This window comes from Callorhinus ursinus, unplaced genomic scaffold, assembly GCF_003265705.2.
Source record: "Callorhinus ursinus isolate GAN/ISIS: 27379988/994484 unplaced genomic scaffold, GSC_fseal_2.0 scaffold3, whole genome shotgun sequence".
Classification (NCBI taxonomy): domain Eukaryota; kingdom Metazoa; phylum Chordata; class Mammalia; order Carnivora; family Otariidae; genus Callorhinus; species Callorhinus ursinus.
This window is the reverse complement of record NW_027397065.1, coordinates 84,734,353-84,806,441: the sequence shown is the minus strand read 5'-3', so window position 1 is coordinate 84,806,441 and position 72,089 is coordinate 84,734,353. Positions and strand designations below refer to the sequence as shown.

General features: G+C 43.4%; 1 long non-coding RNA gene across 1 annotated transcript; it reads left to right on the top strand.

Annotated features, from left to right (window-relative positions):
• Positions 1-35,155: 35,155 nt before the first annotated feature.
• Positions 35,156-63,507, top strand: LOC141372414 (uncharacterized). The gene is made up of 4 exons (XR_012377647.1): positions 35,156-35,327; positions 40,137-40,223; positions 56,553-56,641; positions 63,350-63,507. It is a non-coding gene; the product is annotated as an uncharacterized lncRNA (long non-coding RNA).
• The last annotated feature ends 8,582 nt before the right edge of the window (positions 63,508-72,089 follow it).

The following is a 72,089-nucleotide window of genomic DNA, read 5'->3' as shown; positions in this document are numbered from 1 at the left end:
CGTGTACTTCGACATATTTTGTAACATCTACCCAGGATTTCTCTGTGTTTGAGGGAGAAATGGCCATCCTCCTCAGTCTAGTTCTCCCTCAGTTCAGTTCTCTATGCCAGGAGTCCAAGGTCAAGGAGAAGACGCTGGATTTTTATACATAAAATCGGGAAGTCTTTGTATCTTAATTCTTAATATTTAAACAGATTGATCTTCACCAGTTGTTAAAACACAAACTCTAGTTCATAATATGAATGGTCTCCCAGGATGAATGCCATTAGGGCAATCTGGTGGCTTAATTGCTTCCTCCCTGATGACTTACGACTTGGAACAGCTACGAAAGTAGGGTATCCAAACAAATACTTGAAGGCCAAGGATAAAAAATGCTAATAATTAGTAACAGCTAGAAGCAAAGTTAATTCTCAGTGGGCCCATGATGCCAGCTATTTAATGCAAATTAACAAATGACATTTTAATGTAAAGGATCTGAAAGCTAATATTTTAATTTTCCATGTAAGATCAATAATTCAACAAACAATAATGTGTTAGAGGAAGGAATTTAAAACTAGAGTGATAACTTTATTTCACAAATAAGTGAAATGCTATGTGAAGCTTATATTTGTGGATCCAAAATTAGAACAAATTAGGCTTAGATGCCAAATACATTGGAAAGAAGGCCTCATAAAAATGAAAAGTGCCGGCAATAGATGATCACAAAGTGATAAAATTGGTCTTATAATGCTGGATAATGAGGCAATCTCTTGGTTTTTTTTTTTTTTTTTTGAAGGATTATGAAGGATAATTCTGAATTAAAATGGTGTTGTTTTGAATTCTTGGGTCTCGTGCTTTAGATAAAAGTTTAATAAGTGAATAATGGACCAGAATTCCAGTTTCTGGCACCGGGTTACGCTGGATGGATAATTGTGACTTGAAGTACAGACGCACCCCTGTATTCAGACTGTAGCCTCACTATAGCCAGGAGTGGTAGTACTTTTGTGTCTGGTTTGTACAAGATGCTGAAAGACACCACTCAAAGCTGATAACTTCCCTTTGTGAAGGACCCTGCAGTTGACAAATGTCTTCCCACATTTTCTCTCATTTGATTGTTTTTTTTTTTTTTTTGTGAGAGAGAGAGAGAGAGAGAGAGCGCATGAGTGGGAGAGGCAAGGGGAGAAAGAGAATCTCATACAGCCTCCATGCTCAGCGTGGAGTCCCACATGGGGCTCCACCCTACTCTGCACTGAGCATGGAGCCCCATGCTGGACTTGATCCCACGACCCTGAGACCATGACCTGAGTCGAAATCAAGAGTCGCATGCTCAGTTGAGCCACCCAGATGCCCCTCACTTGATCTTTAGAATAAGCCTGTGTGGTTGGGTATTCTTAGCCTCATTTGATTGATGAAGGAACTGAGAAATTATGCTTTGCCTGGTGTCATATAATTTGCAAATGCAGAATTCCTCCCTGAACTTCAAGTGCATTACCATATACTAACTGGTTTCCAGGGCCCCTGGAATTACACTTGGTCTGTCTGTGCATTTTGCTCTCTATAATGGCTAGCAAAGCCACGCGAACGGTCTCCATTATCATTCTTCAGTGTTTTACAGTGTGTTGGGTCCCCCGGCTATCCTAGCATTTGTTTACTGTCTTTGATTTTGAATTTGTTTTTTATAAGACAGAATTCTAAGCAACTTCAATAACAGTAGACTTGGAACATCTTCTGTGTTGGGCTCTGCCTTCCTCTTCTTTTGGCATTATTTTATTTTATCACTCCAATTAAAGAAAGAGAAAGTTTTTCTCAAAGTATATCCTGTATACAGAAAATTTTCACATGGCAAACTGTTAACAGTGGCGCATGCCCCTGTATTTGGGGTTCTGAGCAAAGAACAGAAAGTTTCTGGCACTTAGGAAACCCTCCTGTGTTCTCTCCCAGAGACTACTCCCTCACAGGGTAGTCCCTGGCCTGATTTCTATGGCACACATTAGCTTTACCTACTTTCATACTTTGTGTAATGAAATCTCTTGTGGCCGGCTTCGCTTGCTCAATAATATGTTTTGGAGGCTCATCCATGCTGTAGAATGTAGTTGTAGAAGATTTGTTTTCAATGCTGCATAATATTCCATGGTGTGGACTTCATTATTTAATACAATATTATTATTATTATATGTAAAATAATGTATTGTTGTGGAGTCCCAACTAATAGACTAGACAAATATTCTAGAATACCTGTATTCATCCATTCCACAGTTGATGGGCATTTGGATGGTTTGCTGTTTGGGCTATTATTAATAGTCCTCACTTGAACATTCTAGAACAGGTTTAATGAAGAACATAGTACACAGCTTTTTTTTGGTAAATATAACCCAAGTTTTGGATCCCTGACATTCCTCTACTGGCAAAACTAAAAATATATAAAGAGTATAATTTTCCATTTATGTATTTTGTGTTAATAATTTAAAGATTTTTATTTATTTATTTGACAGAGACAGAGACAGCGAGAACAGGAACACAAGCAGGGGGGAGTGGGAGAGGGAGAAGCAGGCTTCCCGCTGAGCAGGGAGCCCAATGTGGGACTCGATCCCAGGACTCTGAGATCATGACCTGAGCCGAATGCAGCCACTTAATGACTGAGCCACCCAGGCGCCCTAGTGTTAATAATTTAAATCATAATTTCTGGAAAGTTAAGATCTCTGATGGCAAACATACCTCATTTATGTAGACTTCATCAGTTTAAAATTTGTAATCATTCAGACTGGAACTCCATCCACATCTCTTATTGAGCAAGTATTTTCTTCACAGGTAATGTCAATTAATATTTCAATATGAGAAGTATATTTCAGACTCAAGATCTAGTCATCAGATACTCTAGAAACTACATTTCAAAGCACAACTCATAAGGTAGTTGCAAACAGGTCTTATCTAGAAATAAAAGCAAGGTATCTCAGGAAATGTCCTTTACAGTAATAAACTTCGTTAGTGGGTCTGAGTTGGCGATACTTTAATATAGTTGACAATTTCTTTTATAAGTAATCTTACATTCTGTCATTTCAAATGATCTGATTTAGATGTGGCACTGGCCTAAAGTCATAAATCCAGCTAACATGTAAGCACAGCATACTTACCAGCATGTAGAACTTTCCCCCAACTAATCAGGAAAGACACAGGTACTAAGGTAGCCTTACCATGTTGAAATATTCATTGAGCAATTTGTGCCTGGAAGCCACCATGTAAACTATGAAGAGCTCTGTTTGGGATCATTATTAGTGATCATGAGATGTCCTCTCCTCTCCTGCCACCAATTTCTTTTCTAAATCCTTCCTCTGCAGAGTGATAAACATAGATTGCGGCCATATCCAACATTTTCTCACCAAATCCCAACCCCCTCCCTTCTGTTTTTTTGCCCTTCTTTATTACCCAGCCCCTTGGCTTAGTAGAGTTCTTTTTTTGACTAAGCCAGGCTCTCAATTCTTCTACCACCTCCTGAGAATAAAGCTTTCTCCATCTGCTACACAGTGAATTGGGAGAAGTGCTGATTCTGAAAAGTATCTGGTGCCCTGGGAGCACAGGAGAGAAGCATTAAAGTTGCTCCAGGAGGCAGGGGAGGGAGGTCATCCAGGAAGATATTTCCAGATGGAGTGATTTTTAGATCAAGAACCTAGAGAGTGGGGGGAGGCGCCTGGGTGGCTCAGTCGGTTAAGTGTCCAACTCTTGATCTCAGTTCTGGTCTTGATCTCAGGTTCAGGAGTTCGAACCCCACATTAGGTGCCATGCTGGGCGTGGAGCCTACATAAAAAAGAAAAAGAAAATAGAACCTGGAGAGTTGGTATGCATGCAGTGGTGGTGGGGTATGAATTAGCCAGCGTGTTTAGGGCAGAGAAGGCTGTGTTTCGGATACTCAAGATGAACCAGGCAGGGATTCTCCCCTTTGGCTGCACCTTGGAATGCCCTGGAATGCAGTTATGTCTTGCCACAGTAATGCTGTGTAACAAATAACCACAGTGGTGTACCACAATGAGTGTTGCCCACACATCTGAGGTGGTTGGAGAGGTAACTCTGTGAGACGTAGACTTAGTAAAATTAATCGTATTATTATAAATCTGTGTTCATAACCTGGGAATGGAAACCGTAAAGGAGGCACAGCAGGGAACTGGACTCCCAAACATTTAAGCTCAAAACCTGACTCGCTATCTCTGGGATGCATGGTTCTGGGTAGGGCATTTATATACCTCTTTATCCTCTTTATTTGTAAAATGGGAATGATCATAACACTCACCTTATAGAACTTTTCATGTTTTTTTTATAAAGATTTATTTATTTATGAGAGAGAGAGAGCAGGGGAAGGGGCAGAGGCAGAGGGAGAGAGAGAATCTCAAGCCGACTCCCTGGGCCGAGCTGGGAGCCCTACTCGGGGCTTGATCTTGAGACCCCGAGATCATGACCTGAACTGGAATCAAGAGTCTAAAGCTTAGCGAACTGAACCACCAGGCCTCCCTCATAGAACTTTTCTGAAGGTTAACTTGAGATACTACATGAAAAAGCTGGGCACAGCACTAGTCTATTGTTAGCACTCAGCAAGTGGTGGCCTGTATTATATATATGCTGAGTTGGAGAGTGAAATTCTTAATTGCTCTTTATTAAGTTTTGCTCTGTAAGTTCTTTAGAACTTGGTCATTTAGATTGGTCCTTTAGAACAATACCAACCAAGAACATTCATATAGTGCATTAAAATTCATAAAGTGCTTTCATGTATCTTTTTTTTTTTAAGATTTTATTTATTTATTTGACAGAGAGAGACACTGCAAGAGAGGGAACACAAGCAGGGGGAGTGGGAGAGGGAGAAGCAGGCTTCCCGCGGAGCAGGGAGCCTGACGCGGGACTCGATCCCAGGACCCTGGGACCATGACCTGAGCCGAAGGCAGACGCTTAATGACTGAGCCACCCAGGCACCCCTCATATACCTTCTTTGATCAACATAATACTCTGGATGGTAAAAAAGGACGAGAACACTGAGGTTCAGAAATTTTTAGAAGTTTCACACAAGGTTATTCAGCTAATACAGCTCACAGATGGAATCCATCTCCTGACTGGATTATAATCATGCTCCAGATGTTCAAATTAGAAATTTAGAGAACACACTGCCTTTCCCTTAATTCCCCACAGAAGACAGGATCACACAACCTGGGCTCATACCCTGACCATCTCGTAAGATGTGGAGGCTCAAGGGAGATAATATTTGGAGAATCGCTTTCTACATTGCACTGTACCATGCATATTAATTGTAACAATGTAGTCCCGTTTGGTTTAATAGAACGTTAACCTACTGATGTCATATGGCTCGCACAGCAACTTCTAACTTCTTAAAGTTTTGCAAAGAAATTTTGAAGTTTTGTATGTAAAGAAAAGTAGATGTTAGTAATGACGTAAGTTAACAAACATTTGTAATGAGTAGTTTTTCTGGCTCAAAGTATCCTTGCTTAACCATGACAAGTGTGATTTACCACAGCCACTTTAGGTTACGGTTAGGGTAGGGCCAATTAAATAGTCACATTTTAATAGAAAATGTCCTTGTCTTGGGCACCTGGGTGGCTTAGTCTGTTAAGTGTCTGCCTTTGGCTCAGGTCATGATCCCAGGGTCCCAGGATCGAGTCCCGTGTTGGTCTCCCTGCGCAGTGGGCCTTCCCCGTGCTCTTATTCTGTTTCTGTCTCTCTCTCTCTCAAATAAATAAATAAATAAATAAAATTAAGAAAAAAAAAAAGAAAATTTCTTTGTCTTGTCTTTCTTTTTTTCCTTCTTTCTCCCTTCCCTTCCTTTCCTTTCTTGAATTACTGAGTGTGCATATGTGTGTGCATGCATGTGAACGTGTGCATCCCCTCCACATCCATCCTGGATGCACATGGGTCCCCTCGCATCCATCTCTGAATTCTAACCTCCGTGCATGTGGAAAACCCAGCCCTGCCTCTCTCACCTCCCCTGCCCTCCATAGCCAGTAGGGATCGTTTCTTCCTACCAATGCCTGTCATTTCCTAGCAGAATGGCCCTTGTGGCACTTAAATGCCAGCACCAGGCAATCAGTAGGCACTGTTGTTGTAGAGAATAACCATCACAACAGCAAATGTGTATTGAGCACTTAATTTGTGCCAGATACTATCCTAAGCATCTTACTCAAAAGACCTCATTTAATCCTCAAACCCTCCAACAAGAAGACAATAATTGGTAAAGGTAAATGTTTTCACTCTTCAACAATATTTTATTTGGAGCCATAACTGTGTTCTTTTGGGGTGGTGGATGGGGGGAGCAGTGAGTTGAAGCGTGGATGTGGCAGGCACAGGATAAATGTTAAGGGACAAATTTAACAAATTTAACCAGAGGAAGAAAACTTTCCCCATCTTTGCCATCCCCTTTCCTTGGCAATATTTTATTATAAAATTTTTCACATATACAGAGAAATGGGAAGAATAGTACAATAAGATGTAAATTCTAAGCGCAGCAATTGCTAATATTCTATACGTATGTACACAACTATGGTGTATATATATGTGTATGTACGGTTTTGCTGAACCATTTGCAAGTAAATTGCTAATATCTTGACCTTCTATCCCTAAGTGCTGCAGCGAGGACCCTCTTAAAATAAGGGCACTATCTTATATAACCACAATACAGTTATCACACCTAAGAAAATTAACGATAAAATTGAATACATCTTGTCTTTTTTCTCCATCCCTATTTGACTAATAAGAAGACCATAGAGAAAAACATTTATATATATATATTTTTTTAATTTAAATTTTACTTAGCATACAGGGCAATATTGGTTTCCAGAGTAGAATTCAATGATTCATCACTTAACGTAAACACCCAGGGCTCATCACAAGTGCCCTCCTGAATGCCATCCCCCATCTAGCCCATCCCCCCCCCCCCCCCCCCCCCCGCGACCATTAGTCTGTTCTCTATAGTTAAAAGTCTGTTGTTTTGTTTCTTTCCCCCCCCTTCCACCTTCTCCTCCTCCTTTTTTTTTTAGAGAAAAACATTTTGAATTTGAATTCTAATAATCTAGTATTCCATATTTTTTTGGTGATTTGTAAATACTGTAGTCTTCCTTTTTACTTGGAAAGTGTTTGCTACTTTGATGAAAAGAAAGACTAGTTTTTTTTAAAAGATTTTATTTATTTATTTGAGAGAGAGAGAGAGAGAGAGAGAGACAGCATGAAAGGGGAGAGGGTCAGAGGGAGAAGCAGGCTCCCCACTGAGCCGGGAGCCCGATGTGGGACTCGATCCCAGGACTCCGGGATCATGACCTGAGCCGAAGGCAGTCGCTTAACCAACTGAGCCACCCAGGCACCCAAGAAAGACTAGTTTTTTAATAGTTTGAAAATTGGAACTCACTCTCTTACTAAGGTAAATTGGAACATGCCCATGGTATGACTGGGACAGTTAAGATGGAAAGTTATAGTTTCAAACTCTATGGATTAGAACTCTGGATTTTTTCCCAGACAGTCCAGCTTAATTTAGGGCTAATCAATAATTCACAGATGCAATCCCTAACCAAGAGATTTAACAGTTTAATAAAGAAGAAACTATACACAGGTCCAAAATTTAACAGTTAATAGATGGGACTTCAACCTCCATTTTCAAGACTGTGCACCAGTAAATATCCAATTATATCGGTGAGCTAGTGACAGATGATGGCTTTCTCTTCCCGTTTATGAAAGAAATCTCTACTTTTGCTGACAACAGAAAAATGTAACTTAAAAACTCTTTAAAAAATAATGTGTAAAATTTGCTTCATATTTATTTCCTTCAAGCCAATTAGTGCTTCAGAACTTTTTGTGTGGATAAAGTTTTCCAACATTCTAGATTTTCTTCCAAGTCTTTGATGATACTTGATTAAGTTGCCTGACAATAATGCTGTTAATGACAGGATTTTTTAAAATTACTTTTTATAGTAATGATTAATATTCTCTTGTCTCTGACAGAGGTAATGTTTACTTCTTTAGTTTCAGGTTTGGAACTGTGTTGGGTCATTTCCTAGTTCTCATGGAGAGAGGAAAATGTTATGTAACATTTTATACAAGAACATCCAGATGACCCAGAAATAGTCAATAATCATATTGTGGTAGTATTGGAAGATGTATTAGTTTTGCTTTCATGGAAAGCCTCAACCACAGTGATGAGGGAACAGAAGCCTAGCTGAGGACAAAGCAGAAGCTGACACCCCACACACACCCCCGCCCCAGGTGGGATATATGTGACATTCTGCATGCACTCCTGCCCTGAAGCTAAGGAAGGGCAAATAATTAACTTACAGAGCTCACAATCCTGCAAGACTTGAGTCTCCCTCAGCTTAGAAATGTTTTAGCAATCTACAAGAACAGAGCATTTTTATCAATTACCTAGCTTCCAGAAGGAAATGTAGATACAATTAAATGTTCTTATAACCTGCAGCCCATTGACAGATACTTGAGGTGGGCAGAGAGTAATGGTCCTCCAGGAACTATCCCAACTATCGTCATGTAAATGCCTTGCTGAAGGGAAAAACAACCTTAACTTGACAATGGCAAGTCCAGTATCCTGTGAGTCTTCTTTCACATACGAAAATCCTTTTGAAAACCTCCCTTTTCCTTACCTCCCCCAACCCCATAGTATATAATCAGCCACAACCCCATGCAGCTCTTTCTGCCCACGGGTCCTGTTCCCGTGCTTTAATAAACCACCATTTTGCACCAAAGACGTCTCAAGAATTATTTCTTGGTTGTCGGCTCCGGACCTCACCTCACCAAACCTCACCTATATTCCAAAACCCCATTAATAGCAGAAATGTTCCAAAAGGGAATAATGGCCTTCACTAAGCTGCTACCATAAGACGTGAATTTTAGGGGGTACCAACTGGATTTTAAGTGTTCTTAAAATACCTGATACGGAATCAGGCTTCTGTGGGTTGAATTGAGTTCCTCCAACATGATATATTGAAGTACTAAGCCCCAGCACCTCAGAATGTGATCTTTTTTTTAGAAAATAGGGATCTTCAGAGGTAATCAAGTGAAAATAAGGTCTTCAGGGCGGACCCTAATGAAATATAACTGCTTTCCTTAGAGAAAGAGGAAATTTGGACACAGAGATACACACACCTATACAGTTATCACACCTAAGAAAATTAACAATAAAATTGAATACATCTTGTCTTTTTTTCTCCAACCAATTTTGATTAATAAAAAGACTATAGAGGAAAACATTTATATATATATTTTTTTAATTTAAATTTTACTTAGTTAACATACAGTGCCATATTGGTTTCCAGAGCAGAATTCAATGATTCATCACTTACGTAAACACCCAGTGCTCATCACAATGCCCTCTTGAATGCCCATCCCCCATCTAGCCCATCCCCCGTCCACCTCCCTCCAGCAACCCTTAGTCTGTTCTGAGTGCCATGGGAAGATGAAGACAGAGATCAGGGAGCTGTGTCTATAAGCCAATGAACATAAAAGCTAGCCAGCAAACCACCAGAGACTCAGAGGTGCATGGAACCGATGCTCTCCCCCAGCCCTTGAAGGAACCAGTCTTACCAATATCTTGATCTCAGACTTCTGGCCCCCAGAACTAGAAGACAGTAAATGCCCATTGTTTAAGCTGCCCAGCCTGTGGTACCCAGTTACTGCCGTCATGGGAAACTGATACCCGGGCCAAGTTCTTGAGCTGAAATGCATGAGAGTATGGGGTGTGATTTTTCCTCCGTGACTAGGTTACTACTAATGTAGTGTAAAATTTCCTTCGGAGAACTAAATAGTGTTCCATATATTTACTTAAGGAGCCTTTCCCTTGAGTTCTTTTTGGAGTTAAATTGATTGGCTCTTTTACTTTAAAGTGAATCCTGTAGATATCCACATGAAAATTTAATTAGAGAACACAAGTGATTAGCTATTGACCAGTGCAATATGGGCAATGATTACATCTTTCTGCTTTGGAGTATTTTTGGTCTGCTCCACATCTCCTCATCTGGGAAGCATTCCTGAACCACAGGATAATCTCTGCTCTGTCCACGTCATGTGGGTGAAGTTGTGAGCTCCGGCTAGCCCCAGGGAGCTCCAATAAGAGATCCTCATTTCTCTGGTCATGTGTTTAGTTCAGTGATGAGCATACAACCCATGCTAGACTAATCTGAGTGTTCCTAGGGAACTTGCCAGCATGATCGGGAAAAATGCTCTTTTTATCAAGCATTGTAAGTCCTAATGTGAGTGCAGACTGGGATGGGATGTTTTGGGTTGGAAGCTTCACTGAAAATTATGGAGCTAAGTGGCGACAGGAGATAGAGTCTCAGTAGGAATTCTTATTCCCTGGAGCAAACTCGACTCAAAATCGGAAATAGTCTTTCGATTTTCTGTTTATATGAGCCTATAATGTCTCTTTTGTGTTTGAAGCCATTTTGAGTTGGGTATTTGACACTGACAATAAAAAGTGTCTTGATGAATCTGCAAAGTATAATCTTGAGTTTTTAACCCCTCATGGCCTCTGGAAGTTGTGAATAGTTTCTGTGCTAGAATGTTCTGGAACATGGTGAGCCCTCAGTAAGAGTTGATTGCGTTTTTTATCCTACATTATCAGAATAAAATTGATGTCTAAATTCATCAAAATGGCAGTGGGATAGTTTTCCTTATAATGTGGGATAACCAAAGTCATAATTCGCCAATGAGAGGGGCATCCGAGTTTCTTCCTGGTGAGTCTGGGTGAGACTTGGCTCGGGACCGTTCCAGCCAAGAGAAAATGGTGGAAGTGATGTTATATGACTTCTGAGGCTCGGTCATAAAAAGGTTGCGGCTTCCACCTGGCACTCTTTCAGATGTTTGCCTGTGGAAGTCAGTCACCATTCTGTAAGGAAGGCCAAACCAGGAGAAGAGAGGAGCTGGGCCCTCAGCCTCCAGCCAGCATCACCCACCAGACATTTGAGTGAACAGGGGTCTGCATTGCTTCAGCCGCCCAGTCTTTGAGACCCCAGACATCATGGAACAGAGATGAGTTGTAGCCACTGTGCTTCGTCTGACTTCCCGACGCATTAAAGATATAACAAATGGTTGTTTTACACGAGTAAGGTTTACGGTGGTTTATTACACACAATGGTGAGGTCATCTGTAATGTGTCAGGATTCCCTTCCCTGTATGTTTCTGGTCAGGGTGAGCCACAAGAGAGATTCTCCTGGAAGATTTGGGAGGGGTGTGTGAAGTAACAGCCGCGAGTAGCTCACATGTGTTGTCACTGATGTGTTGGCTCATTGGCGTAAGCCTGCTGTGGGGCCTGTGTCTGCTCTTCTGGGCTAGTGTGTGTTTAGCTCCACAACGATGGGCCAGACTTCGTCAGGACACTTGTATCATTAAGGTTAGAGGCAAAAAAGCTGACACACGATGGGATCCAGTCTGTGCTGTGGGTTTCCTTTTATACCCCCTCCATTTGTCCCTCATGTACGCAGTCGCTTGCCTCTGCTTATCGCTCACAGCATCCTGCACCTGTTCCCTGTTTATATTAGTCTTGATGCAGTCCTCACTGATTTGAAAATCTGAATATATTTTGATGAAGGAAATAACATTTGAGTACAAGCTGTGTCTGAGAAAACTTTCCCAAGTATATATGAATAGATTTGTATGCCAAGTGGACCTGGCAAATATTCATATTGAGGAAAAGGCTTGTTTGTTTATCTTCATTCTTTGGAAGACTCTTCTCCCAAATTTTTAGGCCAAAATGTCTTCGTCTGCTCAGGCTGCTATAACATAAATACCACAGACTGGAGGACTTAAACAATAGGCATTTATTTCTCACAGTTCTGGAGGCTGGGGGTCCAAGATCGGGCTGCCAGCATGGTCGGTTCCTAGTGTGAGCCCTCCTTCTGGCTTGTAGACTGCCACCTTCTTGATGTGTCCTCACATGGCACAGAGAAGGCTCTGGGCTCTTTCTATTCTTACGAGGACTCCAGTGCCATCATGGAAGCCCCATCCTCACGACTTCATCTAAACCTAATTACCTCTTAAAGGCCCTGCCTCCAAAGACCATCTCATTGGGGAGTTAGCCTTCACCATATGAATTTGGGGGTACACATTCAGTCCATAAGATAAGATAAAAAAACAAACTCTATTGACCTATGAAGACCTCTCTTGCAGGATTTACATGTTTATTCATGGTTGAGTGTGTTTGGAATTTGACAATTGAAAGTATACTCTGCCTGCTATAAATGGACGGGGTGGGTCAGACTGGAGAAAGACTGTCTGCAGTTCCTCCACGGTTCCCGAGGCTGATGTGAGTTGCCTTTCCATGAGTAGTATTTAGTTGTACGTAATGGGGATCCCATCATGTGCTGTGAAGCTTCCTCATGAAGGAGGCCAACAAAGCCAAGGACACCAGTAGACAACATGCTGATGATTCAGAGTGAAACATGGCAACCTTCCAAAGAAAAACAACCATATTCTCTGGTAGTGGAGGTGCCGTCAAAGAGACATGTCCTTACACAACCCACTATAATATATATTATATTCTTAGCTCCAGATTAGCAAGGCTCATTGACACACCGAGAACATAAACCAAGTAGAATTACTCTTTACCCCAGGAAAGGCCAGAGAAGACACCTAAGCATTGACACGGGATAAACTGCATATGGACTTTGGTTGCCTGGCTTCCATGGCGCCCCCTTCTGCTGGAACAGCTCATACCCATGATAGTATTACAAAACCCTCTGGCAACAGTTGGATAGAGCAGGTTTAGAAACATGACCCAAGCTGAGCCAAGAAAATTACTTTTTTCCATGGAGTTTAGATTTTCATCGAGAGATACTCTATCTATGTGAGTTACTAGAATGGTGTTACGGACTGAATTATGTCCCCCCAAATTTGTATATTGAAGTCTTAACCTCCAGTGTGGCTATATTTGGAGATAGGGTCTTTACGGAGGTAATTAAAGTTAAACTGGGTCGTAAGGGTGGGGACTGACATCCTTGTAAGAAAAGGAAGAGAGAGAGTAGAGATGTCTTTGTGCCTGCACCCACAGAGAAAAGTCTACTGAGGACACAGTGGGCAGGCACCTTGTGCAGACTGAGAACAGAGGGAGGACTCACCAGAAACCATCCCACTGGCACTGTGATCTCAGATGTCTAGTCTCCAGAACTGTGAGAAATAAAAGTTTGCTGTTTCTAAGCCAGGTGGTCTATGGTATTTTGTTATAGCAGCCCAAATGGACAGATAGAAATTGATTTGTATTACTTGTAACCACCGACATTAATTAATCCAAAGAGCTCATCAAGCTCATACTCTGTGAGGACGCTTAACAAATGGAATGTTTCCCAGCCACAGGACAGTCTGTCCACATTGGCAGGAAAGGTGACCAAACTGTGCCATAATCTGAGACAAAATCTTGGATGTTTGTTGTTTTGGCCCCCAACATTCTCTCTTTGCCCTGTGCAACCACTGTCTCGCCATTTTCCAATGCTCTATTTTGGGTCAAGTTTCCATAGTGACTCCATGTGTAGGCTGATCAGCACCTTCCATCCTTGTGATCAGAATGGCTGGCTTCTTAATGGTCACAAGACAAAAATCCTGCCCATCATGGCTAAGGAGATTCAATTCCCAGCCTTTTGCTGTCATCAGGGAAGCATACTTCCTATTCTTGTTGGCACACGGGTGACAAGATGATGGAGCTGGAGTTGTGACAGCCATCTCGTGAGCACGCGGGTCTTGAGTGAGGACTGAACATCAGGAAAGCAGAGCTGAGAAATCCAGAGACAGAAGATCCATCTCAGTGAAATCATTTGAACCTGGATCAAACCATACCTGGAGCAAGAACTCCCTCTGGATTCTTCAGGTTGGTAAGCAAATAAATTCCTTTTCCTTTTCTTCTTTGGGTTTGAGTTAGGGTTTTTGTCACTTGCAGCAGAAAGTATCGTAACTAATACAGTTATTGGAAGTTGGGTTTCAGGCGTCAGGCAATCTATAAACTGAGGGTAGGGGCTGAGCTACCAACAGTTCTAAAATTCCACTAGGCATGCTTTTTCCTTTCTTTGAAATCATAAAACACTTTGCTTCTACAATCGATATGGCATATATCACATATTGCCTTGAATTGCAATTATAGTTCTCATATGGTGGGTACACAACCATAAAACTCCGGTGTGCAGAAATGTAACTTTCTTTATTGTTTTATAATTGAGCTTAATTTAGCTCACAAACCCTCATTTCGGCTAATGACAGAGGGAACTTAATCTTGCTAATTCCAGGTAATTCTGTCAGTCCTTGTTTTGAAACATGGTATCTTTTGGAAGGAGTACCTAGTTAATTCAGGATTCCTAATCCCTTCACCCTATCCTTTTTGCCTGGGGGTGGTCTCTGTTCTAGCAAGCGTGGTTCGGGAGGCAAAGTGTGTGGTCTGGGAGCAACCTCTGACCTGGCACAGACCTCTGTGATTGACCCAGCTGAGCTGGGCAGCCACTGCTGCTGGTTATGTCTACCCTCAGCTCTAAGCTCAGCTTCTAGAAACTCGGCCAGGCCGTGCATCCAGTCCCCAGCTTAGGCAGCCCACAGGTCCCTGATCCTACAGCATAGTCACCTCCCTGCGTGCATGCCAGCTCTCAACTCAGCTCCTTAAGATATCTCACTGCAATACTCAAGGACCCTTGACTCCTCCACATCCTGCCGGAGTAAGGGAGACCAGGGGATGGGGATGTCTCAGCATCCCGTGGTTTTAAGCCAGCTGTGCTCCCATTTCCAGGCTACAAGAACCACCCACGTGGTAAAGAACATGTGAGAAGTAACTTCCCCAGTTCTCAGATGAGCCCGCTCTGTAGTCCAGCCGCAAACCCATTGTGGGACAGAGGGTAGTTTGATCTCAAGAGCAGGTACAGAGCCTCACCTTCCCCTCCTTGGCTTGCTCTCCTCTCCGTAAGCTCTGCTCCAGGCTCAGGAAGGGCCCTGTGTCCTCCACATGAGCCGCAGGTCAAGCCCTTGCTCTGGACACCCCCAGGCTGGCTCTTGATATTACTTGAATAATAATGAAAACCCTTTCCTCTCTCACCTGTCTGGCTCTTATAGCAGAAAACTATTGTTTCCAAGACCAGCCTCTGTTGTTGATTCCCAGAAGTTCAGCCTAGAGCTCCCCAGTGGAGAGTCCCATGACTTGTTCTGGCTGCCTCCTTGGGACCAGCTCTTCCCTGGGACCTCGCAGCGTGGTTCCAGTGGAGTAAGGGTTGCAGGGCAAAAAAAAAAAAAAAAAAGAAAAAAAAAAAGAAAACCACAGAGCAGAGTTACCCGGAAGGAAAAGCACGTGGGGACTATTTCACAGCCTAATCTGGTTCAGGGAGCATCGTGGCTGTTCTCCACCACGAAAGTGTCCTGTCGGGCTCCCTGGGGACGTGGGACAGTCATTGGCTGCCACTTTTGCTGGCACTTTGTCACCTTGGCCGGGGCCAAATGCCACCCAGTGCACTGGGAAGCACAAGCAGCAGAAGGAACTTTCTGGGCTGTGTGAGTGTTCTTTTTCCTTAGGGTAGTTGGCCTCCGGGTCATCCCTGCTCTTTCAGCTTCTGGAAGGTGGCCCTCATATTTTCCAGTAGCAGCTTCCTGCTCAAGGAATCGACACTGAGTTCCCTGCAGGTCGGCTTGGGAGTGGTGGCCTTGAGGGCACTCCCAGTCACCCCCAGTGGACTGTGGGTTGTGTCCCCCAGAAGCTATGTCCTGGCTCCTGGCACCCATGAAGGTGGCCTTATTTGGAAATTGAGTCCTTGCAGATGTACGTAGTTAAGGTTCGAGATGAGATGACAGCACCTTAGAGTGGCCCCTAATTCCAATAACCGGTGTCCCTAGGGGACAGGGAGAGACACTCAGAGACATGACAGGGAGAAGGCCTCGCAGTGAGCGAGGCAGAGACAGGAGAGGTGTGTGCACCAGCCCAGGAGCACCAAGTGTTGCTGGGGCCACCAGGCAGTAGGAAGAGGCAGGACGTGCCCCTAGAGCCTTTGGAGGCAGCATGGCCCTGCCGACCCCTTGATTTCAGACTTCTGGTCTCCAGACCGTGAGAGAGTAAGTTTCTGTTGTTTAAACAGAAACAACAGTTTGTGTTGCTTTGTCCCAGCAGCCCTGGGAAGGGAATGCACTCAGGACCCTCCCTCCTGCCCCATTTCCCTCTCCTTACTCCCAGGGTCGGATATTTTGAAGGGTGTGACATTTCAGGGATCCAGAGGAGGCTAAATAGAGAATGGTCCCCAAGCCGATCCCCTTTAGTGCGCTGGTTCCCCCCTGCTGCTCTGGGTCTGGGCTGCTGAAGGCTCAGAGCCATTCTGCTCTTTGAAAATTGTCCTCCACAGAACGGAAGCTGCGTCTCTCACTCAGGGGGCCTTGCACCATCCCTGGAGGGAGGTGAGTTCACAGCTGCGGCACTGATATGGGGAGCAATGCTGCACCCCCTTGCCTCGAGTGAGACTGTCTCTGCGGTGCTGTTCCTGCCCCGGGGGGTCAGAGACCACGTCCCTGTCTGCTTCTCTGGCCCTGTCCTGCTGCCCTCCTCCCTCCCCTTGAGCGCAGTGTTCCAGGGCTTCTGGGCACCGGTCCCCGTCTCAGGCGTGGCTTCCGGGGAAGTGGACCCCAGACACCCAATCATGACTCCGTGAGTGCGCAGACTTTCTTCCCCATGGCTCTATCCAGCATCAGGCAGTCATTCTCAAGCTGCGGCACGCACGGGGCGCACCTGGAGAGTGGCTTAGGTTCCTGGGTTTAACCCCAGAGATTCTGATTCCGTAAGTCTGGGGCGAGCCCGAGAATCAGCATTTCTGTGAGGCTCCCAGGTGCTGCTACTGTTGCAGGGGCTGACGCTGATCGAGGTGCCGCTCTCCGAGACTCACGGACCCAGGCTGTGGGGGCTGATGGGCAAGATGGGTGGCCTGAGAGGGCAAGAGTCCCAGGACAGGTTTGCAGAAATGAATTTGCACGTAGGAGTTTCGAGGTTGAGCAAGGGACGGAAAGAATCTGCGTGAGGGGCTGAGGGTTGGGAGGAGGTGAGGAAGCCTCTCTGGTGTGGTTTTGAAGGTTTGTGCCTGGGCCCCGCCCCTTGGCCTGTGGCTAAGTCCTGGAGGAGTGAGCAGCGGTGGGCAGAAGCTGAAGGTCTCTGTGAGACCAGGGAGAACCCCCAAACAGTTCTGTTGGGCAGGAGGGACTGGCTTAACTTAGAAAAGAGGAGCTGGGCATTCCTGTGTGTGCCTGTGCATCTGCGTGGGCGTGTGTGCATGTGTGCGTGCACACGTGCGGTCACAGGCTTGTTGAGTCCTCTGCATCCCCGGGCGAGACACACCCACCCCCACCCGCACCCCCTCCACACACACACACACACACATACACGCACACACACGCTAGTCCTTCCCGTTCGAATTCTTCCTTCTGTGCAGCAATCTATTTTTGTGGGAGAGCCCTCACATCTTCATTTGCGGTTCCTGGCAATTTGGGGTTTGCTCTCTCCCACCTTGCCCTCCCCCCGCCCAGCAAAGTCCAGGGTTTCATCTCGCTCTGGCTTTTCCCCTGTCGATGACACAGGGAAGTTTTGAATCTTCTCTGCTTTTGTTGTTCTATTCACCTCTCTGATCATTTGTTTCGTGGCTACAGATATTCCACTTCACAGAGAGAGGGGATTTGAATTCTTCTGATTCTTTGTTCCGGGGCCGACCTGGGCCCTGAGCCACCACCTCTCGGCAGCCTACACATTGTCTGCTTACCGGCAGGTGGCAGAATGTCCATCCTTCTCGTTTTTTATCACGGATTCTAAGGGTGTGCTTCAAGCACCAGTCCATCCCTGTGTATGCCTTTTCTCTCTGACAAATCACAAAGAAGGGGCTTTAGGTTCAGAGGTTGAGTTAATCATATTCCTATTTCCGGCATATTCTCACTGTCACTCTGAAAAGCTGCTCTTTCTTTGTCAGCCCCCTCTCCGCTCCCCCTGCCCTCTATAGGTACTTATTCTAGTGTATTCCTTAAGTGTTTCTACTGCAGTGGATGCTAATGGCACCCCACCTGGACCCCTTCCCGGGTGGAGTATCTGACCCCTTCCTGAGGTGAGTGCTGGTGGCTGACAGCTCCGGCGTGGCCCAGTCCCTGCGTGCTGAGAGCTGCTCTCAGGCGGGGAGCTTCCTGGCTGAGCGTTCCCACACCCCTAGGGTGGGGGGGAGCCCCAGCCAATGACTGTCCCAAAGGGAGTACAAAAGGCCAGCCCCTTGCCTCAAGGGTGTGCCTGGTGCCCCAGGCAGCCCCCCCTAATCTTTCTAGACTTTCCCCAAGTTCATATCCTCCCTGAGCTCCTTCCCCTGCTTGATCCTGCTTCCTCCCCCTCTTCTCCCAAAAGCGTCCCTCAAAGCATCGCTTAAATCTGCATCCTGTCTCGGGCCCTGCATCTAGGGACCCACATTAAGACAGTATCCACACAGAATGTGGAGTGCTCTGTGTGTGTGTGTGTGAGTGTGTGTGTGTGTGTGTGTGTGTATTTTAGCTGACTTGGAGAGTGTTGCTCTACCAGCTCACACTCTTTCCTCCTGTTCTCAAGTAGCCCTCTCTATCCAAGACCTACCCCTGGTGCTATCCATTCATTCAGCAGTGTCCTCCAAATGCTCTTGAACCAGAACTACAGGGACATCATGGAGATGCTGACACAGTGGTGGCTTTTCTTGGTGTGTGTGTCTGTGTGTGTGTGTGTGTGTGTGTGTGTGTGTGTGTGTGTGTTCACGTCCCCATGGGATTTGTCCTCTGGCCACTGTAGGAGAATTCTGACCACCCTCGGTGGGGTGTGGTTGGTGAGGGGAGACCCTGGTGTTGGGATTGCAGACCTTTCCCATTGACTGTATGCCCTGGGCATGTGTGAGCCTCAGTTTCCTCATCTGTAAGATGGGGCAATAATACCTACCTCACCAGAGTGTTGTGAGGATTAAATATGAGGAAGATAGGAAAAAGAAGAGAAAGATGCTTCTTATTGTCCCATGCAGATTCCACTGTGTGTGCCCCCACATTTTAGCCACTTCCCCAGAGAGAAACACTTTGATTTCTTCTTCTTGCGCATGGCCATAGGTGTGACCTCAGTGGACATCCTTGTATGCGGCCCCTGGGACCTATGTGATGATTTCTCTGGATGGACGGTTGGGAGTGGATCTTGAGCAGATCCTCAGGCACCTGCAGACTTATCTGTATAGAGTTTTACATGTTACTCCTTGGAGCTGCACTACTTCCCCAAGAGCTTGGTGACACATGAATGGTCCTGTGTCCCCACATCCTCACCAACATCAGGGATGGTCTTCCTTTCCATTTTTTTTTTTTTTTTTTTGCCATTCTAATGTTGGTTTTTCATTATTGCTTTGGGGCTTTAACATCTCTGCATGTGCTTGTGGCTATTGGTGCCTCCCCTTTTGCGAACCATCCATGATATATTTTTTTTCTAATTTAAAGAATTTTGTTTATTCTAGACATTAATCTCTTGTGGTTTTATACAGTGAAAGTATCTTCTTTGAGTGGGCCATCTGTCTCTTTTCCTTGTTTATGGCATCCTTCATTGAGCAGAAATCCTTAAGAGATACTGCCTTATGCTCTCATTGTCGTATGGAGATTTTGACAAAATTGCTCGCAAAATATTTCACCTGCCCTCTGTCACAGCCCTCCAGCCAGGACTCGGGCATGAATGCATAGGTACCCGGGTTAAGAGATGCTCGGAGTTACAGAGACCATTTTCACACAAAATCATGGACACTTTTTATATTGACCCATAAATCCGGCTTTTGTACCCTGGCCCCCTCCCCCATGAACCTGAGTTCTTTTTCTGGAGCTTTCCAGTCCCTCATGCATGGGGGCCCCTGATGGACCACCTCTCTGAACCCTAGAGGTGCCTCAACTCACTTGAGCTGCACAGAAAACACGTTAACATGCTTAGCTGGTCTCCGCTCTACAACGTAAACAATATGAGTTTAATTCCTCGACAGACTCTCCTGAGAGGAACTTTTCATTTTTGTGCCTCTCAATAGGTCCCCAGTCATACACTGTTGCTCTTATAGTAAGCAAACAATATTATAGCAAACACCCAGGTGGATATGCCATGCTGAACAGCATGATCTACATTCCAAGGGTTGAGAGGAAAGGTTTTTCCTATTTCTTATTTTGCTTTAGGAACTCCTAGTAGGAACTCAACAGATGACTGGGTACACTGGTAGGTTGATGCTCCGATGAAGGAGAATTGAGAGGATGACCATGGTTTCCTACATAAATAATTGCAAGACACCCACATACTAGGCTCTCAGGGTAGTGGGCACAGATATTGGTACCTCTTCTTCCTTTGAGCAGGGAGTTCTTCCAAGGCTTATACCTGAGAAGATCCTCTAGCTGTCCCTGACCTCTTATGCCTGAGTTACCAGTTGTAAGGAAAAGAATAAGGAGGGTGTCTGGGATCATGGAAAAGACCTTGTAGCAGTTAATCTTGACCAAAGTGGCCAATGAATGTGATGGCTCCCACCTGTTGACATAAGGCTTTATTCTGCTCTTCATTAGCACTTCTTTGTCACTTGAATTGGTATCGTCCCTCTCACATTTCTGACCCTCTCCCAATATTCTCTTTTCCCAGTGTGCTGCCCTGTACCTCACTGTGTGCTGGTTATTGTGGCAAATCCATGTAAACGTCAGTTATCCTCTTTACATATTCAAGGTGTTTTTGTTTGAAGGCAGGAATTTGATTACCCATATTAGACTAAGGTTTGAGTGATACTTACTAAGGAAAGTCTATAGATCCTGGGATGCCCCTTTTTGGCTCAGATTCACCAGAATGTTCACTGTCCTTGACTCAACATGGAAAAGTGATACTTTTATACCAGCATGATGCTCTAAAAAGTTGGGTATACCAACCTTTTAGTTGTGTGGGCATATTTTATGGGTTTCTTAATGACAAAGGGAATTTTTGCCCAACTAAACCACACACTTTGCTGGTCTCAGGAATTTTCTTTTTTATTTAAGTAGGCTCCATGCCCAGCACGGAGCCCAACGTGGGGCTTGAACTCACAATCCTAAGATCAAGACTCAGATGCTTAACCAACTGAGCCACCCAGGCGCCCCTGATCTCAGGAATTTTTAATTTACCTTTACTTTAGATGCATTACAATTAGTAAGGAATAAAGCCTGGCAGAACTCTTTTTTCCAAAGCCACATTGATTTTTCCTCCCCTTTTTAAAGTTTTTACAGACTAACCTGACAGTGATTCTCCTTTTAGGATCATTCTTAACAAGGAAGTAAGTTTACACATGTGACAAAAAGCCAGGCTACTGAGTATGCCTGGAAGTAATGACCATGGGGTAAAGGAAGAACCCAGGGCTTTTTAAGGTGAGGTCCACTGCAAAACCCAGGAGGCATGGCTAAAATGCAGACTCCTTGGTCCTAGGTCTCCTGAGTTGGGGTGATGTGGAGGTCTGTATTTTAGCAAACATCTCAGGTATGATTTGAGCACAATTAGATTAAACTGCATTCATTATCTACTGTGTTCCAGGTGTGTTCATGCATTATCTCATTTAATTCCATAACTACTATGCATGGGAAGTATTTCTAACCTTATTTCAGAGGTCTTTCTAACCTTATTTCACCGGTCTGGCAATTCAACTTTGTAATCATGAGACTGTAGGAGGTGAAACAGTTTTTCAAATCTCTATATGTCCATCTACGAAGTACTGGGCTCTAAGAATAAAATCTATAGGAGAGTTGGGGAGAAAAGAAGCAGTTTGCTTTTTCTAGGCAAGAGGGAGTTTTAGGACAGCATTGTTTCTCTCATCTGAAACACTGAGGGTTCTCATAGTGAGAGCTTTGGTTTTATTCTGTATCAGTTAGGAGAGGCTCAGTTAGCTGCTGTAACAAACACTCTTCAGAATCTTGAGATCGCAAATGTTTATTTCTTACTCATGCTACATGTCTATTGTGGGTTTGTAGGGGCACTCTGCTCAACATAGTCATTCAGGGACCTGGTCAGTATAGTGTTGTGGTCTGGAAAGCTGCCGGTTGTTGTGAGTGAGAGAAAAGAGCACTCATGAGGGTCTTGAACTGGCAACCACATGCTTCTGCCCAAAGCTGGCAATCTTCACTTTGTTTATTGGTCCAAACCTGTCACGTGGCCTTACCCATGTCCACAAGGGAGCCAGGAACCACAATCCCACCATGTTCCCAGAAGCAATAATAACCACTTACAATCACCACAGAGTCCCTATCAGGGCAGGGACTAGGGTAGAGTAATGGGGTTGAGTTGTTAAAATTTTAATACTTTATTCATCATGAATTCTTTTTTAATATTCATTGTAATTTTTAAAAAGATTACATTAAGACATTATTTATCTTCATTACTGAATTTTTTGGCACCCTATCAATTTTGTACCTGAGTCCCCTCCTTGCTCTGCATTGAAGGAGGATTAAAAGTATCAGAGATTTAAATGAGATTTTGTTTTCATGTTCGAGCCCTAGAGAAAAGCCATATTTAGTGAGAGATAAGGCTATAGCTGATGGCTACATAAATACTGGCAAAATAAAGAAGGAAAAAAATAGGGAGACATACATTCTAACAGGAAAGAAAAGGCGCAACGACGGTCAGTTTGAGATCGAGATTCCTGAAGTTCACGCTGCCCAGATTCCTTATTTTGTCAGCATTGTACAGGAAACCTTTCGTGTTTAATTTCCCCAGTGACCTTCCAAGTATATTAAGAAGACAATTAAAACCTGTATCCCAGAACCACAAAGTTTTCAGTGACTGGTCTAAGGTTAATCAGCGTGAATTGAATGAAACAGCTTGTTCAAGTAAAATTGATTGAAATCTTGATGAGCAAAAATGGAAATTCTGGCTGCCAGTTTTTGCTCCCTTTGCCTAAGAATACTGTTGTGTAAGATTTTTTAAAGTACTACTAGAATCTCATGGAAGCTTTTGTAAGATGCTTTAGAAATTGATTTGGGTAAAGATCTAGGATATTTGCCATTTATGGAACTGTAAACATACAGCAATTTAACTTATTTTGATACTTGGTATGATTTTTCTTTTAACCAATGTCTCCCAAATTTTGTACTTATGTGGATTTCATGTGGGTGTGAATCTATAAAATTGACCCAGATTCTCTCTCAGCAGTAGAATTGATCTTTTTTTTTTTCTACGTGCCTTTGTAAAACGTATCCACGAGATTGCCTGATGAAATTGAGAAGAGAATTTCTTCAAAGACCTGAATTATTTGCTAAATGTGTTTCTGCTTTGAGCATCAGTGGAATGTACACCTAAATATGGAGTCAAAGTGAGTGAATCTTCTTGACCATGACATTGCTTTAATCTTTGGTGTTTTATGTTCTCTAGAAAACCCCAATATCTGTGGAGTGTCCCCATAATGGATGTGAGCACTACATAATTACCTATGAAAATAAGAATATCTCCAGTTTTTGAGAAAATAACTCCGGTTATTTTGAGAAATAACACAATGTGTTATTCTCTGTAGAATGCTTTCGATATCAAGTTTTTTTTTTTTTTTTTAATTTGTTCATACGGTTCCCTTTATATCTTCAAAGAATGGCTTGGCAAACAAACTTACTATAGCTGGAGTCATTTAGCACTACATTAGTAAATCACAGCTAGTGGGCTAGCTTTTCCCCATTGCCTCCCTGGGGATAATTAGGGTCTTGGGGAGATGCATTAATATCTGCTCCCTGGGATCAGATTTACTAACAGGGATCCTTGTGGGCTCTTGGGGAAAGAATCATTAAATTGTAATGACAAGTACTACTCTAGAAGGATATTCCAGGTGTTGGAGGAGTGTAAAAGAAAAGGTCCCCCGTTTGGGTTACCAGTTATCAGACAATGTATCACTAGCACCTGGACAGGGTTTTGAAGAAGGGGTAGGAGTTCTTCAGTAGGGAGCACCCCTTTCCAGCAATATGAGCTCAACGTCTGCAACCTCGCACTTCATAGTAAGGCTCATCTGGGATCTTCAGATGATTACCCTCTGCCCCCTCCTCTGGGCACTTGCCCTCTCTTGTCTACAAACAAAGATGGAAGCACCTGGATGTTTAAGCTGCCCCTTACCCCCCAGGCGCCAAGAGGCCCTTTGTATAAGAGCCAGTCTGCTTTGCTGAAAGGTGGGATAATTCCTGAGGCATAACATGCACCCCTTTGGAATTGGGCTGAATTGGGGGCTTTAGCTGCAATTACATATTGGCTTGGCTTGTCCTCCCTGATGGCTTCCCCCCTGCCCCTTAGGGGTTTCTCTGGCAGCACCCCTCAATGGGTCACTTGTGCCTGAATCCTTGGCTCAGGTTGTCCTGGGAGAACCCTACCTTAGATGGTATATAGCAGAACAGGAGCTCTGGGGAGGGCTGTCACAGCTGCATATCCCCAAACCATAAATACGGCTCCAAATGAATTTATACTGCATGTGAAAACACTCTGGAAACCAGAAAGTGTTCTACTATGTTAGCGATTATATTATGTTCTCAGTTTATCACTCTCTTTCAGAACAGGTCCTGAGAACTTCCTCACTCCTCCTCCTCCTCGTCCTCCCGCCCATCAGCACCCCGAAGAACGTTCCCCAGAGCTCGAGTGAGCGGGGAAGTGCGCTGGGGCAAGTAGAGGGGGGCCGCTGAAATCCACATGACAAATCACCCCTTTTCTCTCTTTGATTCACAGCTTTCATCCCGCCTGTTGGAGCTTTTCTGGGGCTCATATCTTAGTCCTTTGCTTACGATTGCAGAGTGGTATGTTATAAACCCACCTCCTAAAGCCAATGAAAAGCAATTTCTCCAAGGCGTTTTTTTTTTTTTTCCCCTTTCTGTGAATATGAAAAAAAAAAGGCATTAAATTAGGAGCTTTTCATCTTAGATAGTTATTTTATCTTTTTGGCTCTGGCCTGTGGAGATCAGGGGCCAGAATCAGATAGTGCTTCTCTACTCATCCTGGAGTCTTCTGTCACTTAGGTGACATCTTGGCTGCCATCAGATATGTCTGGGGGCTGGCCACTGGCTTGATTTAATGCTCCCCTTCACTGTGGTCCATTTGCCCCAGGCTCAATCAGCCATAAAAAAGTAGATCCTCTGCCAATTTGATAGCCTCTGCCTCAGAGATGTGAAGTCAGCGGGAAAACCTACAACAGGATGATTTTCCTTCTGTTCTGTTTATTTGGAGGAATTATCATCAAATTAGTGGTCCGTTATAGGGGAAGGTGGGTAGAAATTCAGGCCATTGATAGAATTTCCTTGGGTTTAAAATAACAATTACTCAGACTTCTATCTCCCTTCCTTCCTTCCTTTCTTCCTATTTTGGATTTGACTATAGCTTTAAAATTTGCTGAAGTTTCGTGTGAATTCAGAAGTGAATTGGTAAAAATTTTAAAAAAATCAGTTGGAACCCCAACTCTGCAAGCTCTTCCATAAAACCTGTTCCATGCCACTGCTTATCAGTCGGGAGGCAAGAGTGTTGAAGGCTCGGATTTTCAGCAGAGGGCAAGTGTGGGCCCTTCACTTGCAATCTGAATTTGGGTAAATTGAAGCCTGTGAATCTCACTTACTCACATACAAAGAGGAGATGACTGTGCCTCCCACGGTGGGTGGTGGAAAGGAAGGAGATCATGCTCTAGCATGGAAACTAGCGCCGTACTAAGCTTAATAAATGATAAGCATTATTATTAGACAAACTCGTGGAAACAGAGAAGTTTGGGTTGGAATGGGAAAGGGAAAGGAAAACTTTGGGGGGAAATGGGATTTAAAAATGTAGTCTTGAAGAGGCACTGAGGGTGGCTTCTTTGAGTCTGTTATAGGGAGAGATTAGCATATGTGGATGTGGGTGGCTGGGAGGGGCAGGGGTGGGGGGGAGGGGGGTTGGCCTGGAAGAGCCAGCTCAGTGGGTGGTGATTATTCTGCCAGCCTTTAGCATGAAGGTGTCTGGGGTCAACAGTTCGGGTGTTGGAGAAATCCCCCAATATACCTGGATTCCCTTTTGCAATGCCCACCTGAACTGCACCCCAAGGAAGGAGTCAACATTAACAACTGTTTTCTTCTTGAACAGTCTTCTTCCAGTCCAGTTCCTCCTCCTCCTCCTGCTTTTTTGTATCAGCCTCTAGTTCAGGGAACGATTTTAAAAAGAGTCCTCCGTGAGGCAAATAGACTCTGCAAGGGCCCATTGGAGCCTGGGAAGCAGGCCATCTTCTGGAGGTCAGGGTACAAGTGTTGTTTTGTTTCTTGGTGTGTGTGTGTGTGTGTGTGTGTGTGTGTGTGCGCGCGCGTGTGCGTTTGTGTGATTTCATTCTGTCCTGTCTGCGGTCAGAGATTGGCATCTGAAAATGCAGATTATGTGTTGTGTCCCTGTATGGGGATTTAAGGTGAGTCTTGATGTCTTGAGCTGGAGGCGAGAACAATAAAGACCTGGGAAGATGAAAAGATGCGGGAGAAGGAGCTTTGTTCCAAATGCAGAAGCTGCATGGAGATTACAACTCTTGCACAAACACTGTTGACACATGCGTGTTCTGATCCTCATGGGGGATGCCACCAGGGTATTACTGTTGGAGTGAATTCCTTGGCAAATCTCTCCTTTAACCCCACTTTATACACACCTCCCTGTTTTGCTTTTATAAAAATCAGAGCCTTTCCAGATGGGAATGCCCTGCAAACTCATGTGTCCTTGTTCCTTAGGGAGAAATTTTCCAAACGTTAAAATACCCATGAGAGAGAGAGAGAGAGAGAGAGAGAGAGAGAGAGAGGGGGGGGGGGAGGGAGGACTGAAACATGAATCATTGAGAAAACAGTGAAAATTTACCACTGGAAAGTCTGGCCTTCTAAGCCTCTCTCTTTTCTAGATTCAATTTTTTAAAAAGAGAGGCTAAAACATGGTACTTGAAAGGAAGAATCTACAAACTAAATCAGGAGGGAAATCCTAGAGCATGTATGAACCACCCCCCACCCGCCCGCCCTTAGGCTAAGCTAATGTTTCGCGTAAATATGTGTGGGTATTGCATCTCTGGATAGCTTTATGATAGGGGAAATGATCAATTATAGCTAGTGTCACAAACTGGACAATTCTTAGTACTCCTCAAATTGATTTAGTCTATTGAATTAAGAGTAGTTTTAGGAATGTACAATGCTTAATTCACACCTATTTGAAAATTTTGCCCCTTATTTTTCATTAACTTAGAGTGAAAAAGGTAATAAACCAAGGAGATCTCAGTCTGGAACACAGAGGTGATTTTAGCTGATATTAAAAAATGGCCTCATTAAGACCCACGTTTATTAGTGATCTACAGACATTAGCTGAAGTTTGATCTCGAGTCATAGCATGTATGTATTGATTTATGAACATGTGTTGGACTGTTTCCCGAGCAGAGAAATTGTATTCAGCAGCGGAATTCAAACTTTGAATTCCAAAACTCTATCAAGAGTCCAGTAAATGTCAGTGGTGAAGGTAATGGGCCATAGAGATAATGTCCCCGTCATGGAAAAGCAGGCAGCATGATCTCGTGCTAGCCTGGTTGTGAGTTTATTTCATATCAGATACTTGGATTCTTCACATGGCAAGCCTTTGCCCACATATTCCTGTCTAAAAGAGTACTTCCTAGCATTTGAAAATTTTATCTTACGTATTTTTTATTTATTGAAGAATAATTGAATACAACATAGTTTCAGGTGTGTGACATAGAGATTCGATATTTATATACATTACAAAATGGTCACCACAGTAAGTTACCATGTCACCATATAAAGTTGTTACAGTATTGACCATATTCTCTATGCTGTATATTACACGCCCCTGTCTTATTTATTTTGTAACTGGAAGGTTGTACCTCTCAATCCCCTTCATGTACTTTTCCATCACCCCACCCTTCTCCTCTCTGGCAACCATCAGTTTATTCTCTGTATCTATAAGTCTGTTTCTGTTTTGTTTTTTAGATTCCACATATAGGTGAATTTGTATCGTATTTGTTTTTCTTGGTCTATTTCACTCAGCATAATGCCCTCTAGGTCCATCCATGTTGTCACAGATGACAAGATTTTATTATTTATTTATTTGTTTGAGAGAGAGAGAGAGAGAGCACAGCGTGGGGAGGGGGAGGGGCAGAGGGAGAGGGAGAGAGAATCTTAAGCAGACTCCCTGCTGGGCTCAGAGCCCGATGCCGGGGCTTGATCCCAGGACCCTGAGATCACGACCTGAGCCAAAGTCAAGAGTTGGTTGCTTAACCAACTGCACCACCCAGGTGCCCCAAGATTTCATTTTTTATGGCTGAGATATATATGTATAAATACACCACATACCACATCTTCTTCATCCACCCATCTATCAGTGGACATTTAGGCTGTTTCCATATCTTGGCTATTGTAATTACATGATGAACATAGGGGTACACATGTCTTTTCAAATTAGTGTCTTCATTTTTTTGGACAAATACTGCTAGTAGAAGTGGAAGCGCTGGATCGTAGGGTAGTTCTAGTTTTAATTCCTTGAGGATCCCCCGTACTGTTTTCCACAGTGGCTGCACCGTTGACATTCCCACCCACAGGGCACGGGGGTTCCCCTCTGCTCCACATCCTTACCATCCCTTGTTCTTTCTTGTCATTTTGATGCTAGCCATTCTGACTCGTGTACAATCTTATGTATTAATTTCCTATGAATGTTGTGCCAAATTACCATAAACTGGGTGGCTTCAATTGACACAGATTTATCCTCTCACAGTTTTTAGAGGTCAGAATTCTGCAGTGGTTTCTGCAGGCTGTGATCAAATTTTGGCAGGACCACACTCCCTCTTGGAGGTTCTAGGTGAGAACCTGTTTCTTTGCTTTTCCCGCTTCTGTGGTCACCTGCCTTCCATCTGCTTGCAGCTCCTTCCTTCACTCAAAAGCATCGATCCAGTCCCTGCTCTGCCTTTAATTGCCTTCTCCTTGGGGTGACTTCTCATGGGATACATGAGGTTAACTTTAGAACCCACTCTGCTAACTCAGGTAATAACCTCCTCTCCAGATCCTTAACTTAATCACATCTGCAGAACCACTTTTCCATAGAAGGTAACATCTGTAGATTTAGGAGTTAGGAATTGCATATCTTTGTGGGCCATTATTCATCTTACTCCATCTTGTAATGTAAATTATTAAACTTGACCAGGGTCGCCACCGTGTCCTTTTTTAAAAAAGTAATTATAGAGCATTTTGCATTTCATTTAATTAAATCTTGTAAAATAAGACAATATCATGCTCATGATAAAAAAAAAAAAAATCCATGCAGGGGCACCTGGATGGCTCAGTTGGTTGAGCATTCTACTCTTGATCTCAGATCAGGTCTTGATCTCAGGGTCGTGGGTTGGAGCCCCCCACTAGGCTCCACACTGGGCATGGAGGCTACTTTAAAAAAAAAATCCAAGTAGGACAAAAGATGTGCAATGAAAAGTGAGTGGGCCTTTCACTCCAGACTAAGTTGACCTCAGTGGCCAGTTGGTTACCCTACTCCAGCCCCAGCCCTTTCCCCAGAGCTAACTATAGTTACCCATTTCTTTGGTGTCCTTCCAGAAATTTTCCACATTATACAATGTATATTTTTAACACCAATGAAAAATGCTATACATGTTGTTTCATACTTGAACTTTCCAGTTACTTCATTTTGGTGCTCTTTCCTTATCAACACATCCAGTTTCATAGCTTTTCTTTGAACTACTGTGTGGTATTGCATTGAATCAATGTACCGTAATTTGTTTAAATGTTCCCTTTTAAAAATATAAACATTTAGATTTTTTCCAGGATTCCCTTTGCCATTACAATGTCATCTACATCATCATATATGTATTTCTTTCTTTATATATATCAATAGTTTGTTTATTGCAGAATAGCATTCCATCGTATGGATATACTACAATTCGCTCATTTTTCTCCTGTCGATAGACATTTGATTGTTTCCAGTTTTTAGCCATAATGAATGAGGTTGCTTTAAACATTTGAGTTTAAATTTTTGTGTGAACATATTTTCACTTCCTTTGGGTAACTACCTGGAATGACACTGGTGTGTCATGGGGTTTGTGTGTGGTCAACTTTAGTAGATCCTGTCAAATAGTTTTCCTGAGTGGTTTATAAATTTTCTCAAATACCAGCACTGTGGGAGAATTCCAGTAGTTCCACGTTCTTGCCAACTCATGGCATGGTAACTTCTCCATATTAGCCATGCTGGAGGATGTGTGAAAGGATGTCACTGTATTTTCAATGAGCATTTCCCTGACTGCTAATGAGTTTGAGTGACTCTTCATATGTTTATTGACCATTTGGTTATCCTCTTAATGAGTGAGTTGCCTGTTCACGTATTTCTCTTGTTGTTCAGTTGGTTTGCCCGTCTTGTTCTTATTTACTTGAAAGAGTACTTTACATATTCTGGAAACAACTTCTTTATCAGATATATACATTGAAAATATTACTTTCCTCTCTTTGGGCCCCTATTCACGCTCTTAATGGTGGATTTTCATGAACAAAATGTTCACAATTTTAATCTATTCCAGTTTATCAAATGTTTTCCTCGATGGTCCATGTGCTTTTGTGTTATTTTATCAAATCTTTGCTTGTTTCAAATTCAGAGGGACATTGTCTTATGTGATCATCCTTGCATATAATCACCCGGAATTGATTTTGTGTATGATGTGAGGGGTAGGATCCATTTTTTGAAAACATGACTGTTCAATTGACCCAGCACTATTTATGAAAAGGATCAACTTTTCCTCATGACTCTGTAGTGTCACCTCTGTCATAAATCAAGTGAACCTGTATCTGTGGGTCTGTTCTGTGCCCTCTATGCTGTTTCACCACATGTAATTTGATTCAGGAAAAATAAAGAATTGCAACCTTTCTTGCATGTGAGTGCCTTGGAGCAAATTTGTACCATTAGGATAAGTCTGTTTGGGGTAGAACATGCCTGAGGAGTATTTTGAGTACCTTCACTTGTTCTCTTCAGTAAGATGTTTCAGTTAATCCTAAATAATTCCTTACGCTTTTCTTCCAGGTCTTTGGAAGGAATAAGCCAGTGACAGCTTTGGGGTAGAATGTGCCGTGAGAGGTTCTGCCAGAGGGAAATGAGGGGTGGGCCCGTTTCAACAAGGGGGTTCCTGCAGGGGCTGTTGACCCGTTTCCACAGCATTCCTCTCGCAGCTACGCCCCTGCCTATTCCTCCCTGCCTCAAGGTAACCCCGATCGATGTTTCTCCAAGCCGCCTTCAAAACCCCATCTCATTTTCACAGTGGCCATTCGAGGCGCCTCCGCTGCGTTGGGTCTCTACAAAGCTTATCCCCCAGTTCTGATACCTTCTAGAAAGCCTCTCCTAATCATGCTGGCCCCTGTTGATCTTTCTCTCCTCTGAACTCTACAGCTGCTATTATTTCTGAATCACTGGTTCTGGCCTTTGGTATCATTACTGGATATTTCAAACATGTTTGTCTTGTCTCTCAAGCTGGAAGCCCAGCTCTGCAGGAGGTCAAAGCCCCTCTATTACTCAAACCATAGCTCGATTAATATTTCATCCTAGATGGAGGGAAGCATGGACACGGAGGACGCCTAATGCAGGGCAACTGGGAGCCCCCTGCCTGGGGATGCCCAGAAGCTGAAGGGCAGCTGCTTTCTGGGGATTCTGAACACCCCCCCCCCCACCCATGTTGGATGCCTGGCCTTCCTGGGCTTCTCATTTTGGTGTCAGCTGATTGAGAACTGCCCCAGACCCTCGCTTCCTGCTCCCAAATGCTTGAATCAGAAAGACATCTATTCTCACATGGGGCCAAGTGGGGCATAATTAAGGGTGAGAGGGCAACTCGGTTCGGAGTCAGAACTCCTTTTAATGTTTTAGCAATGCTGACATGCTGCTTCCATCTTAGAGCAAGCCTGCGACCAGGGAAGCCATCAGCACACGGGGGCCGAGCCCACACCACACCATCAAGCCTCGTAGTCTCCGGAGACAAACCCGCGCACCTGCTGGCCGGGCCGTCCTTTCAGAAGCCGTTAAACAGGATCGCTGGGACGTGCGTCCAATGTCCTGTCATGATTAACCGTGTGGGCAGGCAAAGCTGGTGAGTGCGGGTAAAGTGAGACAAATATGCAAAGACATCCTGGTTGTGGGGGATTTGTGTCACTTGCTCCTGGCAGATGTGTTTAGATTTTTACCCCTGGGTCTTGACAGTTGTTCTCCACTTAACTTCCCCGAGGTTTCTTGGTGGAATGGAAGGGGCCATCTACCCGTAGTCGAGGTTCCCTTTTTAAAAACATTTTCCGAGACTTGAAATGCTGAGAAAAGAACTGTTGCCACCCCCGTCTCTTCTGAATTTGGTGATTTCTAGCAAGTGCGCCGTGGAAAATAAAACCCCTGGCCTGGTGTTGGGGAGCACCCGGGATCATGTGTAGTCACCCATCTGCTGAGGGCAGGTTTGCTATTTGCTATGGGAGGATTCTAGGGAACTCTCTTCCCTCCTGGATCTCTCTTAGGTGGCAAACAGAGACAAATGCAGTTAAGTTACTTGGCGTAGCACATTCCTCAGGACTCAACGGTCTGAACTTAAACGCTCCCCAGGGTTCTCTGAGGACGGGAGGATCCCAGGCTGTGCATGGCTTTCCCATCTGTCCAGATGGAGCATGTCACCCATGGGACGGGTTGGCCAAGAGGTGGTATCAGAACATGAACAGGAAAAGTGGGCCCTCAGAGGAGGCTGCCTTCCCCTAAAAGTGGGAGAAAGGGAGGTACTATGTCCTGGTTCCTCACTCAGGCCCAAGACTGAGGTTTCTTCCTGGTCCTGGCTCGGAGCCCAAGTCCCATCCCCGGCTACAGGCGCCATGCGTCCCCAAGAGTGTAGATAAACTAACAGAACGTGAACTCCCCCAAAGAGTGCAGATGTGCTAACAGAGCGTGTTAGGGGTGATTTTGAGACAGATCCGGTTACTTAGGATCTTTTGTTATAAAGCAAGCATGAGGCTCCTGATAACTACCCCCATTGAGAAGGGAAGGTCGGATGGTGGGGGGGGGTCCCTCAGTAACTTCCCCTGGGGGTGGAGAAGCCAGGTAGCTCTCAGCAGCCATTCCCATGTGGATGGAGGGCGTCACCTCCCTGAAAGCCACGCCGTGTTAGCCTGGTGATGAGGCAGAGCCTGGCGATGAGGCAGAGCCCCGTGTGTCACTGCAGCCCTTACACCCACAGGGCTAGAGCTAGCTTGAGATGGGCGGAGGCCAAGGGCAGGGTATTCATAAGGTTTTTACAGTTAGTTCAAGGTAGGTCTTCCAATGCCAGAAAGGGAGATGCTGATTGGCAAAATTTGTGATATCATGATTTGGGCACGGTGGGCACAGTGAAAGAGGAGTTTTGAACGAAGCTAAGAGAGTAAAGTGATGTTCGATAAGCCCGAAAAGAGTGATCTGTTTTTCTTTACTTACTTTTTTTTTTTTTTTAAGATTTTATTTATTTATTTTGGGAGAGCAAGTGCAAGCTCAAGCAGGGGGAGGAGCAGAGGGGGAGGGAGAGTCCAGCAGACTCGTGCTGAGTGTGGAGCCTGAATGGGGCTCAATACCACAAGCCTGAGATCATGACCTAAGCTGAAATCAAGAGTCAGACACTTAACTGACTGACCCACCCAGGCGCCCTGATGATCTGTTTTTCTGAGAAAATGCTTCCCACCCTGATGAGGGCTAGCTGTATAGTCTGTTGTTTGGGCATATAGATTTTCAGGAAGTTCCTGAAACAAACAAGGAAGTAAATTACAAACTGGTGTTCTTGGGCAAGAATTTCTTGGAAAAGTAAAGTCATAATGAGAGTGTGGAAAGGTGAAATCGTCAGTGTACGTGGGAAGGTGTGGGCTACAGATGTTTCTAGTTCTCACACTCTTTAGTTACAACTCTAGGATCTAGGCGGAAGGAGAGGCTATTCATCTGGTTCTTAGCTACATAAGAAATATGGAGGAAAGTCATTTCTCAAATGGGATACGGTGAGGAAGGTAGTGGCCCTGTGCTGACGAAAACTATTGTTTCTCTCAGGGTGCCTTGGTGGCTCAGTTGGTTAAGAGGCCAACTCTTGATTTCCACCCAGGTCATGATCTCAGGGTCGTGAGATCAACCCTCGCATCAGGCTCTGTGCTTAGCAGGGAGTCTGCTTGTGGTTCTCTCTCTCCCCCTGCCCCTCCCCCAGCTCATGCGTGTACTCTCTCTCTAAAAACCAAATAAATAAATAAATCTTAAAAAAAAATAAAAACAAAAACCCAAACTACTGTTTCTCTCAAGGAGAGGTATGGGGAACAAAGGCAAGAAAAGAAATTTCTTGGATATCCACCATGTGGCAGGTACTCTGCCCCGTCCTTTGCAATTTTTTTCTCATTTTAATTTTTACAGTAATCTCATAAAATAAATATTATTCCCTTTAATTGATTGGCAAAACTGTGACTCAAAGAAGATAAGTAGCTTGTACAGACGGGAAAGAATGGCGCCAGGGCAGGAACCTAAGTCTGTAGACATCAAAGCCTGTGCCAGGCACCATGCTGCCACTAAGTGGCCGAAGAGAGCCTACTGCGGGCCACGCTCCTGCCCTGAGTCCCCAGCATGGTGGTCAGCCTCCTCTTGTGCACTCCTGCGGGCCTTGAGCACTGGGCATGGATATGTGCCTCGCTCTCTGGGGCCATTTGTCTTGCTGTTGCTTGCACTGCTCTTGAGTTGGGGTTTGCTTTTGGAAGTTCAGTTCCAGTTCTCCACAAGTCACCCTGCCTCAAACCCTTCAGAAGCTCTCCTTATCACTGGACAAAATCCAAGGTCCTTAGCATGACTTTGGAATGGTAAAAGAGCCAGACAACAGATACAGAAATAAAGGGACCGGAGTGGCATAAAGATTACTTTAAACTGAAAACATTTGGATTATAGCAGATGCAGAAAGAAATCTTATCTGAATGTCCCTTATCTGACTAAATAAGGGCTTCTGAGGAATTCAGCTGCCATCCGCCCTCCTCCTGCCTTTGAGGGAGTCTACAGTCAGGGAGGCGGCTGACCTTTAACGCTGTAATATTTCAAGAACATTGTGTAAAAGGGTCCAGGATCAGAACCTCCCGTACTTTCCCACTGAGGCAGTAAGTTCTCTTTCCCCACCCACACCCTGCTAAGTGGACCTATAAACCCTTACTCCTGGCTGTTCGTGGAGCCACTCCTTTTGAGCAACTTTTCTCCTGGTAGTCTGTCTGTTGTCAATTACTTCCCAGGCTCCTGACTACGTAAGTTGATATTGGAAAATTTTCTTGCCGACAGAAGGAAATGCAAAAGCTAATGGGATATCATTACCATGACAATATGGTTGTGCCGAGGCATAAAAATCCAAAGAACTCATTCAAGTAGCGATGTAAGTAGCTGGCAAAGCATCCTTTCCGGTACAAAACCTCATCTCTTGTTATTCTTACCCTGCGCCACCCTGGACCACTCATCACTCTGACTGCAGTTTAAACTCTGCCTTTTCTCATATTGGTTCAAACCTTTTTTTGCCTCTAAGCGATCTCCTTCTGGAAATATTTAAAGGCTTTATCTTGAAGTCTTCTGCACCTGTGTTGCCTTCTGCCAGACAGAATTAAACCCTCTTGTCTCTGTTCCCTTAGCCAGGGAACAATTGCCTCACCTTTGTGTCTTTATCCATCACCATCCATCCGATTAACAATCTCTCCATTCCTTCATGCATCCATTGGCCCATCCATTTACTTCTTTTCCATTCACTCATGCATCTCTTCATCCACCTTCCATCCGTACGTGGAAGAAATAATTTCTTTAAAATGTTATCCGTGTCTAACCCGGATTTGATCTTTATATGGATCAGATTGATTTCATTTGTTCCAGGGCCATTGAGTAGAGAACCAATTCCAGAAAACACCTCAAAAGTGTAGCTCTTGATCCCATTTTGAATTTTATGTTGGATTGGTGGAACCCTCCTCAGTACCAGCTCTGGTTACTTGCCCTCTTGACCAAGGGGGAGAAAAGAGGGAAATGTTCAGTCTGAATTTTGGATTAAGAATCCAAGAATCCTGGGTCCTGCTTCTCTTGACCTAGAGGAAACTCAGAATATATGCAGTGGACCCCGGTACCAAGAGAATGAAGTGATCAGTTACATCCACTGATTTGAGCTTTAGGTTGGTTGTGAATGTAGAGAATCATGTATGTTTCACAATCATGCGTGTTTCACCATGTATTTAATTACCCCCCCTTTTTTTTTGTAGTCTCAAGAGAAAATGGCCTCTGGTAAGATGAAATGAGAACAAAAACTTTAGAAAGTGACAGCAAGCAGACACAGGAAAAAAAAAAAACCCAAAGTTTGGACATTTTTAACTCACCGTTCTTCTTTAGATGTGTTCCATTGCAGAGATAAAAAGAGCATGACATAGTTTTTGACTCTGCTCTAAAATCTTCTTTATAGGAAGGGGCTCCCACTCTATCTCAAAAGGTGACACGTTAATGACCATGCTCCTCGTAAAGCATTCACCAGCTCCTGTTAACACTTGTCAAACCAGAAAGGTCTGCCCTCAAAATAGAACTAAAATTTCTCCACCCACCCCCCCGCCATTTCCAAGCTCCCTGTGGGAATTGGATGTTGCTGGTTATTTTGAATTAAAGGCCCCATTTTCATAGCAACAATTTCAGCCTATATTAACAGATATCAACGTTTCTCTAAAAGGCAGATATTTTTATTTGTTGAGGAATCAGAGTCTTCTCTGGCTCTGGCACCCATTACTTACAAGTCTGTGAATGGAGTGATCTACAGCTCATTCTCCTTCCTCAACTGAGGTTGACTGTCTCACTATTTTGTTCATTACATGTGAAGTGGAAGAAATGCACACTTCATTTTCTTTGTGGCCACTACCTTATTTTCCCTCTTTTGGTCTGAAGAGAACCAATAAACTTTCTATCTTCAAATTTTCAGGGGAGTGCTTTCCATCTAGCTGATTCTCAAATGCTTTTAAATGGAAAAAAAGAACTGAAAACAGGCTGCTGTTTGGGTGATTTGCAAGCTCTCTGAAATTACTGTTTTTCTGCTTCACAGACTCAGTGATTGACAGTGCCTTACCCCAGATAGACAACTAGTTGGCATTGGCTGGGATGGCACCGTTCAAAATTACTTGTCTTTTTTTTTTTTAAATGCCAGTTACTACTGAATGAAAACTGGAATTAATTTGTCATGGGCCAATGGTCTTGCACAGCTACAGTGTACCTGGCTGAGTTTATGGACTTTGCAAATGACATTTACTCTCTCTCTCTCTCTCTCTCTCTCACACCATCCCTGGTCTCTCTGGAATTTGTTTTTCATGCTTTTGGCCCTTCCTCATATCTGGCTTATTTTGATAAGAGCAGATCAACTAGCCAACCTGGACTATGATTTGCAGATGAGGTCCAGTGTTATAGTCAGCAACTGGTACATTGCATTGGAGCCCAAGGTTGCACAGAATCCCCTCTGCTCCCTAACTGTGTCCAGGGTGAGGAGCTACTGGCCTAAGGCCACTGCAGCCCATCGTCCTTCCCTGTAGACCACGGTTTCTCAACCTCGGCACTATTGACTTTTGGCCTTGGATAATTCTTCATTGTGCGGGGTGGTGCTGTCCTGTTCATTGTAGGATGTTTAGCAGCACCCCTGGCTTTTATTCACTGCTTCCTCAGGGGGTGACAGCCCAAAATGCCTCCAGACACTGCCCAATGTCCCCTGAGGGGGAAGGGATTGTTCCCATTGAAAACCACAACTATAGATACTCTGTTACTGTGCTCCTTGAGTGGAAGGAAGTTCTCAGAGAGAGTCGGGATAAATGGCAGGGAGAAAATCAGGAAGATGGACTCTGGGGGCACTACAGTCTCTGCTGAGGACCCAGACCAGTGACTTCACTGGTTGCCAGCCCTGGCTGCATGTTAAAATCACCCGGAGAGCTTTATAAAATACACACCCTCTGAGCCCAGCCCCAAGATCCTGAATTAATTTGCTTGAGGATGTGTCCTGCATCCGGGTGTTTTTTTCTTAAGCTCCTGAGATGACTAACATGTAGATGTGGTTGAGAACCCAAGATGAAGAGCACAGACAGAGGCCCACTGTGAGGGGGGGCTCAGCTCTGCAGCCAGCTGTTTTGGCTTTACATTTTGCCTCACCCAAAACCTGGACTCTGTAAGCAGTGCTACTGAGGCGACCACTTCACCTTCCTTGATAAATATGCCACTGCCACCACAGTGAGAGACTGAGCCCCATACGTGGCTCCCACACCTGCCCCCTTCCCTTCACTCCTCCTTGCCCTGCTCAGGAATCTCTCTTCTGCTTAGACAAATGTACACGCACTTACCTGCCTGCGAAGAAAGTGAAGGAGACCCTCTGAGGAATACAGAAGAAGCCCATTTATGATTGTATTGGGGCCTGCTTTTCTCACTGGTTGAACATTTTTATGATTAATTGAAAGAGGTCCCTAAGTGGGAATGAAATTGGTAAAGCTCAGGGTCACAGTTTTGGGAACTAAAAGATACTTGTTGAGAAAAATTCAAGAGAAAAAAGAAAGAAAGAAAGTCACAGGATAAAGAATGAACTAAATGGAAAAGGGATGGGGAGGAGGAGGACCTAATATAATGAATTGAAGGTATGTGATTCTGTGGGACATTTCAAGAAAACTTAGACTAGAAGAGGAGGCAGAGAGACACCAACCAGGGCTTCCAGGCAAGCTGAAGTAGGCACCTGGTTCCTATGAGGTTGAAAGACATGAAGCTGACTCAGTTTGGGCCAGAAGCCAAGTGAGGATTACTGAGTGAGAAAGAGGGAAGGTCTCCTCTTCCAGATGTCCCGAGGAAGGCAAAGGCAATCACTTGACTAGACCTAGAGGATAGACTAAGGTTGGCTAGTGAACAAACACTTGAATCTGTGAAGAAGGATGTTATCATTAAAGGTAGGGGACAATTGGAATCTCCTGGAAGGAAATTTTAGTGCCTTAAACTTGCTAAAGGAGAGGGACTGAATCAAAGCATCATGTGTTGTGTCATCTGCATGGAACCTAGCAGGTGTTCAGATATTTCTCAGTCTGACAAGCTGAATATATTAGATGAATTAGATTACTAGGTCATATAAAGTGTAAATCTTCAAGTTCTGATGTACTTTATGACTAGACCTAGAGAATTTTAAGAAGCAGGAAACTGGAGACAATGAGGGAGACAGGGAACCAGGGATGCCATCTATGATCATAAAAATACAGAGAGTTCTAATAAGTACCCAATTAATCCCAACAAAAATAAAACAGAGAAACCAAAAACAGATGGAAAAAACACAAAGCAAATAGTAAGATGGTAGACCTGAATCCTACCATATAAAAAAGTACACTAAATGTAAATGTACTAAACATTCCAATTAAGAGGGATAGATTGGGGGCACCTGGGTGGCTCATTCGGTTAAGTGTCTGAGTCTTGATTTTGCCTCAGGTCATGATCTTGGGGTCCTGAGATTGAGCCCCATGTCAGGCTCCATGCTCAGTAGTCTGCTTGGGGATTCTCTCTCTCCCTCTCTCTCTCCCCCTTTCCCTGATCGTGGACTCTCTCTAAAATAAATAAACAAATCTTTAAAAAAAAAAAAGAGGGATAGATAGAAGAGAGAAAGAAAAGAGCAAAACTCTACCCCAAAGTGAAAAATGTGCTTTAAATGTAAAGACATAGATAGGTTGAAGTAATGGGTATTAAAAGATGTGCCATGTAAACAGCAAAAGAACACTGGGGTAACTATTAATGTCAGATAATAGACATCACAACAAAAGTATTACCAAGTTAAAGGGGGACATTTATAATGACAAAGGGTCAATTAATCAGAAATGTGTACGCCTCCAAGCATAAATGTATATGTCCAAATGACAGATCTTCAAAATAAAAATACACATTACTAATTGAAAGCAAAAATTATATCATGGTATTGTGAGATTCATAATGTATATAAATGTAATACATACGACAACTTTAGCATACAGAGATTAATCTACCCATAAGTTTGCCAGATTCTTTGTATTTTATGTAAAGTGGTATGGCATTAACAATAAGTAAGCTGTGAAAAGATAAAGATGTATGCTCTAAACCCTATAAAAACTACTTAAAATGTAAAGTGAAATAGTTTAAAAACCAATAAATAGATTAAAATAGAATTCTAAAAAATATTTATTTTACACAGAAATACACACATACCCCCACTCTTCACATGCCTTTTGCTTTTGGATGATGTATCTACCAACCTGTAAGAGAGGCCATCTTTCATAAGGTAAGTGCTTTCTTAGTTTTTCTAATATAAAATTAGTTCTAATATACAATTAGTTGTAATTTTGGCCAATTATTACTCATCATTAACTGTTGTTGTAATACAAGTGTACTCCTTTCTGTAGCTAGTTTAGGAAATCTTCACAGTGTGGTTTGTCCTGGTTTGTGGGTTTTGTGGATCTGGGTTTTTTTGTTTTGTTTTGTTTTTTAAATTCAAATTAGTTAACATACAGTGTACCATTAGTTTCAGGGTAGAGTTTAGTGATTCATCAGTTGCATATTTTGTGGATCTGGTTTTTTCAGAGGGGTCCAGTTTTCATATCCAGGCCTTCACAGAAAATAACCCAGTCAAATTCTCCCTTTCCTGAAGATCCTCATAAAAGTTCTTGGAATTCTGAGATTTTCTGGATGAGCCCTACCAGAGAGAAATCTAAGCAACATTAATATTCCTAATATTTGTAAGGAAAAAAAGGAGTCAGATTCATTGGGGAACCAATGCTCTCTCTCACACACACAAATGATCTGATGCCATTTTGTGACCATGCCTTTGGATCTAGTGACCATTCCTATGAGCACTGCCCCAGGTACTATGAGCTTGCCGTCTTGCCACTGCAGCAAGAGGGGTCACATGTTATGCTTACTCACTTTGGGTCCCTCCAGTGGACTGCTAGAATTATGGGCTCCCTGCATCCTGCATTGGTGCAGTTGGCTTCTTTAGCCTCAGTCAAGTCCCTACATTGGTCTTACTAATGTCATCTTGAAATCTTGTCAAGAGTCGTTAAAAAAAATTAGCTCTTGCCACCTAACAAATGTGCATACAATGATTGCTAAATCAATCCTTGAACTGGATTTTTAAAAATCCAAACCATTAAAAAAAACCCAAAAAACCCTTTGTCCTGGCTTCTGGATCCTGGCAAGTATAAATGAATTCAACAAGCATTTGGATGTGCACACTGCAAAGTATGAGGCTAGGCATGGTCTTCCTGGCCCTAAAGGATGTTATAATTCAATACGGAGTGTGCAAATGGAGATAAGAATTGACATAAAAACAACTGTTATAGTTGAATATCAAATGAAAGAAACAATTAAGAGGTGATTGGCGTAAAATGAATGAGACAGCACAAAAGATAAGGAGGAGTAAGTGAGGTGTCCCAAGAGTAGATAGCTCGTGAAGATTGGACAGAATTTTAACAGAGGGAGATGGATGATGTGGAGAAAACAGCGCAATCAAAGACACAGAGGGATGAACTCAAGTGACTTAGGCTCAGTAAACAATGGGGTAACTCACAGGAAACTGATCCAGGCTCAGTAAGCAATGGAGTAACTCAAAGGAAAGTGATCCAGGATCAGTGAGCAACGGGGCTGGCTCAGTACATGGTGATAACTTTGGAGATTCGTGGGAGGTAAGGCCAGAGGGATGGGGACCATGTTCTGGAGTGGAGGGTTCTGGATACTGAGTCTGAGGACTTTTTTATTTTTCTTAACATAATTTGCTCCACTAAATAAGTAAACAGTATTTTTTTAGGCCGGACTGTGCCTTGTTTGGGGTTGGGCTTTAGGAAGATAAATATGGCACCAGTTTGTATTGGAGGAATTAGAGATGCTTACAATGGAACTGAGGTTTTAATACCTAAGCTGGGCTCCTCCTTTGTCCACATGGAAGGGTTTCCAGAGCAATTACTCTTCTTCCTTGCCTGTTTTCTTGAGGAGAGGACCTCCACCTTGAACGATGGAAACGACTTGAAGACTCAGAATGTCAGATGCGGGGGCCCACAGCGGTGATGAACACTCAGGAAAGAGAGCCCAAACCGTTGCTTCCATGCAGTTCATCAGTGGATTGGGACTCCTCGAGCCTTCTTTCTTTCCTCTTTGATTCACGAAGATTTATGGAAACTTTTCATGTGCCAGGCACTGTATCAGGATTTGGGATAATCTATTTAATTTTTAAGCATCCATTACCTAAGATTATTATTATTATATACCCTATAATATATTCTGTGATAATCGTTATTATCACTTCACTTTATTATTGAGAACACTGAGGCTCGGGGATGATAAGGAACTTTCTATGTCACATAACCAGAGCAAAGCTGAGATCTGGCTTCCAGTATCCTCTCTGGATAAATGAAATACCACACAAAATGCAACTTACTATCTTCCAGTTATCAAGAAGTATCATGTCCCAGCACTTTAGAATACATGCATTAAGTCACAAAACAACCCCATTATTAGGTATTATTATCACAAACTGAGGTGCAGAGAGGTGAAAATTTGCCTAAGGTCCCTTAACAGGTAACTGGTGAGCTGGACTGAGACCTCAGGAAGTGCGGGAACAGGGTAGACACTGGAGTTTGGGTCTATCTCATCTCAAGCCCATGTGTGCAGTGTGTTTGAAGGGGATTCTAATGATCCTCTTCTCCTCGGCCATTCATCTAAGGTCTGCAGAGCGCCTACAGAATGCTAGACGCCTTACATGCTGTGACATTTAATCCTGAACCCTGTGAGGTAGGCATTCTCCTCTCACAGACTGAGAATCCCAGCCTCAGAGCAGAGGTGATTCACCAGGATCATTTGCTAGGAAGTGACTAATTAGAAGATCCAAATCCAAGGGTATCCGATGAGAAATACTGCCTCCTACAAAAAAAATCCATCTTTCATTGGGAAGACCCATGCCTCCCCAGAGTTACCTCAGTTCTCCATCTTGTTCCCCCAGCTGGACCAGGGAAGGAGGGGTTGTCAGCAGCTGCCTTTCTCCTCAGACCCTCCCGGGGTGGCTTCCAGAGTAGCTTTGTCCCTCTCTCACCGAGAGCATTTAATGCTTAGTGTGCCACACTGTGCTCAAAAATATAAAACCATTGAGATTAAAATTATAGCAACTAACTTGTGAGAAAACGTTTATTACATAATGTTCAGGAGGAAAAGTGGCCTGCAAGCAGGTCTGCATAAAAATGGAAACACACATGCCCAGAATCTGGAGTGAAGTGCCCAAAAATGAAGACAGGGTTGACACCTGGGAGATGCGTTTTTGTGTTACATAAGGAGGTGCCACCAGAGATGTGTGGGAACGTTTTCTTTTCATGGACTGCACTCTAGCTGATAAGGTGCTGTTATGAACTGAATTGTGTCACCCTCAAAATTTGTACTTTGAAGCCCGAAGTCCCAACATGACTGTATTCGGAATAGGGCTTTCCAGGAGGTGAGGAAGGCTAAATGAGGTAAGGAAGGCTGAATAGGATGTGGCCCTAATCCAATATGACTGGTGGCCTTCTAAGAAGAGGAAGAGACACCAGGGATGCTCGCCCAGGGACAAGACCATGTGAGGACATAGTGCTAAGATGTCCATCTGCACACCAAGGAGAGAGGCCTCACAAGAAACCAAACTTGCCCATGCTCTGAGCTTGGACTTCCAGCCTCCAGAACTGTGAGAAAAATTCCTGTTTTTGTAACCACCCAGTCTGTGGTGTTCAGTCACGGCAGCCTGAGCTCACTAATACAGGTGCTCTGTATGTTTTTGCTACTGTTTCTAGGAGAGAACGCTCTTTGGTCTTTGTCCCTTTGCTTTCATCAAGTATAGACGATGAATCCAGTGCAGTGTAACTTATCAAATTTCACCCCACCATCTTCGTATCCCACTTGTTTGGAAAAACTTAAAACTGGAGTATGATTCATTCTTGAAAGAGAAACTTTGTGATGTCACAATATATGGCCCGCTCAGGCAGACCCCCACTTAGACCTGCAGTTTGTATAGAGGTGTTTTTTGTTTTTTGTTTTTTTTTAAATGGAATAATCGAGTCATTGATCTTGAGCAGAAAACATAAGTGATTCAGAGTTCATATTTTTTAAAATATCAAAATCACTTTTTACAACAACAATGTACTCAAATCTCAGTTATTAAAATACCCTGGCTTCTTGGAATACTGGAACACCAAAAAGCCCACTTATTGGCTGTGTGATTTGGGAGGAAGCACTCTGAATTTCTCTGAAACCTGCTTTTCTGAGCTAGGAAACATATATATTGCAGGATTGTGATCAAGATGAGCAATAATGTACGTGAAATGTTGGGCAAAAAGCCTGGTTCGTGGAAGACGTGGGGCAGATGCCTACCGCTGTTGTCTTGAAAGAGCAGGAGATGGAGGGTTTTTACAGGATGCAGAGACGCATGGGAGCTGTCCTGGGGCGTGGGGAGACTTCCCCGAGGGCTTTGTCATGGAGCCCGCCGGAAAGCAGAAGTGAGTTTGGCGGAAGCCACCTCTGGCGTCTTGGGGCTCGTCTTGCCAGAGTCACTGTGGTCAGGGCTATTTCTCGTGTGATAATTTGACTTGTCAGGAAACTGAAGGCTAAGAGCCCAGCTGTTTGTACAACTAAAAGTGAAAAGCGAGGTTGATCCAGTGGAGGGTTCTCAAACAATTGTGCACTAAAGCAATGCTTGTGTGAGTGCATTGTGTCATCGAGGATGGGTTTGGTCCTGCTATGACTTTATCTGCTCAGGAAATGAAGATGGGATGGTTGGGATAGGGGATCCAGAAAGGGAGAGTCAGAATGCTTTGCTTGTGGACCAGCTTTGTTTTAGGATTGGCCTCCAGCAGGGACAGAGTTGCTGGGAGAAAAATATTCCTGTCCGTATTGGCCGACCGGGCAAGGCGTTCTCTAGGGGCCATACTGGTCAGAGGCAGGACCATAACGTAGGTGTTGTCGGATTTCGAACAACCTTATTCCTTATTCTGTTGCCCCAAAGCCCAGATGCCCTCCTTGGTGTCCCCAGACCTCTTCAATAATTGTCCTGTCACTTACTGGAACCTCCATTGTGTCTTTCCACCAACTCCTACTTGTGGCACGTTCTTTCATTTAACCCACCTGAGGAGTGTCTTACTTCCTTAGCATAAGGTTCCCTCTCTTGTCAATGGTCCCCAATCTGATGACACAAGGAATCACCTGGAGAGCTCATGTAAAATGCCAATGGCTGAGCCCTTCTTTCAAGAGGACTTGCTTCCTTCCACGCGTCTGGGAGGTGGGGCTTGGGAGTCCACAGTTGAACCAACACTCTGGTCCTTCTGGTTTGTAGTCGGGTTGGGGAATCACAGCTCCAGCAGACTGGAGAGATAATGAGCTCTCATTAGGTACACCAGTTGCAAAGAATGCATCAGCTAGCTCATCAACAACCTCCTTAGAAAACAAAATCTTGGACCAGTTAGAAGCTCTGAGGCCCTTCAGGAGTGGGGGAAGTTGGAGATCTCACCAGCCGTGCTCCGGGCAGTGCAGGAGGGATGCACGACGGACTGGAAAAGCTCTGCTCTTTCACCAGCCACACCAATTAAGAGGGTAATCTGTGAGGTATAGATGGTGACGTCATGGGGACGTCCGTGGTCACTTCTGGATGCAATTCTCTGTTTGTGTTCACCTCCACTCCCCTCTCCCAGGGGCCAGGGCAGGAGGAAATGGGAATTCAGGAAATGTTGGTATCTGTGGGGTGTGGGCTGGGTTGAAGGGTTGGGAGCATTTTGCTGCTCCCAACCCTTTTGGGTGGAAATGTGAGTTGAGAGAATCTCCTTTAAGAATAAGTTAGGAAATTCTCATTCATAAGAACAATGACAATAATTCATAATATTAGTAGTAGTAATAAACAACTCAGTGTTTTCTACCTTACTTTCTGTGCTGAGCAGCACAGCACAACCATGAGGCCAGAAGTGTGATTTCGCTGGTCCCGGCAGCCTGCCCACCTGCAGAGGGCCCTCCATCTAGGCTCACACCATGCCAGAAATGCTGCCATTAGATACTCCATACTGCCATAGACACTGTCCACTCATTCATTCAATTCAATCACAGTGCGTCTGATTCAGGCAGCAGAACCCCTGCGCTGGAACCTACCCTCCAGGACTGACCCCTACAGCCTTCCTCCCCGTCTCTACAAGCCCCAGAAATATCGGGGGTCCCAGCCTTGAGAATTCCCACTGTCTCTTGGACTACTCCTGGCACCTGCAAATTGCCCACAACCCTGTGTCTTGATTCTATTTTAGAAACCATGATTACCCCAAAATTACACAGAACAGAATCCATCTTTCTAGACTTCGCCTCTTAGCCTGAAATGAGTGGTTGAAAAAAAGTTTCTGAGGCGCTGGTCCCGCTGCCGGGCAGAGGGGGCGTCCATGCTCCACAACAGCCTTATTTGCTTTGCAAGGAGACCAGCATGTTCTTATTCCAGATAACATGCATTACACTCTCCCTTCCTTAACCGATTCTCCACACTTCCCACACACTGTCTTTTTATTTACTTTTTTAACCCAAAAGAATACTGTGTTCCCTGTTCTCCTCATATTCACGTTGGAGGAACAACAGCATGCTGTCGGACAGAGGTGGCTATTAATACATTCTGGATAACAAGCACACAGCTCAACCCAAGGCTCCCTCGGGGAAATAGAAGGGAAAGAGATAATGCCATGCTGGGGAGGTCGGGGGAGGAATAGCTCAGCTAACCCGTCACACAAACATTAAAAATAAAATTAGAATAGATAGCCTATGATTCCTCAGTGAGGCAGAAGCAAAAGAAATTGAAAATATTATTCCTAAGCGCTGATGGCTTGTCTCCAAAGAATGGCCTCTTTTCTTCCATCTGATTACACATCCTTCCCAAAGGTCAGCCTCACGCTAGTCCAGAATCAAGATGCGCAGGGCCTCGGTTCTTCTCTCTCTGGCCAAGGTGGGCAGTTCCATCAACCTGGGGGTCGGAGGTCAGTGATGAGGTGCTGGGGAGTTCTGGAATAGGCAGGCTGTTTGACCTTCCAGCTGGGATGTGTAGCACCAATTTGTGTTGAAGTTTCTATACTGTGGTAGGCAGAGCCCAGGCCCGGGAGGCAACCTGCCTATTTCCGAAGTCCAGCCCTACCTTTTACTAGCGCTTGTCAGTTGCCTTACTTTTCGGTGCCTCAGTTTGCTCATCTGCAGAATGGGAGTAAGTAAGGTAGACTCTAGTGTATAAATTTGTTGGGAAGCTTAGGGGAGCGGATGCGTATAAGGTCCTGAAACAGGGCCGAGCACAGAGATGTTATGACTGTTAGTTGCTATTATTATGTTTACCGCTTTAGAGAGCCTGAAGCTCATTTTACTAAGAAGCAACATGATTTGGTGGAAAGGGCTTTAGGGCAGCACACCGGCAATCTGCAGCCTAGCGTCTGCTCTGCCCCAGTGCTCCGTGTGTGTGGAGTGTTCCCTGACCTTCTGGATCCCACGCTGTTGACCTGTAACCTGGGAGCACAGACGCCTGGCTTATGTGTGGATTTCTCTGGATTGCGGTAAAGATAACATTAGACGCAAAATGCCCATGATCTGAGCAGAACTAACGAAGTATAATTTCTCTACTCCCGATCTCTGACTTATCTTCCTTTCCTTCCTGCAAAGTGGATCAAATCCAATTCGGGCATCAAACTGGGTTATAAACGGTCACAGAGATGTTAACTCATTGGACTGCACCACCAGCCAGCTCCCTGGACCCTGTGTTCTCTGGATTACTAACAATTTCATGAGTTCGTTACGGAATCCTATTTCAAATTTATGTTGGTGTCTCTTATGCGACGTATATCAAATATCAAATACATCCCTTGTCACCATCTGACACAATGTATACTTACGTGCTGTTTGCCAGAGAATGACAGTACACCTCCTTCTCATTCTGGAATGGGAACTTCATTTATTCCAGGGATTTCTAGGGCTGGGGGTGTAGGAGAGAGTCAGGCTAGAGATTAGAACTGACCCTTTCCCGGGGATGGGGAGAGGGTAGCATATTTACAGCAGGCCCGTTGGCTGAGCTGAACCAAATGAAGCAAAGGAAAAAGGTAAAAAGCTACTCTGACCTCCATTGACAGGACACCTGCTCAGGGGAGGAGAGCAGGGGAAACCGCAGAGTCAGCCCAACGTGTGCTGTGCCGACCACGGAGACTCGTATTTATTTAGAAGCAGGTTGGCTTGAGTTCATCTGGTGAGAATGACATCCCCCACTAGGGCCGGCATTGTGCCTTCTATCTCTCATTCATCAGCTAATTCCTACCAGTGCTGTGTCCTGGGCTTGTTTTGTTCCAAGTACATCTTTTCTCCCCCTCCGCGAAATGGAGCAGAGTTGACAAGAAGTTCTGATAATTACTCCCTGAACAATAAATCACTCTGCTGCTGAACTGTGTTCACTCAACGTGGGGCATGAATATGTTTCAAGGGAACCTCTCTCAAGACAAATGGCACCAAGTGCCATGGTCACAACTCAAACAGATGTGCCGACAGGGCTGTCTGGAGGCTGGTGCGGATGGCCAGGCTGGTGGGAGCGTTCGAGAATAGCTACCGTGGCGGGTCTGGACAGAGAGAGGGAGGGACTCTGTTGCTGCTTGTCCATGGGAGAAGCGGAGAGACAGGCACAGAAAAGAGGGTCTTAGGGGTTTGCTCATGCATTCATTCCTTCCCTGGCTCATCAGACCCGCTGCCATCCGGCCGGCACACGGCCATGTGGGTGATGGGTGTTTGTAGCCAGCGTTGGTCTGACAGGTCTGTTCTGTTGCTGTCTTTGCTTTTCCAGATGGTAACTATTGTGAGGATTGCCCCATTAATAGAATGTTGTCGAGGGCCCACTATTTTCTAAGTACGATGGAAAGTACTGGAGGTATAAAATGAATGGCCTGGGGCTTGTCCTCAGGAAATAGACAAACCAGGGTGGGGGTGGGGGGGGACATAGCCGCTTAACTTTTTTTTAAAAGCTTAAAATTGATGGTAGTAGAAGTAGCACCAAGCCCAGTGTGTGAAGAACCGAGAGAGGCTTTGAGATGAGGACACGTGAGTGGGACTGCTGAGGAAGGAAAAGGGGACACAGAATCACAAGCGTGTGGCCCATCGGGGAAGTGGCAGCGATGTAGGTGGGTCAGTGTAGGGAGCACCCGTGGGGCATGAGCTGTGTCTGGGAGAATGACAGATAGCATAAAGGAGTTTGGATTGACTCTTGTGATTCCCTTGCTAAAATTTTAAGCAGTAGATGATGAGATGATAGTTGCAACCCAGAAAAACTTTTCCAGCTTGAGACTAGAGTAACAGAAGGACAGGAGAGGGAGACCAGTTATGGAACACTAGTCATTCATTCATTCAACAAATATTTTTTGGATGCCTGCCATGTGCCAGGTGACAGCCCAGGTCCTGGGGGTATAGTAGTGACCCAAACAGCTTACAACGAGAGAGTCCAGTTTAAATAAATAGACATCAAAATAAATATATATTTACAAATTGTGGTGAAGGCTCTGGGGGGGGATTTCGTGATGTCACAGTTAAACATGGAGGGGGAGGGGCTCCACCTCAAGGGGTGACCAAGGGAAGGCCTCCTTAGGCAGCGACATTTATTCGGGGACCAAAGGATGAGCAGGAGTCATCCTGGCTAGTCTGCAAAGCAGGTCTGAAATCAGGGAAATTTGCTGGGAAGCTGGTTCAGTTGTCCCTGGCAAGGAAGAGGCTGTGGCATTGGAAATGTGGGCAAGACAGCTGATTTGAGATGTGCTTTGCAGACAAAGTTGGTAGAATCTCAGCAATCTGGGTGAGAAGAGATGAGCCTATGAATCAATTCAGTGGGAGGCAGTGTGGATTTGAAAGAGGTTTAGAGAGGAAGATGCAGAGAGCTTGATGATGAATGGGACGGGAGGTGGGTCACGAAGGGCAGAGCCTAGGATGCTTTCTGGTTTTCTGGCTCGGTAACTTGGGTGGAGAGAGAGGCACAATGAACCATAGACAGGAACGGGACTGACCATTGCGTCAGTCCCAAGGTGTGTCTGAGAAACGCATGACTCCTACAGAGAGGTATGTCTGTCTATCTGGTAGGCACACAAGGCTTGGGCTGGGAATTGTAGCCTATAGGAACCAAAGTATGAGGGTAAATGAGTTCACCCAGAATGTGTATAAAATTTGGGCAACACCACTGCTGAGCCAGGTGCTGGAATGTGAACTAGTCCTGTGGTGCTAAGTACGACCCTTTCTTGAATGTGAAGGTGAAAGCAAGTCAAGAACAGTGGCAAATTAATAATTGCATCTTGATATCTTTCTTTACTTCCCAGTGACCCAAACGTGGGGGACAGGCTTAATTTGATGCAATTTCATCATTTTCATTGAAAGCCCAGTACCTAATTAATGCTTCTCTCTGGGGATTGAGATTAGGAAGAGAGGGCTGAGGGGAAAACTTTACTTCTAATGTTCTAACATTCTTTTTTTTTTTTTTTAATTTGTGTTGCAGCAACCAAGTTTACTTACTTCGTATATACACAAAAGAGTAGAGTGCTTTGAAATACTCAGTTACAATAGATTGGGTTTCCCCCTCACATGTTAAATAAAACACACCTGCCGTGAAAATGGAAATGTGTCCATCTTTCATACATATCAATTCTTAAAGAAGGAAAGAAATGACTCCCCCACGGCATCAAAGTTTTGGTTCTTGAATTGGCTGCTACAAATGAGGTCTGGTGAATTGGAGATGACCGGAGAAGAAAAGGCCGGGGTGCTCCAGACTCCTTGCCCACAGCCTAGGGCTTGTTCAGGGGTATCTCCTCTTTCCAGAAATGTACTGAAATGTGTTCCCAACATGCGGAGGGCTTCCTCTGAGGCCACAGATTGTAGAATTCTTTGGGTGACAATGGATTTCGTGGGAGTAGAGGGGAAGTAGGAAGCCTTGCTAAGAGTGGCTATCGACAAGATTCCACCTTATCCTGGACCCAGGGAGATCTGCTGCACATCGACACTCTCGCAAAGAACATTTCCCAGCTGTCTCTGTGCGTTCGAGTGGCTTGTTGAAAAACAAGAAAAGGGCTCATGGCTGCGTATGTAATGATTTCTTTCCCAACGAAATCTGGAGAACACTCAGATCTTTTCTTCTTTTATGGAGGATCATTGATTTGTTTGTGACTCAGGGAAACTTCCCCGCCAGACTCATTTCTCTGACTCTGCTCAGGTTGGTGGTGGTTTTCTTCTTGGATGGGGGGGGAAGGGGGCGGGTCAGGGATTGTTTTGATGATCTCATTCCTTCTACAGATTGAGGGAGAATATTCAAAGATTGTGGCTGATTACAGAGTTCCTTTTGCTATGGTTAACACGCAGGAACATTCTTAAAGAAAGACAAAGTGTGCTAATGAGATTCTTTTAAACAGCAAGATAAAAGGAGTTTTTGCAGAAAGAAACTGGAAAATTGGGTTTACCGTTGAAGAAAAGAGGTAAAAACGCAGGCCGTCATCAGCCCGGATGCAGCTGGAGTCCAGGATTCTCAGATGTGACTGTTAGTGGTGCTCTGCATTAGTTCAATTGCACGTTTTATGCCTAAGCAAAAGAAAACTGAACGAAGCCACTTTAAAAGAAGATCAGGGTAAGGAAAAGGGGTTCAGGCCAATGAGAGCTGTCTTTTCTCTTTGCGACCTCTGCTTGTCCTGCACCATTTCGCTGGGCAGGCCATTGCCACTGGCCTTGGGGGTTAGCAGTGGGAGGAGCAACTGAAGAGTTACATGAGGCAAAAGGGAAACCAGGCAATTGGTTAACTGGTTTTTTTTTTTTTTAGTTCATCTGTGCCTTTGATTTGTCATACCTCAGATGTATGTTAATAAGTTCGCAGATCTCTACCGTCTGTGTGATAGTGCGCTGGAAAACTGGGGGAAAGAGGAAAAATACATCAAAGAAAACGTCCTTTCCTTCATCTGACAGAGAGATAATTTCATCAAAATGACTCTTAGACGTTTCTGAAACTATTTCAAATGAAGTAAGCTGCTAAGGAGTGCAAGAAGCTGAATGTGGAAGACAGGGAAGGGAGGAAATTAGACGTTCTTTCTTTTATGATTACACACAGGGGTTGAGGGTCGCCCTCACTCCTAAGACATGGGCAGCTTGTGTTGAACAAGGGCAACCAAATGAATAAAGCATCGGTCCCCTCTTTCTGATGATCCTGAATGAGTGCCACTTTGCATGAGCCAGAGTGACAAAAGCTTGCTCAGTCACACAGCTGGTTCAGGAAGCCTCAAGGTCTCGGGCTTATGTAACAGCTAGTTCTGGGGTCACCAGCCTGGGAAGTGAGGTCCATTCAGTGGTGCAAACACTTCCTGGGCAGCTCCTCTCTGGCACGCAGTCTGTTGGATGCTGCAGATTCCGGTTTTCCTCCGTGCGGGTCTCACTAGACCCCATGTATTTTTCCAAATCAGAATCACTTGAACTCCTATTCTGCTCAGCTACAGGAAAATCCATTCTTCTCCCCAGGAATATCTGAGAGGCCTAAGGAATTTCTTAGATGTTTCCCCATGTCTGGGGATTGTCAGCTGCCACCCAGCTCAGGAGCACGGTACGATCTGCTCTGGCGCCGTCTGCTCCAGCACGGTCTATACCGGCTGTACAGCAGTTTGCCTCCTGCGGTGCTGAGAGCTGCCTTCCCCAATTCCTCAGGCTCTCGTCCATTGTGACCTTTAGCCAGTATTTCTTGAAGTTGAAGGTGCCTGGCCACCACACACACATACCCCAGTGACAGTGGCAACTTCTGCTCCCTTCAAAGGAATTGCCAAACCCCCCAACTGCTCTTAGAGTGTTTCTACTTCATGTTTCCCTAAAGAAGTGTCAATGAAATGATATAATCCATCATCGGCATTTCCCCAAATGTATTATTTAACCTAAAATGACCCCATGAGTAGGACATCAGCCTGCATTGTTCTCAGCCAAGTCTATTTGTTTCCTTTCTGTAGACTCTCTTGGGCTGGTTCCTTCATTCCGGTACCCCTGGGCTTGGAGTTCTCTCTCCCAGGGGAGATTTCTTGAGCTGGAACCCTGGCACACACTGCCCTGCAGGACCGGTGATGGTTATATCGGAGAAGTCTGAATCCACACAGAGGAAGGAACTCTTCTGAAGGAGTGGTAACATCTGCTGAGATTGAGTTCAACTAACATCACAAACATGTCCATACCCAAAAGGAGCACTTGGACTTCTCCTTGTAAAGCATCTGTGGTTGAGGACTTCACAGTGATAAGCGGACAAGCTGTGTGTTGGCCTCGCCAAGAGATGTGTGGGGGTGGATAAGTACGCCAAGTTGGGGTCCTCTCAGTTTCTCATTTTGGTCTCAAGAGTTCCAACTGTGAAGACTTGTCAGTGGTTGCAAATGGCCAGGCCAGCCATGGAACCCAGTGGGTTTATGTGCTTGACCAGTCCCGGCCCGCTTCACCTACCCATGTGTCTGGTATGGATCCTGATCTGGGGGACTAAGTCATAGGTGCTGCCAGAGGGCAGCACCTATGAAATCCAAGAAGTGCTGAACAACAACAGACTGGCTCACGGTCAAAGAGATAGGGCTCCACAGGGGAGTGGTCCACACGGTGTTGCCCGCTGCAGCGTTAGCCTCCAACCCTCTGGCAAATGTTGCCAAGTCCTCCTCCTTGACCCCCTTTCTGTTCTGCTTTGGGGAGTCTTCAAACTAACAGCCCCTATGGTCATGGCCAAGTCTTGGTTGCTTCCCCGTTGCCATCAGCCGTGGCCAAATCCTGATCCGGCCTGGGCACGTGGCCTTCGCTGCTGCTGGTACCAGCCCTACTTTCAGTCTTGCTACTGTGCCATTGTGGCCACCTGTGCTGGTCTGGACAGGACTGCCCCTTGCCCCGCTCAAGATGCCTCTACTCTTCTGGGCTTTCCCTTCCCTCCTCCAGAATAGGTTACAAAAGGTCTTCCTCCCCACTATTTCAGTGTTTGCCCACTTGACTTCCCAGGAACTAGGGCACTGGGGTGTTTGTGCCCTGAGCCTGAGTAGGACAGATCTCACCCTGGTCCTTTCGGAGCTCTTGCTGCATTTATTTAGAGAATTAGGAAGATTGCCAGCACAGAGCCAAGCAGTGGTTCAGGCTGTTCCCATATTGTAATGCCTTATGAGCCAACATATCAATTGCTGCCTCTTTCAAAGCATATTGTAGTCTTCTGTTTTTGGCAAGATTCTTGCCAGAGTCCTGTACCATCTCCAAACAGCTTCATGAATCACCCTGTGGCGTTGGTCCACAAAGCAGCACACGCTAATTGCTGCATTCTATGCTAACTGTAGGGTACTGTATCCGAGATTTAGCTTGTATTTATGGTCCCAGAATAATTAATTTATGCAATTATTCACTCACTGAAGGAGCACTTACTATAAATCTACTACGGGCTAGGGCAAGTATAAGGAGGGTGCAAAGAGATTTGAGACATGGTTCCTATCTTCTAGTCGTTTCTGATCCAGATGGACCAGTTCACACTGAAATATGTGAAACCATCTCTGCCTCCATCCTCACTAGCAGTGTGAACTTGGGCAGATCTTTTAAAGCATCTGGGCCTCAGTTTCCTCAGCAAAATGGAAATTAAAAACACTTGTGATAGGGTACCTGGCTGGCTCAGTGGGAAGAACATGCGACTCTTGATCTCGGGGTTGTGAGTTCGAGTCCCACGTTGGGTGCAGAGATTACTTGAAAAAAAAAAAAAAGCTTAAAAAGGAAAAAACCCACCTGTGATGTGTGCCTCCCTGGATGACGGGGCAGAGCATGTTTGAGGTAGTCAGCAAGAGAGCAGAACTGGACTGAATGGGGCATGATGGCAGATTCTCGGGGACAGTCTCGGGAGGGACTTCTTAACCATCCAGGGTGACTGCCAGAAGCATGCTGCTTCACCCTGCAGCGAGCTCTCATCCCTGCAGGCATTCAGGCTCAGAGCGGCTGGGTCTCGGTGAGATGCTGCAGTGAGGTTGCAGAACTCGCGCTCAATCCCCCGGGAGGCTGTGAAAAACACAACAGATGAATTCACAGTGCAGAGTGGTCTCGTCTCAGCCTTTGATTGGGTGTCTTTTGAACTAGCAGACATTCCTTGGGCACCTGCTACTTCCTGAGCCCTGTGTGGTCTTTCCAGAGGGACTGAGCCAGTGAGGAGAGCGCTGTCCTTGTCCCCACTGTGGCGAACACCCTGTTGAGTAGAATGCAACGCCGAGTACTGAGGGCGTGGGGACACCTGGCGGCTAAAGCTCTGGGCTTCCACTCTGGAGCGTGGCTCATATGTTCTTCCACATTACTTTAGGGCCAAGGTTTATGGGAAGAAAAAGAATTTTACCAGGCCTCGGAGCAGGAGGGATATCATAAGTGCCTAAGTGAGTGAGCTAGACAGGAAATATAACACCATGTTCTCAAATTTGGGGTGGATGGACCCTATAAAATATTTTGCCCCTCCAGGCTTGGCTTAAACTATTTTTATTACAAAGCTATTTAAACATATAAACATAAAACCAAGTATAATTTTTAAGGATTATAGAGTAGCATATTTATGAATTATATAGGAACTAAACTATGAAACCAATAACATTCACATCTAATTTTTAATTTTCTTTGATGGGTGATGTTTTCCTGAAACTAAATTGCTTACAAGGGACTTAAGAATGGGTTTACTGTCCTTTCTTGTCAACTTGCCTGATGACTTTCCCCAAGATGGACCATCGGTTGAGTGACGGTCAATGTGGAAGTTGAGCTGCATGATTAAAATCATGGGTGTGAAAGCCTGAGGTTGCCACTCAGGACTTATGTGGCCTTGGACAAGCTGCTTCACTTCTCTGTTCCTTGCTGTCCTCATCTGCAAAATGAGGGTGAAATAGTAAGTCTTACCCCTTGTGGTTTTAGTCAGAATTAAAGGATGTGAAATATGTATGTAAATAAATAATTATACAAAGCACATGGAAGAGTATTCGGTACAGAGCATTAAGCAGGTGCACTATTAGTATCAATCATGATTGTTTAAATGTTCTTTTTAAGTTATGATCTTATTTTATATCAATGATGCATTATCTCGGTAAGTCAATTAATGAAAAAGTGGCCCCAAATATGATGATACAAAGTAAAGATAGCACGTAATGAAAGAAGTCATCACTGCACATTTGTCACTATGCTCATTGCCAATGAATTGTCCCGAGAAGGTGAACCAGATCCCATTCTGTCCCCACGTTTCTCTGTTCAAACTACTGTGAAATCTCTGTGTGGTCTTCTGCGCGGGGATTTGGTCTTCACCTTGCACAGATATCAACACGAGAACAGGTGCACAGCCTAAGATCATGTGGTCCTACATCATCATCTTCCTCCAGATAATGATAATATTGCCTTTTAAAGATGATAAATATATCAAGAACACAAAATTCTTATAGACTGTAGCCCTTGTTTGAAATACACTATTTCTGAAATTCAGGCAAAGAGCAGAAAATGTTCTTTAGAGTCATTAGTCAAGGCTTTTGAAATATTGTCTAAGTACCACTCAAGATGCTGAGCACCATGTAAACCCTTTATAAATGGTATTTTTTTTTTTTTTAATCCTCAGAACCATCCTGTGGTGGGGGCATCTTTATGATGGGCAAGATTAATCTGCCAAGCATCACTGAAGTAAGCAGAAGATCCAAGAATCTCCAGGTTAGTGGCCTGCAAAGTTACAGCTCTCACCCATCATTCCAGTGCCTCCCTTGGAAGGGACATTGGGACGGTTTCCCTAGAGTGGGAACAGAGATGATTCTGGTTTTCAAGACTGCAGCGAACCTGTTTCCTCTGCCATGCTTCGCCTTTGCCTACTAGCAGGAAAGTCATTGTGTTACCCCACAGCACTGGGTCCAAGAAAGCTGATCTCCCAGATTTGAATTAAAACAAAGGGAGAAGGAGAAGCTGATTCTCTTAATGCAATTCTGAGCCCATCCAATATTCATTCAGGCTTAAAGAAGTTTACAGTCAGTATCCTAGAAATACATGTTGAAAAGTGATAATGAACCTCCAATTACATGAAGCTTGGGTCTTATTATCATTTCTCGGAATTACTAAACAACAAGATAAAGATTTTTAGTGAACATTAACTGGGAAATTTACAAAATAATAATAGCCATCGTAATTACTATTAACAAAGGCTATGTTGTAAAACAATATGAGGCCACTTTAAGAAGTTAAGAATTACTTACATCAGTGTTTTTCTGCTACTGCACAGAAAGTCGCTGTTCAGAATGTTCCACAGGTTAGCTTTGACCCTGTTGCTGTGTCTGAGATAACTGGGTTTTTTTACTCCTCTGCTCGAAACTTTTCCAACCAATGGTCCCGGTTGACCTCTACTGTCTACCTCATGGCCGGAACTTGTCAACATTAAGAAAGAAATATGACTGTGAACGGAGAAAGAAGATGTGGTATATTTATATAATGGCATGCTATTCAGGTATAAAAAAGAGTGAAATCTTGCCATTTGTGACAACATGGATGGACTTTGAGGGTATTATGCTAAGTGAAGTCAGCGGGTGGAGAAAGATAAATAGCAATGATTTCACTTATATGTGGAATCTCAAAAAACAAAACAAAACAAAGAAACAAAATAAAACAAAAACAAACTCGTAGATACAAAGAACAGACTCGTGGTTACCAGAGGGGTAGGGGATTGGGAGGTGGGTGAAGGGGGTCAACTGTGTGGTGATGGATGGTAACTAGAGGTGGTGATAACTTTGTAGTGCACACAGATGCTGAGTTATAAAGGTGTCCATCTGAAACTTATTTTTTTTAATTGTGAGGTTTATTATCATCACCCTTTTAAAATTCTGCTGTAAAGAAGACTATTTGCACTTTATTATGTTTTCCCTGAAACCTCTTCATTAGTTTTCCTTTCTTAGCAAGAAAGTAGCTAGTCACTCTAAGGTTCTGTGACCAGCTGAAAATATATTGTTAACCATACTGAGGTTGTCATAACTCAGATAAAAGACTGGCAATTTCTCCCTACTCTGTTATCTTTAACTTGGGTAATCATAACAGGAAGACCGAAGGAGGTGGTTTTATTTTACAAAAGGGAAGTCTGGAAAAAAAAAATCCAGTTTCCACAAATAAAACACACATCATAAGGTGGAGGTTGAATATGCCTTCAGTTTATACAGGAATGATTTTCTTTGCAGCATGACTGTGGGGTGTTGTAAGTGCAGTTACACTGTAAGACAATGTTGCCTTTAGATGTCATTCCTAAGGATGAGAAGACAATCACAGGAAGGAGAAAATTAAGAAACTGTCAGAGAAGGACTCCCCCACCCCCACCTCAGAATACCTGCTTTCCTTGGAGAGTTCTTTCATATCTTCAAAGAACTGACAATTCATAGGCTGTATAAGTTGTTCTAGAATAGAAAGAACAAAGCTTCTCTCTTCTTTCCTGGTGTCAGTTCAACCCTGTCGCCAATGGGGAGAACACATTGGACTTCTTCTGAAATGTGGAAGCAAATACACTCACTATGATGTGAGCAGATACAACACAGCAGTACATTTAGAAAAAGAATGCCCAGAGATCAGGGTCCAGGAATATAAGCATGGTTTAAAATGAGAAAATCTATTAACATAGTATACCTTTTTAGTAGATTATATTATATGAGAAAAAATGATAATATTTAACATGTATACCAGGTCCCAAATTCTCATTAAAATAGATGACAGGATGTCTTATTGTAAGATATGAGATATGAAACAATAAATAACACACACATGTTACACACACACCAGTCACATGCATGTGTATAATATATATCAAACATATCAACCACTCTCATACACACACACCATATCACACATGTACGAGCACCTCATACAACACATGTGACATGCACATGTATGTTTATGCCACATCACACATGTTGTAAATGGGTACACAACACAAAACACACATCAATCACATGTATGTGCACACCATATTATAAACACACCAATTACATGCATGTGTATAACATATCAAACATCTGAAGGACCCTCATGCACACACCGTATCATACATGTATGAGCACCTTATACAACACACGTGACAAACACACGCATGTTCATGTCATATCTCATGTCATAAATGGGTACACACCACAAAACACACATCAACCACACGTATGGGCACATCACATTAAAAACACACCACATCACATGCACACCAATGACATGCACGTGCAATCATACTATACACATGGCAATCACATGTACATCATACTACAACATACCACCCAGATGTGTGCACATCATATTATACACACACATCAATCACATGTGTATGCATCATACTTCAGATTTAAATCAGAGTTCCATATCCGGGTAAGACAAAGGCAGTTAGTATTATCAGATGATATGATTATCTACCTGGAAAATCCAACAAAATCCAGTGAAAAGCTCATAGAAACAAGAGGAAACCCAAATAAGCTGCCTGATTACAAAACGAGGGTACAAGAGCAATAGCATCTTGACTTATAAATTAGTATAACATAGTCCTGACACACAGAACAGTATAAGAAAACTATATTAATACCTGTATACCCACCATTTGGCTTAAGAAATACAACATTGCTGATGCAGTTGAAGCCTGTGTATTCCCCACCAGTCACATCTTTCCCTCAGAGGTAATCCTCATTAGGAATTTGATGTGCATCATTTTTGTGTAGCTTTTAACACTTTTGTTAAATATGTACATATTCCTCAGTTCCTTACTGTTTGATGCCTAACAAGGTGGCATCTTATTGAAAGGGTTCTTTTTTGGCTTGCTTGTTTGGGTCAGCATCATGTTTGTGGGGTTCACTTGAGTAGGTTCAAGGGCTTCTAGCACAGACATTTCATTGCTATGTATTATTCCAGTGCATGAATAGAGCTCTACTTAGTCCATTATTTGCAGTCATAAACATTCACGTACATGTTCCCTTTTTACAAATGTGAGTGGTCCTATAGACCCCAGGGATTTAGAGTATGCACTAAGAATTGGAGAGAAGTCCACATCTTCACTTTTTCTACACAGAGGCCAATTGTGCTGAATTCATGTTTGAATCACTGTATATACAAGTTCTCATTGTTTCACATCCTCACTCAAACACTTGTTTTATCAATTATGTCTTTTACTATATCAACAATAAATAAGTAGAAAATGTAATGGAAATAAAAGGTCTAATTCATAATAGCAGTGATACAATTCTTAGGAATAAAATCAACAAGTTATGCAGGATTTGTATGAAGAAAACTAAAACGCTTTTTATTTTAATTAATTAATTTATTTTTAGACAGACAGAGGGCGAGAGGGAGAGAGAGAACCCCAAGCAGTCTCCAGGCCCAGTGTGGAGCCTGAAATGGGGCTGGATTTCACAAGCTTGAGATCATGACCTGAGCTGAAACCAGGAGTCAGATGCTTAACCGACTGAGCCGCCCAGATGCCCCCTAAAGCAGTTTTTAAAGGATTGTAAACAAAGACTTGAGTAAATAATGATAAATATATTTTCCTTAGCTGCAAAGATCCCAAATTAGAAAGATAACAGTTTAATCTAAGTTATTCTATACTTTCAAATCTTAAAGTCATTTCCTCCTAAATTTTTTGAAAGAATGTATACTGTGGAAAACAGTATGGAGGTTCCTCAAAAGTTAAACATAGAACTACCCTACAATCCAGTAATCACACTGTTGGGTATTTACCCCCCAATTACAACGACATTAATTCAAAGTGATATATGCACCCCTATATTTATAGTAGCATTATTTACAATAGTCAAATTATGGAAGCAGCCTAAGTGTCCATCAAGAGATGAGTGGATAAAGAAAAGGTGGTGTATATATACACAGTGGAATATTATGCAGCCATCAAAAGGAATGAGATCTTGCCATTTGCAATAACATGGATGGAGCTAGAGAGTATGATGCTAAGTGCAATAAATAAATCAGAGAGAGACATGGTTTCACTCCTATGTGGAATTTAAGAAACAAAACAAATGAACAAAGGAGAAAGAGAGAGAGAGAGAGAGAGACAAATCAAGAAATAAGCTCTTAACTACAAAGAATGAACTGATGGTTAATGGAGGGGAGGTGGGTGGGGGGGTGGGTCAGCTAGGTGAGGGGGATGAAGAGCACACTTCTCATGATGAGCGCTGAGTAATGTATAGAATTGTTGAATCACTATATTTTATGCCTGAAAGTAATAACACTGTATGTTAACCAAACTGGAATTAAAATAAAAAAGTTAATAAAATTAAAAAAAAAAAGAATATACATGAGAAAGTAGCCATGATTTTTTTAAAGGAATGAAGTGTGACAGGCGGGGATACTCACCACTATACTAACGAGGATGAGCCGTAGGAACGAAGTGTGAGAGGGAGTAAAACTAGTCCTACCGGATTTGAAATTATTTTATTACACATTTAAAAGAGTACACTGCTGATGCAAAAAAAGATTGATCAGTGAAATGGTGACTCTAGAAAAAGACTCAAGTATACATGAAAAAAATGGCATTTCAAATATACTTTGTAAACGTTGATTGGGAAAGTTGGCTAACAATTTAGAAATAAACAAATTTGGATCCCTACCTCATAATTTTTGCACACACACACAAACGCATAATTCAGAAGAATTGAATATTTTAATGCAAAAAAAAAAAAGACTAAAATGATTAAAAAAAAAAAAAAACTTCAGGGGCCCAAAGCTAGAAATCACCAAGGAGAAGATTTGACTATATCAAAATGAAAATCTTTAGTTCAATGATAAAAGTTATGCCTATAAAGGCAAACAAACTAGGAAAAATATTAATAAGGGGTTAACAACCCAAACATAAAGAGTTTCTATGGATATAAGAAAAATATGTGCCTCAATAGAAAAACAAGCCCCCCCCCCCAAAGAAACCAAGCCAAGTTCACAAACAAGCAATTTGTAAAAGAAGAATTATAACAATTTCAGTTAAAAAATGCATATCAAAGCAATAACGAGATAACCGAAGATGTTTAAGTTATGGAAAATCAGCAATATAAACTCATAACACACTTCTTGAGGAAAATTTATATATGCTTCAAAAGTCCAAGTGAAGAATGTCTAGAAATTCTATTTCTAGACATTCTTCACCAGGGCAACCAAAACAGGAAAAAAATGTGTGGGCAGCAGAATTGGGTATGTAAGAGTGGACACTGGGAGTCGACAGGCCTGGGTTTGAATCCCAGCACATGACTTTCTAAGTCTTGGTCTCTTGATGAGTACAACAGATATGATTAATCACATCTTATAGTTGTGAGGATTAAATGAAGCAATGCACATTGAATGATTAACAAAATACCTGATGTATTATAAGTGCTCTATGAATTTTCACTACTGTCATTCTCATTACTATTAAAGTCTATTCATCTTGTACAGCCTTTCAGGCACGGAAATGATCATGCAAAATTGTGTTTATTGACACAGGAAGATGTCTAAGATATACCATTAGGTGAAAATGCGATTTATAAATAGCATTTGTAATATGAATACATTTCTGGATTCTATAAAGTCTTACTATTAGGTGAAAATGTGATTTATAAATAGCATTTGTAATATGAATACATTTCTGGATTATATAAAGTCTTGCTACATCAGGATAAGGAATACTAGAGAGTAGCCATTTGATATAAATCTATTTAAACCTGCAAAAAATTTTGGAGCAAAAACATGAGAATAAAGAAAGGTATTTTATGACTTTATCTTAATGATTGAACCTAAAACTGTTGACAAATTTTATATTTTATTCTTTAAAAATTTTAAAATAGAACGATATCAGTGAGGTCACTGATATGAGGAATTCTTAATCTCAGGAGACAAACTGAGGGTTGCTGTAGTGGGGGGGTGGGAGGGATGGGGTGGCTGGGTGATAGACATTGGGGAGGGTATGTGCTATGGTGAGCGCTGTGAATTGTGCAAGACTGTTGAATCACAGACCTGTACCTCTGAAAACAAATAATACATTATATGCTTTAAAAAAAGAAGATAGCAGGAAGGGAAGAATAAAGGGGGGCAAATCGGAGGGGGAGATGAACAATGAGAGACGATGGACTCTGAGAAACAAACTGAGGGTTCTGGAGGGGAGGGGGGTGGGGGGATGGGTTAGCCTGGTGACGGGTATTAAGGAGGGCACGTTCTGCGTGGAGCACTGGGTGTTATGCACAAACAATGAATCATGGAACACTACACCGAAAACTAATGATGTAATGTATGGTGATTAACATAACATAATAAAAAAAATAAAGAAAAAAATAAAATAGAAGGGTAACTAAGCAGTGATTTTTAAAACAATGAATACTCGACTGTATTGGCATAACTTTCCCACAAGGTGTGTACGGATAACAACTATTAGGTGCTTATTATGTTCAGGCACTTCGTAAACACAGAAGATACAGCGAACAGTGAACAAAACAAAGGCTTACCTGGAGCTCCTTTCTAGAGGGGATGACAGACAGGAGCAAAGCAACAAACAAGCAGGTAAATGCTAGAGGGAGAATAGATCCAGGTGAGGGTTACGGAGAGTCCCTGCGGAGTGGAAACAGAAGAACAGTATGATCAGGGGAAGTTGAGAGGAGACCCACAGAAAGTGGGGAGGGTGCTCGCAGGGAGGGGGCTCTGGGCAGAGGGAAATGCTGGTGCAAAGACCAGGGGCCCGCATTCATGCTGACATGTCTCAGGAGCAATAATGGCTCCCATACGGCTGGACCAGTGCTGGGGACACTTGGAGGAACGCACCTAATAAACTGAGAAGAAGGGGTCTGTGAGGGAGGACAACCAAAAGAGAACGGGCACCTGGCTTCCAAGTGGATGAAGTGTCTCAGGAAGGAGGGAGAGAGGACTTTGTGCCAAGAGATCAGCAAGCGAAGGACTGAGAAAGACCATTGGATTGGCAGCTTGGAAGTCACTGGATGAGGCCAGCTTCCCTGGAGAGGTGGTGAAGAAAGCTTTATTGCAGTGAGAGAGGAAGTGGAGATAAGAGTAGACAATTCTTTTAAGGCGTTTTCCTGTAAAGATGAGCAGAGAAATCAGACAGAATCTGGAGGTAAGAGTGATAAGCCAAGGAAAAGATGTTTGTGGCGGGGGGCGGGAGGGAGAAATAGCAGCATGTTTGAATCATGTTGATGGGAATGATCCAATAGAAGGAAGAAAATTGCTGACCTTGGGGAAGAACACAGCTGGAGTCACATCCTAGAGCAGAAGGAGGGACTGGACCCAGGGCCCAGCATGGGCTGGCCTTAGCTGGGAGCATGGACAGTCCACCTACCACATTTCATAAGTCTGGTTGCACATTAGAATCACAGGGGGACTTTGAAAAACATCCACACTCGGCCACAGTTCAGGTCACTTAAATCAGTGCATTGACGTAATGAAATTTAGCACTTTTTGCCAAACTTGTATTTCTAGTTCTAGTTTAGAATCAATTTGTGTTTTATTTGAATATCCCACAACCAGTGAGAGACTGCCCAATAAACATTCTCAATTGACGGGTAGTGTTACTAGGGAGGGAAGCTCAGTGAGTACCAGTTTCATAAGTGGTCATTTCATTAGTTGATTTTTGTGATTATTGTTAGTTATGACATTTACTTTGTTTTTAAAATATCTTGATTATGAAGCATAAGGTAATAAACTAGGAAAAATTATAAAATCTGGAAGGCAATGTACTATATTAACATTAGTTTTTGCTGGGTAGTGGTATTATGGGTCATATCCACTTTCCACTTTCGATAGCTTTTTCCATGAGCATATATAATTTTCATTGCCAGAATAAACCCCAAACAAATCTATTTCTATTAAAAAGAAAGAAGTAATTATGGAAAACAGTATGGCAGTTTCTCAAAAAAATTAAAAATAGAATTACCATATGATCCAGCAATTCCACTTCTGGGTATCTATCCAAATGATTGGGAAGCAGGGTCTCAAAGGGATCTTTGTAAACCCATGTTCAGGGTAGCATTATTATTCACAATGGCCAACAGGTGGAAGCAAACCAAGTGTCCAACAATGGATGAATGGATAAATAAAATATGGTCTATACCTACAATGGGATATTGATCAGCTTTAAAAAAGAAGGAAATTCTGACTCATGCTACCACATGGATGAGCCTTGAGGACATGATGCTAAGTGCAATCACCCAGTCACAAAAGGACAAAGATTATATGATTCCACTCAGGAGGTACTTACAGCAGTCAAACTCATAGAAACAAAGTAGAATGGTGGTTGCCAGGGTAAATAGGGAACTATTGTTTCATGGGTATGAATTTTTAGCTTACCAGGATGAAAAAGTTCTGGGGACTGTTTGCACGACAATGTGAATATAATTAATACTACCATATTGTTCACTTATAAATGGTTAAGCTGGAGGGCACCTGGGTACCTCGGTTGGTTGAACGTCGCCTCTTGATTTTGGCTCAGGTGGCGATCTCAGGGTCGTGAGATCAAGCCCTGAGTGGGGCTCCATGCTGAGTGTGGAGCCTGTTTAAGAGTCTTTCTCTCCCTCTGCCCCCCCACCCCCGCTTGTGCACACTTTCTTTCTCTAAAAAAAATGGTTAAGATGGTAAATTTTATGTTGTGTGTAGTCTACCACAATTATAAATCTAAAAAAGAAGAAAGGAGGAGAATGTTAGCTAGCTGTGTTTCTGGGAATAACTGGGAAGGTCAAGTTGTCATTGGCACAAGGTGATTCTACAGACACCCTCTGAAGGTCCTTTCTAGTTTTGTTGATCTGTAAAATGTTAGAATTCTTTTGTAATTCTTGAAAAGAACTCAATTAATGAAAAGGACTTTTTATAACATGATTTGTACCCTATATTTCGAGTTTAGACCAAGAGCACTTCAAAAGCCCTACATGGATACAAGTTTTTAAAAGCTTGGCAAGTTCAGTCAGAAGAAAAAAAAATGGATTTTTTGGATTCATTTTCAATGTAATCTATTTTTCCAGTCTATAGTGTACAGTGTGATTCATTTCAAAGGGGCTCTATTTCAGGCAATGTGGGACCTTTAAGTAGGACTTACATGAAATGAAGCCACTGCATCTAATCAATCATTCAGGAACCCAAACTTTGTAATTATGTGGCCAACCATTTCTAATCATGAGTCAGTTGTGAATCTAAATAGAATGGTTCACCCACTGCAATTACCTAAGTTCCTCTTATTGGAAGGTTGTAATTACTCTGACGGTCCTCATCATTGGCTCTCTTTCAACTTTGAGAGGATACTTCTCTTTGAGAAGTGCAGCCGTCCTTCCCGGCTCTGCAGTTGGCTTGCTCACTCCATCATGGGCAGGGTGTATCACCTCAGGACAGGAATCATGATGGGCCCTCTGGTCAAGGCAGGAGGGTCAGTCCTCCTTGGCCCCCCATCCTGGTACTCAGAGTATAGACATTATTCAGCCACTGCTCTTGAAAAAGTACATTCTTAAGAGGTCACATTTCCAGTGTGGTATATATAGGACTTGTATACTACTTGGGCATGAGCAGTACAGTTGTTGTGAATTACAGGTTTATGTTTCTTTTTTTTTCTTCTTAGTCCGTTATTAGAACTTCTAAAGTAACACAGATTCCCAGTAAAAACTCCAACACTGTAGAAGAGTCTAAAGTCAAACTGAAAATGCCCCCAGCCCTCCTTCTAGCCCTACCCCTGATGTAATAATTAACAATGAGGGGCATTTTCTCCCATACTCTTTTCTTTGCTCATATAAACATATGTTTGCATGTTCTTTTTATGGTTAACTGCATCACACTCAATATGGCATTCATTAATTTACTCTTTCGACTTGACCATATCATAGGCACCTCCTATGGACTGAATGGTGTGTCTCCCTAACAATCATATGTTGAAATCCTAACCCCAATGTGATGGTATTTGGACATGACTCCTTTGGGAGGTAATCAGATTTTGATGGTGGCTCTACCCTCATGATGGGATTGGTGCCCTTATAAGGAAATGAAGGGATCATAGGTTTCTCTTTCCACTATGTGAGAAGGCAGCCATCTTTGAACCAGAAAGAGGACCTTCGCTAAGAACCTGACCTTGATCTCAGACCTGACACTCTGTCCTTAGGCCTCCAGCCTCCAGAACAGTGAGAAATTAGTGTTTGTTGCCTTAAGCCACCCAGTCCGTGGTATTGTGTTACAGCAGCCTCAGCGGACTAAGACAGCATCCTTGAAAATAATGGATGTTGTCGACCACATTCTTAGCAGTTGCGCGGTAGCCCATGGATGGAGGCTCCACAGTGCACTCAGTCAAACCGGTTTGGAAGGATGTGTTGGTCATTTGCCATTTTGGACAAAGTTGTAACATCACCTCTTTGCCTACATTTCTGTACACTGACTCTTTTCATTTCTAACAGGTAATGTCCAGGAGTGGCAACGCCGGCTAAAAGATATGTGTCTTTTTTACTTAAGAAAACACTTGTATGTTCATTTTTAATCTTTTTTTTCTTCTTTTTGCCAAATATTGTGGACTTGGTGTAGGTACATATAGACAAATTGAGGGCCTTTGTGGGAATAAAATCTCTCTCGGCTCAAGCTAATTGCTAAATATTTCCAAACATCATAGTAAAATTATAGAAAATACAAAGCTGTGTAAGACATGATTAGCCCTCACACACCCCAAAACTTCCGTCCATAGTAGAGGACGGAATTTAACTGCTGGTCTACAGGAACTCTTATTAGGAGTTTAGAGAAATGAAGAAAAGTGATGGATTGGTATGTACTCATAATGATGTGAAGAGGGTAATATTAACAGCCTAGGCTGGCCTTCATCTGGGATGCACTGCTTCAGCACTTAAGGTATATATGGCTGGTATTTATTCTGATTGATTGGTGCCTGTGCTAATCTGTTTGTCAAACGTTTTTCGTATCACTCCTGAAAAGAATACTTTTTGTTTATTTTAATGGAGCACAACAATCTCATGTAAAGCTCACACCCCAGATGGGAGGTACTGTTGCATTTTACAGATGGGGACACTGAGGCTCAGAGATTGAGCAACTTGCCTAAGCATGTATTGGAGCAGCTAGCAAAGGCTCCACAGAGCAAAGTGACTTGGAGAGTGTGTTTAGATGCCAACAACAAGCCAGGGAAAGAGAGAGGGTATCCCAGGCATGGTCTGTACAAAGCCTCCGTGCTGGCAAGGAGAATGTGCTGTCTGGGCTGGTCTCCTTCCATGAGAAGACAAGTGTGCGGGGGTCTTTGGGATCTGGCCCAAACCTGCTTCTCTGAACTTGTTCCTCACCACTGTGCTTTGTGTTCTCTATTCAGCCCAGCAGAACCGTAGATTTCACTACTCTGCATATATGGTTTTATACTTGAATGTTATTGGTCACACTGGCCCTCTTTCCAAATCGTCATCTGCCTGTATCTTAGTCACCCTTCAAAGCATATTCAAAATTTGGTATCTCTCCCAGAGCCCACTACTGTCCTCACAGCCAGAAATAAGACCTTCCTCTTGGAGCCCCTTTGGTCTGATGTTTGTCCCTCCACTAAAGCACTGATGATTTTCATCTTAAATTAGAGTGATCGGGGTGCGTATTTCATGGCCCTTATTCCGTTGTAAGGTCTGTCTTGTTCTTTGAATCATGCATAGCATTAGTCCCTAGCACACACTGTGTTCCTAGTGATGCCCAATCTGAATATTTCAGAGTAAAGACAAGTAAATTTTGAAAGGAAGTTTTGGACATGAAATGAAGCGGTCAGGCCAAAAATCTTTGGACTTATGCAATAGTTACTGGGAGTCACTGTTGATTTTTAACCAAGGTTAATAAATACAAGTGTTAGCATAATTATTTGGATAGTGGGGTGAATTCAAAAACAAAATTCTCTTCCCTGGAAGGAGTAGAGTAAGGGGACTTGAGAAGATTGTGGTACTGCAAAGTAGTTAGAATACATACAGTTTAGAGACAGTTATGCGGAGGATTGGGCTGAGGGACAGACCTCTAGGCAGGAGGCAGAGACTCGGAAGTGGGCTGGGGCTGGAGGGGCCCTGGGGTGGCTCAGCTGGTTAAGCCTCAAACTCTTGATCTCAGCCCAGGTCTCCATCTGAGGGTTGTAATTTCAAATCCCCTGTTGGGCTCCATGTTGGGTGTGGAGCCTACTAAAAAAAAAAAAAAAAAAAAAAAGAGAAAGAATGAAAGAAAAAGAAGTGGGCTGGAAAGAGAAGACAGTGATCACTGAAGTCATAATACAGGAAACTGTCGTGGAGAAATTGGAACTGGGGAAATAAAGGAACGAGAGAAATGAATTTCCCAATTTCCATGCTTTTCAAACTATGGCCACCAACCCTTAGCACTGTGCAGAGACATAGGAAGTTACAGATCAATCTGACGCATATCTGGGGAGTTCATTTTGATCAAAGTTTGGGAAAAATACATTGTTATTCTATTACAGTCACAAATATCCTAGGAGCATGAAATGTTAACATAAAATACTAGACTACAAAAAATTTTATTTTAGGCTTGGGAATTTTTGTGTTCCAGACTCAGACTATCGGGGGTTATAAATTCACTCTGCTTCTGCTCTAAGAATTTAATGGGAGCAGCATTTGAGAAGTGCTGCTCTGACCTTGGAGACATCCAGGTGGAGATGTCTGCTGAGCCAGGGGAAAACTGGGGAGGAAGGCAAAGGCTGTAGAAGGATCTTTCCCCAAGGTGGGTGTGATATTGTGATTTATGAGAAATGTGTTTGGTCATGTCACTTTCCTGGCAAGATTTCCTATAAACCTTGGAATTTCCTAAGTGATAATGGCAGTAAAGGCGTGTTTTGTTATGTTAATGAGGTGACTCGGAGCGGGGCTGAGGCTCTTAGGTAACCTAACAATTTGGGCGTGTTGCCAGTGGATCCAACCACGGGATTAGAGAGTTGGAAATTGCACTCCCACCCCGGACCTCCTGAGAGGAAAGAGGGACTAGAGACTGAGCTCAGTCACCACTAGCCAATGATTTAATCGGTCATGTCTCTGTAATGAAGCCTCCCTAAAAACCCAAAAAGGATAGGGTTGGGGGAGTTTCTGAGTTTGTGAACATGTGGAGGTTCAGGGAGCGTGCTGCACCTGGAGAGGGCATGGAAGTTCCTTGCCCTTCCCCATACCTTGCGCTATGGATGTTTTCTACTTGGCTATTTTTGAGTTATATCCTTTTATAACAAACCAACAATCTAGTAAGTAAACTGGTTTCCTGAGTTCTGTGAGCCACTCTAGCAAATTACTTGAACCCAAAGACAGGTTGTGGAAGCCTCCAAACCATAGACAGACTTGTGATTGGTGTCTGACATGGGGAAGTAGGCCAGTCTTGGAGATCTGAACCCTGAACCTGTGAGATCTGATGCTATCTCTAGGTAGATAATGTCAGAATTGAGTTAAGCTTGGCAGTGTTGGAAAAAACACACATCGAAGTGGGTCAAAACAGATCCTTGTATGTAACACCTGTGTTGACATCAGCTTCTCAGAGGACCCAGAGTTTCTCCAAGTCTTATATCAAGAATGAGCAGGCCCAATCCATTCTACATTTCCTTATGTTTACGCCTCATGCATCAGTCATTCGACGAATATTTATTTAATCTCCAACATGCCAGGCACAGCCTGATTGACCTGATTAGCTTGGTTCTTTCCCTGAACGCCTCCTGTCTTGTCTACACTGCTCCTAAGAGGTATATCTAAAAGTGAGCCCAGTCCTCAAGTATAGTTTGGACAACTCATATTAGGAAAAAAACACTTGCCTTCCATGTTCAGGACATATGACTTCCGTCTAGACAGGCTAATGCTGTGTTGGCTCACAGGAAGCTGCCTCTTACTGTGATTTCACTGTTGACTTGAAAGTCTGGATTTTTTTCCCGTTTACTCCTATGGACTTATGTCTTCTTGTCCTGTATTTGAGCAATTGTTCTTTTGCAGAGTTGGGACTTATATTTATCTATATGACAGCTCATCCTGAGGCCCAGTCTGTGGTTCTTATCCTGATGTGGTCCCTTTAGGTCCTGACTTGGATGTCAATATATTTGCCCACACCCATGGGCTGATAAGCAGGCTTTGTGCTTCTGCATCTCTGCGCAGGCCTAGTGAAAGGAAGCCGATGAGAGGAATAGGAAGCACACTAGAGTTTCTTTCTTTCTCCTAAATTTTAACTTTCTTTTTCTTTTTTTTTTTTTAAAGATTTTATTTATTTATTTGACAGAGAGAGAGAGATAGTGAGAGCAGGAACACAAGCAGAGGGAGTGGGAGAGGGAGAGGGAGAAGCAGGCTTCCCACCAAGCAGGGAGCCCGATGCGGGGCTCGATCCCAGGACCCTGGGATCATGACCCAAGCCGAAGGCAGACGCTTAATGACAGCCACCCAGGTGCCCCTAAATTTTTAACTTTTTTGAAGAAACTTTGTTCTTTGGTGAACTGAGAGCACATTTAGTACAAGCAGATTCTGTGCTTTCTAGCAGTGACAATGGGAATTGTTAGAAGTCTTGCTGGCAAAATAAGTGTAGTGAGCTCACTGTGAATTTTTGTGAGGACAGTGACTTTTAGAAGGCTGTAGGGGAAACACTGATGCAATGTGTTATTTTACAGATGACTGACTAAACATGTTTGTGTGTTTTTTAAATTTAACACAAGTTTAAATTAATTTTTTGTCTTAATTAAAAATTCTTATCCGTTACCAAGAAATGAAAAGGTCTCTTAAGTTCAGAGAAAGCAAAATAAAGATCTCTGATCTTTATGATTTATAGGTCTACTTTGTCTCTATCTTGGGCCTTCAGCAGGATAGTAATAAACAGCAGCTGACAAATATTCAGACAATTCTGCCTTATTATGTTGGGAGACTGGCACAACAGAAAGAGCACCAGGAATGGGTAATATCAGTCAGCCACATGATCCTGGACAAACCTCCCTGGGCCTTAGTTTCTCCAGTGGCTCCCTTGTCTATTTCGTAGGGTTTTTGTGAGAATTAACATGCTGGGTGTAAAAGTACTTTACAAACTGCAATCTGCTATTCTAGTGTCAAGGCTTACTATTTGGAAACTCTAGGAATACCTACCTTATTCAGAGCCCCCACACCCTCACACATGATTGACTCTCAAGCTTACAAAAGAGCACTTTAAATGGATAACATATTCAGCTCAGGTGATAGAA